This window comes from Prosopis cineraria, unplaced genomic scaffold (assembly GCF_029017545.1).
Source record: "Prosopis cineraria cultivar Desert tree isolate PC_DT_omini unplaced genomic scaffold, ASM2901754v1 PC4, whole genome shotgun sequence".
NCBI classification, from domain to species: Eukaryota; Viridiplantae; Streptophyta; class Magnoliopsida; order Fabales; family Fabaceae; genus Prosopis; species Prosopis cineraria.
In genome coordinates this window covers 41,084,304-41,154,326 of record NW_026555335.1, presented here as the reverse complement: position 1 = coordinate 41,154,326, position 70,023 = coordinate 41,084,304, and the positions used below count along the sequence as shown (strand labels likewise).

The 70,023-nt window shown below is 33.3% G+C and overlaps 8 protein-coding genes across 10 annotated transcripts; 3 read left to right on the top strand and 5 right to left on the bottom strand.

Annotated features, from left to right (window-relative positions):
• Positions 1–520: 520 nt before the first annotated feature.
• Positions 521–3,338, bottom strand: LOC129309550 (protein EDS1L-like). Its single transcript, XM_054951161.1, has 3 exons — positions 2,926–3,338; positions 1,995–2,783; positions 521–1,453 (listed from the first exon to the last, which is right to left on the bottom strand). The coding sequence occupies exons 1-3, from the start codon at positions 3,310–3,312 to the stop codon at positions 755–757; spliced, it is 1,875 nt and encodes a 624-aa protein (XP_054807136.1). The 5' UTR covers positions 3,313–3,338; the 3' UTR covers positions 521–754.
• Positions 3,339–8,025: 4,687 nt separating this feature from the next.
• LOC129308027 (protein EDS1L-like) lies at positions 8,026–11,138 on the bottom strand. Its single transcript, XM_054948988.1, has 3 exons — positions 10,749–11,138; positions 9,847–10,638; positions 8,026–8,894 (listed from the first exon to the last, which is right to left on the bottom strand). The coding sequence occupies exons 1-3, from the start codon at positions 11,121–11,123 to the stop codon at positions 8,196–8,198; spliced, it is 1,866 nt and encodes a 621-aa protein (XP_054804963.1). The 5' UTR covers positions 11,124–11,138; the 3' UTR covers positions 8,026–8,195.
• Positions 11,139–19,182: 8,044 nt separating this feature from the next.
• On the bottom strand, positions 19,183–21,233 carry LOC129309101 (two-component response regulator ARR6-like). Of its 2 annotated transcripts, none has more exons than XM_054950480.1 (5): positions 20,809–21,233; positions 20,638–20,714; positions 20,463–20,540; positions 20,269–20,339; positions 19,183–19,640 (listed from the first exon to the last, which is right to left on the bottom strand). In XM_054950480.1, exons 1-5 carry the CDS (start codon positions 20,960–20,962, stop codon positions 19,370–19,372), a joined length of 651 nt encoding a protein of 216 aa, XP_054806455.1. In that variant the 5' UTR covers positions 20,963–21,233; the 3' UTR covers positions 19,183–19,369. The 2 variants fall into 2 exon arrangements, with proteins under 2 accessions (XP_054806455.1, XP_054806454.1); XM_054950479.1 differs by having other exon boundaries at positions 20,269–20,342; positions 20,809–21,231.
• Positions 21,234–32,328: 11,095 nt separating this feature from the next.
• On the top strand, positions 32,329–33,928 carry LOC129309226 (uncharacterized). The gene is made up of 3 exons (XM_054950673.1): positions 32,329–32,467; positions 32,554–32,642; positions 33,587–33,928. Exons 1-3 carry the CDS (start codon positions 32,441–32,443, stop codon positions 33,738–33,740), a joined length of 270 nt encoding a protein of 89 aa, XP_054806648.1. The 5' UTR covers positions 32,329–32,440; the 3' UTR covers positions 33,741–33,928.
• Positions 33,929–34,029: 101 nt separating this feature from the next.
• Positions 34,030–34,892, top strand: LOC129309225 (uncharacterized). Its single transcript, XM_054950672.1, has 2 exons — positions 34,030–34,148; positions 34,390–34,892. Exons 1-2 carry the CDS (start codon positions 34,089–34,091, stop codon positions 34,825–34,827), a joined length of 498 nt encoding a protein of 165 aa, XP_054806647.1. The 5' UTR covers positions 34,030–34,088; the 3' UTR covers positions 34,828–34,892.
• Positions 34,893–42,729: 7,837 nt separating this feature from the next.
• Positions 42,730–46,138, top strand: LOC129309503 (E2F transcription factor-like E2FE). Its single transcript, XM_054951100.1, has 11 exons — positions 42,730–42,964; positions 43,056–43,123; positions 43,484–43,536; positions 43,631–43,708; positions 43,853–43,909; positions 44,032–44,137; positions 44,555–44,622; positions 44,723–44,795; positions 44,892–44,953; positions 45,107–45,515; positions 45,799–46,138. Exons 1-11 carry the CDS (start codon positions 42,879–42,881, stop codon positions 45,885–45,887), a joined length of 1,149 nt encoding a protein of 382 aa, XP_054807075.1. The 5' UTR covers positions 42,730–42,878; the 3' UTR covers positions 45,888–46,138.
• A 1,203-nt stretch (positions 46,139–47,341) lies between these two features.
• LOC129308278 (uncharacterized) lies at positions 47,342–52,876 on the bottom strand. 2 transcript variants are annotated; one of them, XM_054949350.1, is made up of 16 exons: positions 52,590–52,876; positions 52,360–52,459; positions 51,931–52,028; positions 51,744–51,844; positions 51,545–51,623; positions 51,405–51,465; positions 51,025–51,071; positions 50,858–50,950; positions 50,659–50,749; positions 50,354–50,402; positions 50,074–50,190; positions 49,847–49,994; positions 49,226–49,318; positions 49,080–49,148; positions 47,928–47,970; positions 47,342–47,774 (listed from the first exon to the last, which is right to left on the bottom strand). In XM_054949350.1, exons 2-16 carry the CDS (start codon positions 52,415–52,417, stop codon positions 47,674–47,676), a joined length of 1,248 nt encoding a protein of 415 aa, XP_054805325.1. In that variant the 5' UTR covers positions 52,418–52,459; positions 52,590–52,876; the 3' UTR covers positions 47,342–47,673. The 2 variants fall into 2 exon arrangements, with proteins under 2 accessions (XP_054805325.1, XP_054805324.1); XM_054949349.1 differs by having other exon boundaries at positions 52,360–52,488; positions 52,590–52,875.
• Positions 52,877–54,427: 1,551 nt separating this feature from the next.
• LOC129308277 (aminoaldehyde dehydrogenase 2, peroxisomal-like) lies at positions 54,428–59,649 on the bottom strand. The gene is made up of 15 exons (XM_054949348.1): positions 59,308–59,649; positions 58,841–58,983; positions 58,677–58,757; positions 58,453–58,601; positions 57,956–58,048; positions 57,759–57,882; positions 57,530–57,595; positions 57,305–57,371; positions 57,043–57,119; positions 56,692–56,805; positions 55,840–55,917; positions 55,593–55,744; positions 55,419–55,479; positions 55,186–55,292; positions 54,428–54,824 (listed from the first exon to the last, which is right to left on the bottom strand). Exons 1-15 carry the CDS (start codon positions 59,414–59,416, stop codon positions 54,734–54,736), a joined length of 1,512 nt encoding a protein of 503 aa, XP_054805323.1. The 5' UTR covers positions 59,417–59,649; the 3' UTR covers positions 54,428–54,733.
• Between the last annotated feature and the right edge of the window lie 10,374 nt (positions 59,650–70,023).

The window sequence follows — 70,023 nt, the reverse complement described above, 5'->3', positions numbered from 1 at the left end:
GTTCTGTAAGTTCTTGTTTAATCTAATCTTATTTCATTAATCAAAAAAGAAAGTAAATCCAAATTAAATTTACAGATCCAGATATCAGATTATTATTGGGCCGCAAAAATTAAATTAATCAAAATGTATAAACATGATTGAAAGATAGTTAATTAATTAATTAATATTCAAAATAACTTTTGAATTATAATTATAAATTACAAATATTAGTGGGTTACTTGACCTGAAAGGAACCCATGTTAATTAATATCAATATTAATATAAAATGAAAAATATACAAGAAGCATTTTGAATGAATTATCAATAAGGTAATTTATCTTCATATTCATGTAGTATATGAAATGGAAAACTAATTTTATAGAACAAGTAAGAGAACATGAAGAAAGGGATAAAAATACGGGAAGCTTTCTCTCAAATAAGTCCATGCAGACTCTTCTTCCTGTACTCTTCTCAAAGCCTGAGTACTCAGAAACTTTACTCACTCACCGGTGAAGCAAGTTGTTCTAAAAAGAAGCCTGTCTCCAGAAATCAATTTAAAGTTGTTATACGGTGTAGTAACACCAGAGATTCACTCAAGGGAATTGGGAAACAAGTTCGAGGAATTTAACCTCGGAATATATAATACATAACATATTACATGATACAATCGTGGAAAACGACAAAGCCGTGGTCATCCCAGCAACCACTACACAAGAAATACATGCTAAATTATTTTGACTGAAACTGAAATGAAACACGCGGATATTTGTGCAGCCTAGCACACAAATTTGCCTGACTTGTAATCCTGGGGCAGCTTGCCCTTCCACCACCTCATAAAAGTGGTCTCTTCCAACAACACATCCTTCAGAATCTCACCTCTCACACCCCACCTGTCGAGTTCAACTTCAAGCTTCTCAACCCTCTCCTTGAATTCTCTATCAAACGCTCCCTTGTTCGTCTTGCTCACCAGCTCCTCCGCCTCAGCCCAGAAGCACGACTCCGAGCAGGCCCCTGTCTCCATTCTCATGTCATGCTCAAGCCATCTCTGTGTGTATCTGTACCGTTTAGGCCTGGCCCTGTCCATGTACGGCCCCGTGTCTTCATTCTTCAAGTGTCTGTAGTAGTTTGCTATGTCCAGTGGTTCCACCAATCGCCGGAACTGAGTTCCCATCTCCACCCACTCTGCCTTGCCTTCGAACTCGTCTGGTAGTTCGTACCTCTTCAGCATTTCGATGATCTCGTCCCACACGCCTGCCAGCAATAGCCTCTTCACATTCGCTTTGAAGTCTTTCTCATCTTTTTGAAGCTTGAACGCATCGTAGTATCCCACTCCTTGGATTCTACTCACTTCTTTGTAATCTTCTAGCTCCCTCATTGTTGCCTGAGCTTTCTTTTTGTCTATCTTTGCCTCGTTTCTGTACTTTTGTTTTTCCAGCTCCCCCGCAGCTCTCAGACACAGTCTCGCTCTTGTTCCCTGAAATCCCACACAAGTCATGCGTTCTGTTAGATTTTCATGCAGAATCAAGAATATGAACCAGAAATATTCTCAGTTTCTGAAGCCATGGGGGGTTTCTATTTTTAGTATCAGTGCTTAATCGTTAGTTGCTATATCTAGTTTAGTAACTCTGAGAATACCATATAAGACTATGTATGCATAAAACTCATTCAATACAGTACATGGAATCAGAAATGATTGGAGATAACAATAAATAGCCATTCAACTATTTATCTTCATTAAAACTTTCCAAAAATACAGCAATGAATAAAGATTTTCTGCTGTCATTAATCATGTATTCCTAAAGACAGCACATATAAATATAGAATGAGACTGTACAAGACTCGCTTTTCTTTTTGTACTAACGAGCAACAAATTGTATTTTCCTTTTTCTATGTCAATCCCATTTAGATTTACATCCACTGGCACTTATTTAAAACTGGAAAGTGAATATATATCAGAGGAACCAACCAATAAAAAGGTATATAAAGAGAAATGGTAAGGTATTATGACTACTTACGAGTCCAAGATCATTGAGGGCACTGTCAACATTTGCAGCATCATTATCATTATTAGAACAATCACCTGCAGACAAAGGAACCTCCTCAAGCTTATCCAAATAAACCACATTCTGCATCTGGAAGCTCTCTTTAAGTTCCTCTTCATAATTCAAATGCTGCAATACCTTCTCCCTCGCCACTTGATCTCCTTGTCCGTCCTCACTCAACACAGCACTGTGAAACAACACCTGAAGCACGGCCTCTGAGTTCTTCACCACCATCAGTTTTCCATTTCCTGTGCACAACACAAACGTCCCAAATGGCTTGTACGGACTCAGAACCACAAAGTTCTTCACCGTTTCCAGCAGCAAGTTGGTGCTTCCCATGAGACTACAAGCTCGATGGCTCGTCACCATCGCCGCGTTCTTCAGCACGGAGTTGTAAAACTCCGAGTACCTGATCGGTTCCGGTGATGAGGATCTGTTCTTCTGGCTCAGGACCTGGAGAATTGGGTCCATGGTTCGCTCCACAGACGAGAACGGAGCGAGGGAGATTCGCGGCACGATGTCATATCTCAGGACAAAGTGGATGAAATGACGAGACCAGTTTTCTCGTTTGGTCGCGTGAGAAAATATGTGGTTCCCGACCAAAGGAGATCCGAAAGTCACACAGACAGGAGGGTTGGGTTTCGTATTCGTTAGTTTCCGGTCTTGCTCTAATTTCCATAGTGTCACCAGAATCGCAATCGCAGCGCCCGAGGAGTGGCCCGTGAACACTATTCTCTTCCCGTCTTTCGTGGCTTTGTCCACCTGCAGATTCAAGTTTCATATAACTCATGAACTTCTAGAAATAGAAGGCAACACATCAGTTAATTACCAGAAAACTAACAAACAAACAACGTTGATTTGGCAAGTTGAAGAAGGGGGTTGAGGCTGTTTGACTCAGAATTACCTCTGATTTGAAGGATTGACTGGTGGCTAAGGCTTCGAATCTGGTGAAGAAGGCTTTGTTGACCAGAGCAGTTTCGTCGTTACCGATGCTTCTGAGTGAGGGAAAGAAAGAGAGATCGATTTTGGTGTCGCCGAAAGTTTGATCAGCGTAGAAATCAGAGACGGACCAGGACGGAGCGAAGCTGAAGATGAGTTCAGAAGAAGTGCCGGAACGATGCTTTTCGGTGAGAAAAGTTTTGTCTTTGTGAGATTTGTAGGCGCGTTCACATGCCTTCTTGATTAGGTCTTCTCTAATACCAAGGGCGTCTCCGATTCTCTCGCTCGCCATATCTCTGCTCTGTGAAAGTGTTGTGAGTGCCTCATGGTGGAGCTCAGATTTAAAGAACATGGCGATGGATGCTGAGGATGTTGAGGTAATTTGAATAATGTTGACCAGATGACTTGAGGCTGGGTTGACTGCAAAAGGTGTGGCCGCGGGAGTGGGACCCTCAAAAATCATACGAAAATACTATTACGAGCTGTTCAGCCAACAGGACAAGATAAGCGCGTCGAACAATTCTACTGGCCGTAGATATATATTTAATTGGAAAGCAGAACAAGAATCTGTGCTAGGAGCAGAACAAGAATGCCTAACCTTCGCGGAAACTGGAGAGTAGAAACCTCGCCCATTCTAAAACGTGAGAGAACGACAAATAAAACCGAACAAACAATCCAGCCATACGGCAGAATCTGTACTCCACATTGTTCGGTTGGTTCCTCTCCCACAAAATTTAGTATTTATTGTGTCCGATCTTATTTACTCGTTTGATTAAAAAATATAAAATATTTTTAATTAAACCTCACTTTTAATAAAATAATTAATTATTTTAAAACTAACACTATTTTTATATATCTACTTTTATTTAATTGGTTAGTGTTTTACCTTAAATAAATATAAAGTTATAATAAATATTATGTTATAGATATTCATAACTTATGGTTTTAAGAATTTCTTTATTTTTAATGTTCTAATAAATAGTATGAAAGAAATTTTTTATTGTTAATTAGGGTTGAGCATTTTACCTATGTACCTGCCCGACCCATTGCCAAACAGGTCAACCCATACCTATAAAATGAAGTAAGGAAACAGGTATGGGCAGGTGCTTATAGGCCACCCTCGTATATACTCATTTTTTTGGCCATTTTTTCAATTAGAACCCCCAACCTAGTCACCACTCATTCACTCACTACTTTAAGTCTTGCCTTATGTCCCTGTAATTCAAGCCCTAACTTCACCAATTCATCATATTCGATTTCATCCTCCTTTGCCATTTGAGCTTCGAGCTAAGAGAATGAGAGAAACTTCATTATTTGCCTCACCTTTGGCCCATGCCTATTCGAGGTATGACCTTCAAAGTTCAACCTCGCCCTCACCTTCATTGACCACAGTCACATGATAGTGACGCACAATCACACTTCGCCCAGCCAGGCAAAATATAGTCTCACAACAATAATGCAGGATATAATGCACAAGGCTGTAAACTTAGCTCAAGATTGTAGTCACATACTCGCACTTTGGTAGAGTGTAATGTCATTAATGGAAGTTTAATAGCTCATTAATATTATTGAGAACTATAAATAATTAATAAACCCAATGAATAAGATCAAACTCATGTAAGTGGGCATTGGACAATTTAGAGGTGGAGAAATAAGAGTTGAAATGTGTGAGATTGGCAATATTAATAAAAATTAACTTGGTAAATTGTAAATTGAACTCTTGGATACCTATTTGGTTTGAAAATTCAAACTTGGAAGCTATAACATTGAGGGGTAAATCTTTGACTTATCAAATGTTTGAGGTAATAAGGGGAATCATGCTTTGGGTAGTTATTTGTTAATTAATTGTTTATTGTAGAGTTGTGAACACTACATGCATGAATTGATTTCCAATGTTTGAAAGTATGATTGTGCATAAATTCATATTTGACTTGAAATGTAAGATGTAAAATCAAGATGGTTTTTAAACTATGAATATATATATATATATATATATGTTTTGGGAATATGAATGTGATATTGTGTTGAGATAAATACGTATTAATGAAGAAATGAATTATTGTAAAAAGTGAGGATAATGTTGTGAAATTGTTAGTGGATACTCACTTGGGTAGTGCATGATTGTGAACGCAATGTGTGATTTTGATAAACAATAAATGAACATGTAAAGATGAGTGAGCATCGTATATGGCATGAATAGTAGGCGGGAGTTCGCCTAGGGATTGGGAGTAGAGAAAAATTTATATGATATTTAGGCTGCCCTCCAGTGCACGGGGCTAGAGCCTTGTCCTATAGTTTGTCAAGAAACTATCTTATATTTTGTCGAGGGACTAAAACCTAGCTTTCTTCACCAATTCAACAAGGAGAGTAGCCTAGGGAATGAGACACCTTAGAGATTCAAGAATGGGAGAAACTATAGTCTGAGAGTGAGTTATGTGATCTTTAGCTGGGTCATACCTCACAGTTGGTGAGCTTGGGTACTCTAGTCACATGGACGGAACCCTATTCAGTGTTATAGCTCATGGTTTTAATTTGAGGAAATAATAAGGATATAAGATTGGTTGATCATTGCTTATGTAAATATATGACATGTCACATGTGTTGAATTGTGACAGATAATGAGTCATAGTTACATGTCTAAATGTATTGTGACAATGCTCCTAATTTATGTGAAATAAGGATGATATAAAATAAATAATGATAAGTTATAGTGTGTGTGTGTGTGTAAGTATGCTTTTAAGTACTTGATTTCATATGCATGTGCTTGATCTATAATTGATATATAACTGCATAGGTAGGTTTTATCTTGGTTACTGAGTGGCTAGACTCACCCCTCTTCTTTAACACTCTTTTAGCTCTGGTGTAGAGAGGGAGAAGGCTCAAGAGACTAGGAATTAGCACATTTCTATTATATGCCTCTAGCTTAAATTTATTTTGTGTAATAGTATATAATTGTCAATTCTAGGTTGCATACCATCACACTTCTACTACTTTGTCATTGCAAATATCTGAGTTGTATTTTGAGCCTTGAGTATTTGTGTATGATGATATATATATGTTGATAAGGCCAAAATACTAGTGTAAGTGTAGAAATGATGTTTAAATATGTTTGATTTGGTTTGGATGTAATGAAATGGTAAATGCCTCTCCCTTCTGTTTTTGGTGAAATGGGGTTGAGGAGTAATGTTATACTATACCGGTGTTTAAGTGCGTGTTATGTGTTGTACTAATAATTTTAGATCCAATGGACATAGTCTAAGTGTTAGAAAAGGCTTTTGACACTTGTTGTGGGTTTTGGGCACATTTTTTGGTATGAAAGTGTGAAAAGTGGTCAAAATATATTTGGGTATCCAACTTCCTAATGTGACTTGTTTTGAAAGTGAAACCCGTGTCATTAGCAAGTTTATGTAAAGAGTTTTTATAAACACCTAGATCATGTCATTCGAACATCGGATGGAGAATCAAAATGCTTCAAAAGTTCTCTGATTTTGCTATAAAATAATAGCAGAATCTGCTGTCATTTTTACATGCAACGTGCCGTCACACATGGCGCTTGAGCCATGGTGTGTGGCACAAAAAGAGCAACACACCATGGCACAATGTGCATGAGTTGCGGTGCATTGTCCTATTTTACAGCACATGAGTCTTTCTACTGTTTTCGATTTCTTTAACTCCTCAGAGGTGTCTCATGCTCCTATAACTTGTCTTTACTCTAATATAAGAGATTTTGATTGTTTTAAACCTACTTTGATTATGAAAACTTAAAATTCTTTGATTTTGAATTAAAACTTGATAATTGCCAATATGAGTTAGTCTTTTGATTACCATAAGTCTTATTAGTTAATAATATTTAGTGGAGTAAGATATTGCAGAGGAAGTAGTTTTTTGGGGCAAACATGGCTGGAGCCGAAGGAGGAGGAGGAGGAGAAAACAAGGGTTTTATACTTTTGTTTGTTCTTGTTTAATCTAATCTTATTTCATTAACCAAAAAAGAAAAGAAAACAAAGTAAATTCAAATGAAATTTTTTATAGATGATCAAATTATTATTGGGTTGTAAAAATTAAATTAATCAAAATGTATAAACATGATTTATAATTAATTAATATGATTTAAAGATAGTTAGTTAATTAATTAAGGGGATAATAAAACTTTTAATTTCTCAAATTTAGCTCATTGATCAATTTGGTCTCCCAAATTTAATTTTTATCGATTAGATCCTGTATGTTTTCATAAATTATCATCTTATTGCTTTATGTTTTAAAAAAATTTACCCTCAAATTAATCTAATGTGTAAAGTATTTTGATAATATGACATGCATATTTAGGTAAATGAGAACAAATTAGCTCTCAAATAAGTTTAATTTTTTTAATATAATTCTTTACATTGCATTTTGTTCTTTTTTTTAAAAAAAATCTAATTATCTTTTGTCTCTATCCAAATAATTTCACTTCTTTCCATGAATATAAATGGTTGTTACCAATATTTCATTATCTAGGTCATTGAATTTTAATAGTGTTACTCATATTTGAACAATAGGGCTCAAATCAATAAGTAAGGAAACAACAAGAACTAAATTAATAAAAATTAAATTTGAGGGACGAAATTAATAATTGAGACAAACTTTAAAAATTAAAAGTTGTACTATTCCATTAATTAATATTCAAAATAACTTTTGAATTACAATTATAAATTACAAAGTGTTAGTGGGTTACTTGACCTGCAAGGAACCAATGTTAATGAATATCAATATCAATATGAAATGAACAATATATGAGAAGCATTTTGAATGAATTATCAATAATGAAACTTATCTTCACATAGTATATAAAAATATCAGTTTATTCGACAAAGACAAACTAATTTTATAGAAAAAGTACGTTAATATGAAGAAAGGGAGAAAAATACATGAAGTTTTCTTTTAAAGAAGCCTATACAGACGCTTTCTTCTTCGGTTCTTCCTCTTGCCTCACCTTGAAGCAAGTCGTTCTAATAAAAAGAAGCCTGTCTCCAGAAATTAATTTAAAGTTTTTATATGGCGTAGTGAGCTCAGAAATTCAATCAAGGGAAACAAGTTCGAGGAATTTAACCTCGGAATATATAATATATAACATATTGTATGACACAATCGTGGAAAACGACAAAGCCGTGGCCATCCCAGCAATCACTACGCAAGAGATGCATGCTAAATTATTTTGACTGAAACTGAAATGAAATTCGCAGATATTTGTGCAGCCTAGCACATAAATTTGCCTGACTTGCAATCCTGAGGCAGCTTGCCCTTCCACCACCTCATAAAAGTGGTCTCTTCCAACAACACATCCTTCAGAATCCCGTCGCTCGCACCCCACCTGTCGAGTTCATCTTCAAGCTTCTCAACCCCCTCCTTGAATTCTCTATCAAACGCTCCCTTGTTTGTCTTGCTCACCAGCTCCTCCGCCTCAGCCCAGAAGCACGACTCCGAGCAGGCCCCTGTCTCCATTCTCATGGCATGCTCAAGCCATCTCTGTGTGTATCTGTATCGTTTAGGCCTGGCCCTGTCCATGTACGGTCCCGTGTCTTCATTCTTCAAGTGTCTGTAGTAGTTTGCTATGTCCAGTGGCTCCACCAATCGCCGGAACTGAGTTCCCATCTCCACCCACTCTGCCTTGCCTTCGAACTCGTCTGGTAGTTCGTACCTCTTCAGCATTTCGATGATCTCGTCCCACACGCCTGCCAGCACTAGCCTCTTCACATTCGCTTTGAAGTCTTTCTCATCTTTTTGAAGCTTGAACGCGTCGTAGTATCCCACTCCTTGGATTCTACTCACTTCTTTGTAATCTTCAAGCTCCCTCATTGTTGCCTGAGCTTTCACTTTGTCTATCTTTGCCTCGTTTCTGTACTTTTGTTTCTCCAGCTCCCCCGCAGCTCTCAGGCACAGTCTCGCTCTCGTTCCCTGAAATCCCACACGTCATGCGTTCTGTTAGATTCATGCAGAATCAAGACTATGGACCACAAATCTGACAGTATTCTCAGTTTCTGAATTCACGGGGGGTTTGTATTTTTAGTATCAGTGCTTAACCGGTAATTGCCTTACCTAGTTTAGTAACTGAGAATACTATATAAGACTATGCATGTGTAAAACTCGTTCAATGCAGTACATAATAACAATAAATGGCCATTCAACTATTTGTCTTCATTAAAACTCTCAAAAAATAGAGCAGTGCCCAGTGAATTAAGATTTTCTGCGGTCATTAATCATGTATTCTTGAAGAGAGCAACATATAAATATAGAATGAGATCGTACAAGACTCGCTTTTTCTTTTTATACTAACAAATTGTATTTTCCTTTTTCTTTGTCAGTCCCATTTACATTTTGGAGAATAACAACTAAGTCTCAAGCACTGCAAAATGCCAATTAAATGATGTATTTATAATTCCATGGATTTGCAAGTGTACTTTCCCTTTTTGCAACTTAGAAATGATGTATTTATAACTCCTTTTTCACATTTAAAAGGAAACACAAATGTTAATATTTAGAATTAAAAAGTAACAAAGTAGTTATTTTAATAGTTTTATAAGAATTTATATATTTGGCTTTCAATTTTATAATTTTAAACTGATGAATTTTCAATTTATTTTTTAAATTTTAATGATATATTTAACTTAATTAAGTCAATTCATTTACAATCAGATTTGTCAAAAAAAAAAAATGTATGGGACTTTATTGATATTTTAAAATTGATTGGCACTTAAGTTGGATTAATTACTTCCTTTGAATTTAGTTGTCACAGCCCCATTTCGATTTACATCCACCGACACTTATTTAAAACTGGAAAGTGAATATATATCAGACGAACCAACCAATAAAATGATATTAAGAGAAAAGGGAGGGTTTTGTGACTTACGAGTCCAAGATCATTGAGGGCACTGTCAACATTTGCAGCATCATTATCATTATTAGAACAATCACCTGCAGACAAAGGAACCTCCTCAAGCTTATCCAAATAAACCACATTCTGCATCTGGAAGCTCTCTTTAAGTTCCTCTTCATAATTCAAATGCTGCAATACCTTCTCCCTCGCCACTTGATCTCCTTGTCCGTCCTCACTCAACACAGCACTGTGAAACAATACCTGAAGCACGGCCTCTGAGTTCTTCACCACCATCAGTTTTCCATTTCCTGTGCACAACACAAACGTCCCAAATGGCTTGTACGGACTCAGAACCACAAAGTTCTTCACCGTTTCCAGCAGCAAGTTGGTGCTTCCCATGAGACTACAAGCTCGATGGCTCGTCACCATCGCCGCGTTCTTCAGCACGGAGTTGTAAAACTCCGAGTACCTGATCGGTTCCGGTGATGAGGATCTGTTCTTCTGGCTCAGGACCTGGAGAATTGGGTCCATGGTTCGCTCCACAGACAAGAACGGAGCGAGGGAGATTCGCGGCACGATGTCATATCTCAGGACAAAGTGGATGAAATGACGAGACCAGTTTTCTCGTTTGGTCGCGTGAGAAAATATATGGTTCCCGACCAAAGGAGATCCGAAAGTCACACAGACAGGAGGAAGGTTGGGTTTCGTATTCGTTAGTTTCCGGTCTTCCTCTAATTTCCTCAATGTCGCCAGAATCGCAATCGCAGCGCCCGAGGAGTGGCCCGTGAACACTATTCTCTTCTCTTCTTTCGTAGCTTTGTCCAGCTGCATATTCAAGTCACAACTCATCAGTTAATTACCAGAAAACTAACAAACAAACAACGTTGATTTGGCAAGCTGAAGTAGCTGGTTGACTTTGTTTGACTTGGAAGTACCTCTGATTTGAAGGATTGATTGTTGTATATGGCTTCGAATCTGGTGAAGAAGGCTTTGTTGACCTGAGCAGGCTCGTCGTTACCAATGCTTCTGAGTGAGGGAAAGACGGAGAGATCGATTTTGGTGTTGCCGAAAGTTTGATCAGCGTAGAAATCAGAGACGGACCAGTTCGGAGCGAAGCTGATGAAGATGAGTTCAGAAAAAGTGCCGGAACGGTGCTTTTCGGTGAGAAAAGGCTTGCCTTTGTGAGGTTTGAAGGCGCGTTCGCATGCCTTCATGATTGGGTCTTCTCCGATCTCAAGGGCGTCTCCAATTCTCTCGCTTGCCATTTCTCTGCTCTCTGAATGTCTTGTGTTGTGTTGTGAGCGCTTCATGGTGGAGCTCGATGGGATTTAAATAACATAGCGATGGATGCTGAGCATGGCATTGAATTAAGTTGACCAAAAGACTTGGGGCTGAGTTGATTCCAAAAAAACACACGAAATTACGAATACGAATTGTTTAGTCAACAAGACAAGATAAGCGTGTCGAATAATTCTACTAGCCGTAGAAATATAATTAAATAAATAAAATCGCTAACCTTCGCGGAAACTGGAAGGTACAAACCTCGCCCATTCTAAAACGTCAAGAAGTAAAATATAATGACTATTATTGTTATTAATTAATTATCATCAACAGAATCTACCTAAACTAAAAACATTGTTTGGTTACTTCCCCTACGACAGAATTTAGCATTTACTGCTATTATTTGGGCTCCTTGATTTTAATTCAAAAAATTTGTGGTTCTCTTCTCTAAGGAGCTTGGAGAAATGTTTCTGTGAGATAAACCATAGAGAAGAAACCTGTGTGAAGCAGGAAATTAAAGACGTAAAAGAAAAGTCTATGGCAAAATGATGCAGGATGGGGGAGGAAAAAGAGAGAAAATACGAGAAAGAGAATAGGAAAGAGGAAGGAAGAGAGTAGAAACATTAAAAAAAAAAACGCAAATCAATATCAATTGTATAAAATAAATATTTTAAAATAAATTAAGATGTCATTTATAAGACTTAACCTAACCAAAGTATTAAAAGTATAATTATTTTATAAATCTTAATAATTAATATAAATATATTTAAAATAATATAATAATCTAATAAATTACACTTATTTCAATTAAATTTAAAAATCATTTTAATAAAATAAAACATTTTAAATCAAATTAATTCTGTATCCCATCACAGAAAAAGTGTCTTGGTCATTAATTCATTATCTAGGGCCACGAAAGTCCGACTGCAACTTTCCTGGCAATTTCCTGGAAATGTCACGGTGTCAGTAACTACTAGAGTTGCAAAAGAAAAGAATGTGCAATTCATTAACAAAAAGATATATAGCTTGTTTCCTTTTTATTATTGTTTTTCCTCGAAGCCTTGCACTAGGACTTTCATTACTGCCAGAGGGTCCACCTCCAATTTTCTTGGATCTCTCCGGGAAAATGCTACGATTATTTCTGTCCAACTCAAATGCAAAAGGATAATAAACAATAGGTACATATGCATTTGTTTCATTGTATTTTCGTTGAAGGGAATGCAATTCTTAGGCTTCATTTTTTCCATTCATCTCTTGAGAAATTTTATAGAAAAACAATTGGGAGATATTCACACACGCATGTATTCATATCTAGTAAGGCATAAAAAATTCTTCAAAACCTTGCCCCGTGACCCAAGAAGAAAGGGGACAAAGGGAAGGGGAAAAAAGGTGGTTTCGCAGAACCCCCAAAATCATGAGGACAAAAATAATAGTTGACCAACGTCTTCTTAGCATATTTGGTAAACTAGCCACAATCATGTAGATTGCGTGGGTTTGTCAATTCAAAAGACACAAATTTAAATAATAATAGCATATTTCATATAACTATTACCATAATATGCACGGAAATAATCGATTGCTCAACAAAATTTATAGTACCTGGCAAAAAACGTTTATTAGGGATGTTATTCTTCACTACATGGGCAGTTCAAAAACAAAGTTCACAAAAAAGATCATACATTTATAGCTTGAAGGTTTTAGAAGATCTCTAAAAAGACTATAGGTAATGGTTGTTTTAGGTTATTTGTTAGTGTCATGAATCAATATTCTCAACCCATCCATGTTTCTAACTCTAGAAATTGTAACATACAGTTAGCCATGTGTGAAAACTAATCTTAATAGATAAAGACCAACATTGTATAGTAATTGGCTTTCACTTTTATTTATTGTCATTGTAAAAAGAAAAAAAGAAAAAAAATTGATTGAGAATTGTTTTCTTTTTATAGAAAAAGGATTATACTTTTTGAAGGATTCATATTCATTTCGTATATAAGAACTTTTTGATTTCGAAAAGAACCATTTAGTGTTACTGCTTCAATTACACATTTGCTAAGTTGCATGATTTGTAATCTTACACCATTACGTAATCATGAAGCTTGGTCAATGTTCCTAAGAAGCATTACAGATGCACTAATCTTTAGTGTATGTTTATGCAGAGATAAATCAGAACTATTAATCATTGAGAAATTTAGTTTTATAAAGACCCTTAAATGAGTCACTGCTCTATGATGATATGCAAGCAGAGTTGCAACTTAAATATTGATAAATCATAATTCAATTGACTATACTTGTTTTTGGAATATTAATAAATCATAATTTGAATTTTCACAAGTTATAAGCTGAATTACTACTTGCAAACGCCAAAACTCCGGTGACGGACATGGTGGGTGGCAGTAAGGGAAGGATATTTTGGTGATTGGTGAAGAAAATTTAATTGCAATTTCACATTATATTGGTCCTTTTCTGATTACAACTTTTTTTTGCAAGTCCTTGAATAATATTCTCTCCCAAAAAAAGGGAGCTAAGGCCGGAATGTTTACAAAAATAAAATGGAGATGAAAATAATCAGTATGTTTTTTATGGACGAGATTAGAGTTGTTAATTAGGACTAGTTCAGGATTTAAACGGGCTAATTTTATGAAGTCTAATTGTACCTTGGGACTTCATTTTGGCCATCTCGACCTTAGCCCTCAAAGCCTTGACCCTATTTTTTAATTTAAAATATTTATTTGAAATTACAAAAAGTTATCACATATAACATTAAGTATAAAATAAACAAATTTAAGACAATTCACATAATAATAAATTTAAGTCTAACAAAAAATAACAATATCATAAAATCAGCATTGATAATAATTAAACTTTGCTAACATTATTGTCATGAATATTAATATAATTTGATTCTTCCTTTTGAGTTGAAGTCTAAAGGATCAATTGAAGAGAGAAGGAATGAGAACCCACTTGAGAGTCAAATGAAATGAAATTAGGTTTTAAACCTTTAATGATATTTAATTTTTTTTATCATGTTAAAACTAATATATATATATATATATATATAAGGGCTTAAATGGGTTGGCCTTGACTTTAATGGGCCGACCCTTTTATTTTAAGAAGCCTAATTTATCATTTTATAGATTAAAGGAGCAGCTCAACCCTAAATTTTGTCAAGCCTAAAGGGTTGGCCTAACGGATTCAGCCTTAATCAACAGCTCTAAATAGGATCTCTTTTTTATCTTTTTTAAATTTCTTGCTATTTTTGAGTAGAGAACAATATAACATCCATATAAAATCCACTTAGATGGTACATATTATTAGAGGCAATCATGTTTAAGACACGATTGAACATTAAATGCCGGCACCTCTTATAATATCTCAAAATTTAACCCAAAATTAATTAAGCTAATTAAAGGTAAATTAGTACTTTTAAAAAAATATTTAGAGAAAAATAATTTTTGGTTAGGGGATTATTATTTGGATCTAATCTAGATAAAATTTTAAATTATGATTTTTTTAGAAAGTAGAGATAGTAATAATATTATTATTAAAAAAGAAAAAAGAAAGAAGAAGGAAAAGGAATATTGAATTAAAAAAAATTAAGAGAGGGGGGACGGAAATTCCGTGTGTGTGTTTAGTGTATAAATAATAATAATAATAATAATAATAATAATGAGAATTCTGCTGTGGGACTCACACTTCAAAAAAAAAAAAAAAAACACGCCTCTTTTCTCTTCATTTTCCTTCTTTCTTCATTTGGCCATAGGGAGCTGAATTAAAAAATGAAGCTCCATAATAAAATATTTTAAATAAAATTTTAAGTATTTTAAAATGATATAAGTATTCTAAATATTTTTTAATCATATTTTTTCTTTATTTTTATATTTTCAGATTATGCAAAATCTAGGTTTGAAATAGTGATAAATTTTTTATGAATAAATATAGTTATTGAGGTTGTTGATAGTATAATAAATATTCTATAGCATTATTTTATTGATAAAATTAAAATTTGAGGCTTTTGAGTTAATCCATAAACTCTTATGGTTAGAGTTTTGGTAAATTTAAAATTATAAGTTGATTTATTAACTACTAGAGGATTATTTGGGAGTATAAATATATTATCAAGGTTATAAAATGATGATTCTAGGCTTGAAACTAAGTTTATAATTTTTAGTTATTTTTAGGTTGGAATTTTTGAAAATAAAAAGAGAAATTTTGATATTAGAAAATTGTTTGAAAGATGACTTTAGTCAAACTTTAATGAAACTATTGCGAAGGAAGCTATTAAACCAAGTTGATAGGTTCAAGTATATGAAATTAAATTTTAAAATTTAAGAGGCTAAGACTAAGGTTTGGAAAAAAAATACTTTAGTGTTGGAATTTGAGTGAAAATTGCATTAATAATATTATTGACATGTTGTGATATAATTATCTATAGATTAATTGTTATTTGGCACCAATCAAGCTTTGAAAAGTTTGAAAGTTGTTGTAATTTAAAGGGTAACCTTTGACCTTTTAAAGATTGATGTAATTGAAGAAAATCTATTTTATGCATTTGTGTGTTAATTAATTATTTATGTTTGTGAAACAAATGAATATGTATATATATATATATATATATTTAAATTTTGAAATTTTTATTTGTAATGCTTATGTGGCCTTATTGAGATCCAATAATTTGTGACTAAGTTAATTGTGATACATGTAAAGAATTTGAGTATGATAGCCGTATGTGGAAAAAAAAATGGATATGAAAACTTTCTTGTAATGTGAATTGTTAATATTAATTTATGCTCTCGTGAGATAATGTGATATGATTTGAGTAATGAAATTGAGGATTGATGATGATGTGCATACTCCTAATTATAAATTATGGATTATACATGATTATAAATTGTGTATGAGCATGTTAAGGTTTTATATGATGTTAATATGATTTATATCGTAATATGAAAATCAATACATGAGGCATGATTGAAATATGATGATTCTTGATACTTGTTGAATAAGAGTATTGATAGATATGTGGGATAGTTATGAATTATATATATGAGAGGTATTGAAACACGTCTTTTCATGAGCATGATTATATCATGGGAATTCGCCTTAGTGAAGGAGCTAGTAATTGTGCAAGATGCATATGACACTTAGCTATTAATTGATAATTCTAAGCGTTATGGCTAATACTTACCTTTTAAAGTATTATGGCCTTGTTTTTATTAAGGGACTTAACCCTACTGACCTACCTAGAGTTTTGAATATGACACTCCATAATGTGTGATTTGAGGAAAACCGTGTTCATAAGTGAGTAAGGTAATCGTAGCCTAATAGCCCCTCACGATATGATTAAGATCCTAAGTAGTCTCACCACATGGACGATCCCTTTCAATTATTAGCCCATGGATTTCATGTCAGAGAAAATAAGAGGGAATGTAAGGAAGAAATTGATAATGCATTTTATTATTATTATGCCATTTGAGTGATTGATGGCTATGTTTGAGATTATGATTGTAATTATGAAAATAAAAACATATATGTGAACAATGTATATATGGCCACTTGTGCCAATTTTGTCGGAACATTCAGTACTTGCGGGCAATTGTACCAATTTTTGTACTTGACTTTATTCTTGAGATTATTCACATGAGTTAGATGTTAATCTAATTAGCATAAACTTGATATGATTGTTTACATGGTTATCTTGATGAATTTATTGGCCACTTACATTCATGATTAATTATTATGTATTTGTATAACTTAGATGTACCTTGATTATTGAGTGGTTATATTCACCTCTCTGACCCTCTCTTTTAACATATTACAAGAGCTAACTCATTTGAAAATAACAAAGGAAAGGAGCATCAGGCTAAGTGATAATAATCACTTCTGTAGGCCCTCGCTTTTATTTTGATATGTCTATTCAATTTATGATATCGTCAAGTAGAATAATATATTCTTGATCCACTTGCATTATGAGTTTTGTGTTAGGTGAAAATGTATTTTGGGCCCTTAAAAATGTGGTTTGATGCTTATGTTTATATTATATGCTTGATTTGATAACTTGAATATTGTTATGGTCTCCCCTTATAATTTTTATGTCCAAAGGTAAGTAGTTGATATTATATGAATGAAAAGAAAAATTTATGCATTTGATGAGCCATTGATGAATAGGTAATATATAAAGTATGATGACTAGGTATTAATCATTATAATAAATGTGATTGAAACCTTGACTCTTCGCTACCAGTTAGGAGGGATTTAAATAGCCAAGTGTTATATTAGTGAATATATATATATATATATATATTATGTGGAGTAGGGCACGGAGATAAAATAAGAGGAAAAGTTTTTCTCCCATCTTAAATTCTTGAAATGTGTTTCTTAATGCTTAATCAATCTTAAGCTTTCGCACATTTTTAATTGAATGGTGTGAGCTCTTGAAATATTTTTAAAAACTTAGGATCCCTTAATTTTAAATAATTTGTGAAAATACATACTAAGGATTTATTTAGTTTAATTGCTATATGATAACCTTTTTTGATTAGTGCTTGATTAACTATGATTAGTGTGATAATTTAAGTTTTACTTTAAGACAGTCTTACACCTCTCACTGCAAAAATTAGAATATTAGTTCATCAAACTGTAAGTCTCGTTGGAGTCAATCTCATTAGTGTATTTCGCTTCTAAACTTGCCATGCAGATGTAAATGAGCAGATCACACAAAAGCTCGGTTCCTTCATTCTCTAACTTCATAAAATGCTTTGGAGGATTTTCTCTCTGAGTTCACACGCTTGGTTTTTCTTCACACCCCGGTGTTTCAAATCTTTATTTTTCTGCTTTTAGTTTTATTGTAGCTACAATGCTGCTTCATTATTTGAATTGAACTAGACTGATGAAGGTTTTAAAAATATCGTGTACATTACTCATAACTAAGATCTAAAACCAATTGACTTCACAAACAATTTGTCACTGACAAGGGCAATACAAACGAAGCAGCCCCCTCATCCAAACAACTAGCCAAACATGCTCTCAGATCCCCTGCTTCCACAATGAAGTGAAGCAAGCTATTCCCATGTGCTTGCTCCTATTACTGATTCCCTCTTTTCTTACTAGTTTTTCAGCTTTTTAACTGTCTTCAATGATGATTTCAAAGTGACTCAGATTTTATAATATCTTTTGAATTAGAAAATTACTTGGCGTAATAGGAAGGAAAAGAGATATTATAGATGGAGTGGGCTCCTCTCAAAGGAGAGAAGCCTCCTCTGCCTCTTTGAAACAGAAAAAAATCTAAATTATTTAAATTTAATAATTTTATTTTATTTTTTATTTATATTTTTAAATTAAAAAATATATAAAAATTTTAAAAAAATTAATAAATATACTAATCAATTTAAAAGTTTATATTTAATATAGATACTTTAAATTTAATATAAAAAATTTAAATTAACTTTTTAAATATATTCTGCACGGTGTAATTTGTTAAAATAATTTAAAATTAATTTTAAACTATTTGTATTAAATATGAACTTTTAAATTGATTAATATATTTATTAAAAAAATTTTAGAATTTTCATACACTTTTTAATTTAAAAATATAAATAAAATATAAAAATAAAATTATTAAATCTGAACCATCCAGATTAAATCTGGACGGTCCAAATTTTTCTCTGCCTGCTTCTCTCTGACTCCATTATAGATATAGTATACAGGCATTGGTCAAGTATCTAACAGAGACACAGTTAAACGATCGTCATTCACCGCGTTAACCTTAGCTGTGTCTGTCCAGTACAAAACGGTGATTTATCACGCTGTAGGACTGCAAGTGGGAAATTGGGTGCTGTTTGAGGATCCCTAAAAGGCAAAGCCTCGCTGTTTGTCCCATCAATCAAAATCAAGCCTTTCCCGCTTAACTCAGCAAACAATCCTGAAAAATTTGGGATGCTAGCTAGTTGGGATGACGGTGGTTGCACGCACAAGATTCCTTGGGCAACCTAAGCCCCCAGGTCTCAATGAGGGGCAGATCATAGATGATAACATGAAGTTGCAGGGAGCAACCACAAAATTTATAGACGGAAATGTTACCAGAAATTGAAGTATCACCGTGTAAAAAAATACTTTTATTAATTTTGTAACAAAACTCATCTTTACAGAGGCGACATCCGCTAGTGGGGGCAAAAATCGTGACTCTAGGACCATCAGTAAATCTTTTACGGCTAGTGTGTCTACACGAGAGGCTCCGGGACACGAATAACGTATAGGGCAAACGGAGACAAAGAATGCACTAATCAATATCTGCTTGTAATCTAGATCTCTTGGAGGGCATGGAAGACGGTGACAATGGTGACAATCGAGCTGATAATGAATCAGAGGGATTACACTTCGTTGATTGCAGCGTAGATGGAGATGAACTGTGATCATCGGATCGCCTTCTTTTTTGAGATCTTTTCTCCTTTCTCCTCATTTCACTTGTCATGATGAAATCAGTCAAGCGTTTCACATCTGATAGCTTCACTGGCTTCAATAGAAATTCCTCTGCTCCTTCCTCCAAACACCTGACAAACAAAAGCATAAAGAATTGTTAGATGGAAATTTTCAACAAACAAAATTATCTCAGCAGGATTGATTTTCTGTTGCATAGTCAAAATGTGGTTATATTGCCAGCCGTAACGTGTCATACCAAAGCGTTTGACAAAGAACATAATACAAGTGAAGTTCCTTGATTATTTGAAATTGGTTATAAGAAACATAACATATGAAAGAACTATAATAGCAACAGTTGCAGAGTGCTTGTACAATACAGTTCCTTAATTATTTAAAATTGGTTAAAAGAAACATACCATGTGAAAGAACTATAATAGCAACAGTTGCAGAGTGCTTGTACAATACAATTGTCTATCAGAGAAATAGAATCTGGATTTAATCATGCATCAATAATTGAAGCCAGGAATGCAAATCAAAAGAAACACGTTAGGTTACGCTCGGAGACATGCTTCTGACATCATCAAATCGTGTTAGTCAAACGTATATTTGATTTACCAAAGTCCCACTTACAATTCAAATTTTACCATTTTAGATGCTTAAGGCACATCATACAATGAAATCGAATATAATCAAATTAATTAAGAAGATCGGTTCACGCGACAAACTAGCAAGAAATTGTTCAATCATTCAGAAACATACCTATCAATTCGAGTCAAAATGTTCTCAGAAGACATGATCACCACCGGAATCTCTCTAAAAATAGATGACTCCTGCTGAAAACAACACACGATAAGAGCAAAAGGTTAGCTATGAATTACAGTTTGAATGGATTCTTCAGAACTTATAGCAGAAAAGAAGGGAAGTCTTGATAGAAAGTAAAAAGAACTACCAACCTTGATCTTCTTAAGAAGTTCAAATCCTGTCATCCCCGGCATGGAATAGTCCGTCATGATCAGATTAACCTTCGCACTCTGACCACCACAGCCATCAAGTAACAAGGTCAGCCTCAATTCCAAATATTAATAACGCCGTAAATGTAACTAGTCTTCCAAAATCACATATCCTTACATTAAAGCCAATGGAGTTCTCATCTCCATCCAATCCCAAGTATTGCAAAGCTCTGGTTCCACTCTCCACGACCGTCACTGCAGATTCCCAAACCAGGCAACTTCACAATCCGATCGAAACCCAAAGAAAGTAAAAAAACCCTCTGTGGAAGGAACAGGATCGATATCTTACCTTTGCAAGAAGAAATTTTGAGCAAGCGTTCGATGACCTTACGATCGACATGACTGTCATCGACGGCTAGAACATGGAGTTCCTGAGAACCTGAAGGCGATTCATCCAGGACCTGAGGCAAATTGACCCTGAAAAGGTCACCGGCGATGGTCATCTCCGATGTAGAGACGGATGCTTTGGACGAAACGAGAAATGAGAAGTAGAAAGTGGGAAGACGAAATGAAATGAGAAGGGAAAGGAAGGAGAAGTTTTTAAAAGAGGCAAGAGATGGTAGAGGTTTGATTGACAGGAAAGGGAAGAGATTCGGGTGATCCAAATCTGAGAGATCTTTGCAAATCTACGAGACAGGATTACGCCACCACCTCTTGTCTGTTCCTTCTCTCTCAATATCCCCCTTTTCATATCTTTTCTCGTTTTCTTTGTGCTCCTCACAGTCCCCACCGCACAATTACCCCTAACAAATCCTGAAAAATGACGCGCACCTTCACAGGATTTGATGTGGATGGATAAAACAAATTCTCTCATTTTTCGTCATTAATAATTACATTGAATTACATTTCACCTGATTATTCTTCAAAATAAGCATTACCCTTGTCCTGTCCTATTTGTTTGACAAAAAGTGACGTTGATTGCAAAATGTTAAAATAATAATAATAATAATTTTTCTATTTAATATATAAGAAATCATTTATATAGATAATTATGTGGCTCACCATCTTTCTTTTAATTAATAATAATACGATTAAGTTAAAACATTTAACAAATAAAGCAGCATAATAATTTTTTAAAAAATATGTACAACAAATATTTCTAACACTTTATAAACTGGATGGAATTAAGTAATACATAGTGCATAAATATTTCACTGAATTGTTATGAATTGTATATTGAATATATATCCCTTGCTTTAAAAATGGAAAACATTTTTAAGTTAATTTTATTTCCATTAAATTAGTTAATTGTTTGTAAATCAACACTATTTTTCTATATTTAAACTTATTTAATAAAGTATATTTACTCAAAAAACATTAAAAATGCCTTAACGGAGGGAATATAAATTAACATTAATGATTTTCGAAAAAATTCTAATGTTACATTTGTTAAAGATGGCAGGTGTAAACTTTTAATATTAGTATTGGCCAAAAAAAACTTTTAATATTAGTAAATCTTAAATTTGTCCATCACTACCACTTTAAATTGATTTTTTTTTTCTGACCTGCACTTTAGATTGAATATCTGACTTATTTCAATCTACTTAATTTAAATAAATCAACCTTTGACCGTGATTTATGGTGCTTATGAAGTTTTAAAATCTTTATATTTCAGGTTCAGTGTAGAACTTCCCTTGTCCTTTTTTTTTTGGTGCACTATTTATAGCCTGATTTATTGATATTATAAGAATATTTCTTACCAAATAATATAAAAATACTTCTGGAAATCATAATTATGGGGGAAAAAAACATTTAGCCATTATGTGTAAATTTCATTAGATTTGGGTCATTGTTGGTTATTTGAGAGGTTTGTTCCAGTCCTGTGGCTGCCGCGGGTATCAAGAAACCAGCAGTTGTTTTGACTTGAACTACTTTTTGCACAATTTATTTGTTTGTTTATTATAAAGCTTTGCGTTTTTTTTTCCCCCTCCGTATTGTATTGGATCCACTTTCTTTCTTCTCCCGCCTCGGTGTGTTCAGCCCATGATTGTGCGAAATTAATTTATCTTTGTTATGTCATAAATGAAGTTTTAAAATATTCGTGATTCCTAATAAAGGTTGACTTTTCTCTATGACCAGCATACATTTAAAATCGTATAGCATCATGTCTACCCTACTCCTACTTATAGTTATAACATGATACTATAGAAGTTCTGGTGCTGGAAAAAATAGACTGAACTGTAGTAATTGATCCGGAGTGACTTTCAATATTTTTGGAGAGAGATGTTTAAATTATTAATAGTATGAAAATGAAAATCAAAATAATCAGAAATCAGAAATAAAGCTAAAGAGAGGGAAAAGAAAGCGTGGGCATGACGGAAGCCGGAAGCCCACCGTACCCCCAGCGTATCCGAGGTGGATCCGCTGAAAAGCCCTCCCTTCCATGTTGTTTTATTGATGGGAAACGACAATAAAATCTTTCACATTATATAAATATTAATTTATTTTTTAAAATATTATAATTTTAATAAAATTTTAAAAAAAAATTATGTCAACGAATTTTAAAATAAAAAATTATATTATTTTTATTAAAAATAATAAGTTCTAATCACAAGAGTTGGATAATAAATTATAATTTATTAAATATAATTTTATTATTGAAAAATAAATTTCAATTACAATTTTTACTTAAAAAATAATAATTTTTGTTTTATAAATCAAAAAAATAAATAATAAATACTAATTTATTAAGTGTAATTTTTATTATTAAAAAATTCTCAAAATAACAAACCACATTCACAACTTTTGTTCAAAAAATGTAAGAATTGAATAAGAAATTATAAATTGTCAATAAGGATGAAATAATTTTTTCAATTTAAATTTTATTGACAAAGAGATCTTTAAAAACTTCATTAAAATTATGACATTTTGAGGGATCAAATTATCATTAATATAATTCAGGAGAATTTTATTATTATTTTTCCTTTATTTATTTAATTTTTTATAGAAATTAATTATTTAATTAGTATAATTTTGATTTAATTGTAATTCAATCCTTTAATTTTAACTTATTATAACTAAGTCTTTATAATTTTAACTCAGTTGTATTTTAATTTTTAAACTTTAACTTGATATAATTCAGTACTTATAATTTTAACAATTTAAAATATTGATCTTTATATTTTGAAAAATAAAATTATAAATATTATTTTTAAAATATACAAGGATTAATATTTTAAATCATTAGAAATTTTAATTTTAAAATAATTTTAATTTATAATTTTATTTTTTAAAATATAAAGATCATTTTTAAAATTATTAAAAGTATAGAAGTTGAGTTACATCCAGTTAAAGTTTAAAAATTAAGCTATAATCAAATCAAAACTATAAAAATTAATTTGCAATAGGTTAAAATTTGAAAATTAAATTACAAATGAATTAAATTTGTGGTATCTAGATGATTAATTTTTCCTCAATTTTTTTAGGGTGAGGAAAAAGAAGTAAGATAAAATGACAAATATATCTCTTAAAAATAGGTAGGTAATGAAATAAGGAAAAATATAATTTTAAATTCTTAAATTTTGCTCGAGTTTTATTACAAGTTCCTGCACTTTTTTTCGGTGGTTTATATTCTTACACTTTTATTTTTTAATATTCTAAGTCCGTATAACATTGCTCTTGGAGAGGATTTATAAAGTCAAAAAATAAAATTATAAAGACTTAAAATATCAAAAAAATACATGAATTTATGACAAAACTCGAGTAAAATGCAGGTACTTAAGATTATATTTTTCATAAAAAAATAATCTTTAAAGACTTATTTATCATAATTTTTCTTGCAAAATTATTTTCTGACCTTCTATGAAACAATAGAAAGTATAGTTTATTAAAATTTAAATTAAAATTATTAATAAAAAATGTAAAGTTATTAATATAAGAAATGTGGTTGTTATTGTTCGTCGAAGTTATACTCAATTATGCTGTTAAATTATAATTGCTGTCTAAGCTGAGTTGTTAATATATATATATATATATATATAGGAAACTTGTTTGTTATTATATAACTAAACTAAGAACGATACTTTATATATTAATAATTTTAATTTAAACATTAACAATTATGCTTTTTATTACTTTGTATAGGGTTTATAAATGTGAGTTTTACAACAAAATCATGACACACAAGCCTGTAAGATCTAAAAGTAATTATCAATAGGTTGATCAATAAACATTGAAACAATATCTCGACTAGTTTAACAGAATATTTTGTTAATAGCCAATATAACCATGATTATGGCTATTAATTATTAATCTAGCATCTTAATTGATTCAACGACGGATTCAAATTTAAATACAATGTAGAAGATGAATTAGATGGGGCCTCTTCAAAGATCTTGCCTTGTGTTGAGTCAGACTGTTGGCATAAAATATAATTTTAATTTTAATTTATGTTATTAAAAAAATTTAATTTATAAAAAATAATTTGCATTGGATGGCATTGTAGAAGTACAGTGCCGATCCAATGCAAATTACAAGGGAAAGAGAACACTCATTGATTCTTTATATTACTTGTGAGGATAATTTGCAAAATTATTTGTTTCTGAAATTTGTTGTTGGGTTATACTGTATGTTTTCATTCTTATTTTTAAAAATACATGATGGTTTTTTTTTGGGCCAAACATGGTGTTTAATTTTTCTGGCAATTGTATTTTGCTTTTGCTTCCTTCAACTAATTTTGAGTTTGGTTGTTAGGTTTCTTTTAATCTTCTCTAACTTCATTCATTACTATTTTTTATATTTTATTAGTTTTCCCTTTTTTATTGAGTTAAATTTTATTAATTTTATTTATGGAATTTTCGTTTGGGGCTTTGAAGTCCTTGGGTTCTGGTTTTTCTGTTTGTTTTAAATGGTAGATATTGTTCCCAAATTCTGACCCAGTTTACAGTACAAGAAGGCAATATTAAGAGTAAAGAAGAAAAATTGTTGTTCATTCAATTGTTGATCTACAGTGATATGATAGATTTTATAATGTTGACAGATTTTTACGTACATCTCTCTCAATATATATTTCTTTTATTAAAAAATATATTAATTAAATCTCACCACTAATAAAATAATTATTTATTTTTAAATTCATCATGTAATATTATATTTATTTTTATTTATAATAAAGTGATTCACCTTAAAAAAATATAAAATAATCTATTTAATAAGAATACTTTTAAAAAAAATAATAATTATATCTTAAAATATTTAAAATATTTTACATTTTTAAATATTTAAATTTTAAAAAATATTTTTAAATTTTTAATGGAAGTAGTATTGGCTTTCATTTATTTATTTATAAAAGAGAATAACATTATAAAACACGACGCAATCCGGTGCGGGACGATCCCTCTGAGGTCTGGGTCATGTTTTGTTGCGTGGGTCGTTCGATTTTCTACGTCCTCGCAATCCTGGGTCCTTTCTCTAACGTCAGTCTTTCTGTCAAACCTGACTCCAAAATATATGCCGATCCACTCAGATCGAACTCATGATTCCTTAATCGCTTTTATTCATTGATTATTTCTATGCATAAAATCACTTGCACCCTTCATAAACAAATCCTACGAATATATATATATATATTGATTCCCCGTTGTATTCACACTTTATATCCATTTTGATTTGATGGGCATCTTTTCTTCTTCGTCGCCGTGATCTGCCAAAGACCCCATGTCATAACAAACAAATATGCTTTGCTTTCAATTTTATTAGCCTCATCGCAAATCTCCGCGTGTCCCTGGCGCCATTTCCAACTTATTCTACACCTCACAAATTGGAAGCTACGCCTTTGTTTTGCTGCTGTTCTGACTGTTCCGTTTCTTTCTCTTGGTTTTTTTTTTTTTTTGGTTCTGCTTTCAGGTTTGGCGTGTTAGTACATTTGTATAGGCTTTGAGCCCCCCCCTGGCTTTTACTATTAGTGTGTGTATTTTTTTTTTATGATTAATAAAATTGACTTGTATGTTGGCAAAACAAAACAAAACAAAAGTATGTAAATATGAATTACTCCCCTAATCTTTATATATAAAATATTTGTAACTAAATTATGTAAAATAATAAAAATTTATTATCTAATTAAAAATATAATAACATTTCAATTTTGCTCCTAATTATTATAAATAAAAAATAATTTTTTATTTTTTAAAATAAATTAATGAGAGTACTCATCTTTTTTTCTTTTCATTTTAATAAGGGCATAATGATTTATTTATTAAAACATATGTTAACAATTTCTTATATTTAGAGACAAAAAATATTTTAAAATATATCTTATATATAAGGATAAATAGAGTAATTCATTAACAATTGAATGCAAAATTTAATGGGGAAAACTTCTGCTCTTAAACGATAAAAAATGTCTTTTCTATACGACTATTTGACTAGGTCAAATTAGGGATGATTATTTCAAAAATATTTTTTTCATTCACATGAACTTAAACTTGAAATTTTGTATTGAAGTAGTTGTGGACTTGTGGTGTTCTCTATGATAACACTTATTGTCATAAAAAAACAAATTATGTGCTTCTAAAGGGCACGTTGCAAGAAGCTAGAGAGAGGGGAGAGAGGCATTTGGGGCAATCCATATGATCTTCCAAGCATCTTACTATCTTATTTGGTTGCCCTCTTATCTTACAAATATTAATTGTAACATTAAGTCAAATTTCTTGTTTCTCGTTGATACAACCTTGAAGGTCTCCCAAGTCCCATTGCTCGTTTATACTATACTTGACTCACAAGGAAAACTTAAAAGAAGAAAAAAATAGAGAGAAGTAAATTTCTCCCATTATGTTTGGCTAAGAGAGAAAAAACAAGGAGAGAAGAAAAGTTATTAATTTTATATAATCAATAATAACTTTATTATTTGTAAAAATCACTCAAGTAATGACGTTTGGGAGGAAGATCTGAACCAAAAGATTCATCTGAATACTATTATGCTTTTAGAATGCCCACATCCTTATGATGACTCTATACATGAGAATGCTCAAGAAGACCCCTTTGAAGATCATAGCTAAGCACACACCTCAAAGACTTTCACTACTATTCAGAGAAATAGGAAAAATATAAAAGTAGAGGTGGACGGTGATTTGCAAATCCCTTCAAAGATTGGCAATCTTAGAGTTGGGCCAGTCTCCTCAACTAATTCTAAACTTAGAGCCATGTTTGAGGATAGCTCAGAAGAAGCAAACTCTCATCAACATGGAAATAATGAGCTTATATTGGTAGCAATAAAGATTACTAAAGATGACATTAAGATATTAAATGATGATGAGGAGCAGCAGTCTGCCAAGAAATCTCCTCCTTCTCCTCCTTATTTATTTAGCATCAACTACACAACAGCATTCAAGGATTTGATAAGGTGGAATCCTAACCTTGTACTTTCTCCTACCTCTTTACTAAAATTTTAGAATTTAGGGATATCTTTAAGCCTCCCAAGAAGTTCAATCCTAGGCTAGTTTGGGATGACAATGGTACCAGCTCAACTTATACTCCATCACCCAATTTGTTTGTACCTATAATCTTGTCTACACCCCTTGTTGATGACGAAAAGGGGGAGGAGAGTAAAGATGCAAAGGTTTAATTTGGGAAGTGCCAAGGTATAGAGAAAAGGGTACAAGTTAGCAAGCCTTAGAGGAAGTGATTTGGGATTCAGGAAGTGAGTAGCATAAGGGTGAGCCTGTGTAAGGAGGAAGAGAAGTGCTCCTTCTAGACCTAGAAAGTTTAGACCAAAAGTTATAAAGGATACCTTTGAGCCTAACATTACTAAGCCCAAACCATCGTCCAAGCCATCTCAGACCAAGCCTCAATCATCTCAGCCTCCTTCATACGAATGACTTCCTCGACCTTTATCTCCTACTACCAAGAAATTTCATAAGTTAATAGATTTCTTTAAAACCATCTTCAAGGATTGAACAGTGTGCTTATGTGATTGCACCTTTGTTATTAACATGTTGCCTTTGTATTGTGTAATTATCCCTTCATTTTGTATATATTTTTAAGAGCATTTCTTCAATAAATCTATGTTATTTATTCTTGTTTAATTATCTAATTTAGGAAGAGACTAAAGTCTTTCTAGGACTAATGAAGTGCCTCTTAGTTTTGTGATTATCAACAAATGGGAGAACTGTTAAATCTTGATTTTAATGATTACAAGATAAAGAGAAAACCATGTTTCATAGGTTATTTAATCATAACAATCTAAGAGTAAGGTAATTGATTAAATAATGGAATCTAAACTGACCTAAGAAGTAGCTTATAGTATCCTAAATCTAAATTTTTTCAAGATTAGAGCTCCCTCTCTTGCTTTTGAGATTAAAGAGTTGAGCAGTAAAAATATGTTTCGTGAGCATTATTAGTGATGTGGTATATTGTATAGGTCTATTTTAGTTTATTGAGTATGGTCTAGGTGGTCTTTGCAACTTTTAGCTTGTGGTTAGAGTTTTTGGACACTCCAGTCATGTGTAATTGTGAAAAAAAAGTGAATTTTAAAATGAGTGTCCAACTTTTGAGTGAGAAATAATTTGAGTGTAAAAATAAAATCATTAGCTAGAGCCATGAGAAAGCTTTATGTAGACACATAGATCGTCTTAATTAGACATCAAATGGAGAAATGAGGTGTGTCAAAAATTTTCCCAGTTGCTATCAAATGACAGTAAAACCTACTTCTAAAATCGTGCAATGCGCCATGGCACATAGTGTCTGAGTTGTGGCTCTTGACACAGAGGCTTATAAGCTGCAACGCATGTGTGACAAACCATGGTGAATGCCTCTTTTTTCTACACTAATTCACTATTTTTCGATTTTACACAAATGCGTTGATTCTTTTAAGATCCAATGCTTTCGTATATTGATTTAACTCTTATTTTTGAATGTAAAGATCTTTTGAGATATTTTAAATATTGAAAACCTAGGATCTCATTTGTGAAATTTAACAAATTTGATAATTACCTTGATGTTTAGAATTTAAGGAGGATTGGTAAGGGTAATCTTACTTGTTTAACTTGAAGATTTTACAACTGCAGTAGAATGAAATGTCAAGGTAGACTTGTTGTAAACAAATAAAAAACAAAGTAAACATTAGCGATGAAAATAAATAACGGCCATTGAAATATAATTTTCATACATCATTTGCACAATAGTTTCATGAGTGATACTAAAATTAACCAAAGCCAAAAGCATAGAATGAAATTGTAGCCAAGCATGTTTACTTATAATTGGAACTAAATATATGTAGGAGGATAATTTGAATTCAAATTACCAATATGATCTAATCGCTTTGAAATTTAAACTAATATAACTTAAAAGTTGGAATTTAAATTAATCCTTTTTGTTTAATTTGACTTTTGAAATTTAAATTAATTCTTTTTATTTAAGCAAATTGAAATCATCTAATTTGAAATTTAAAACTTATGAGAATAGATCTAAATACTCATACAAATTCATTTTTCCAAATATTAAAACAGATAGATATTAGTCCGAGTTTAAATTCCAATGTACATGTATATATACATATACTCGATCATATAAGCATAGATTTTTAGCATATATTTAAGGTGGATGAAAATTTTAAATAAATAGATATTAATTTGCATTTAAATATGATCATATTTAAATTTCAAATAGGTAAAAATTAATTTTTATATAAATAATATATTTTATATACATAAAAAAACAATAAAACATTCTAAATCTAATTCCAAACCTGACTCCAGAACACAAAGTATAAAAAAAAAACTATCTCAAAGTATAGAATTATAGCAAACGTAAAAATAAACACGTGACATTTTTCTATAACCTTTAACCTTATTATATATATATATATATATAATGATTGAATATTTTGTAATTTATGAATTTATTTTTGCTTTTCATAATTGAATATTTTTAATTTTATTATTTAATTATACTTTTTGTAAAATTAAGATTTTTGACTTATCAATGTATTTTATATTTTTAATGTACTTTTTTAAAAATTATAATTTTAAATTTAATATATTTTCTAAAAATTTTAAATTAGTTACAAAAATATATATCATAACAATTTGTATCATTATACATCTCAATTAATTTTTAAATTAAATTATAAAAAAAATAGTTTGTCAACTTGACTTAAAAAAATTATTCAAATAAAAATCACATTATAAATAGACTTTTCTCTTAACCTTAGTTAATTCTTAACCTCAATTATATATTTTTTAATTCAAATATACACTTATAATAAGAACTGGTGGAAGTATTTTATAGTGCGATGCATTATGAATAAAATAATTTATTTTAAAATCTCATAGACTTGTACCATGCAAAAAAAATTACATTTTTTGACACAAAAAAATACTTTATCAATTTTTTTTATAAATTACTTCTAACAAACTTATCCAAATTAAGATGAGTCAGTAAAAATAATAAAATTATCTTAAAATAAATCACTTTCCCATTTTGTTCCTATATTTAAAAAAGAGTGATTTGATGTGTGAGATTTTTTTTTTAAATTAAAATATTATATTTTTTTTAGAATTTTTTGAAGAATATTTTTAGAATTGTACATAAAAATTTACAAAAATTAAGAAAGAATGACTTAAATGATTAAAAAAATCTTTTAAAATGTGATTTAAAAATTATTTGGAGGGAGTATTACAGAACATTAAAAAATGTGTTTTATTTGGGAGGGGGGGAGGAGGAAGCGGCCCAGTTCTACTGTTGCTATTTAGGCAATTAAAGGGTATACTTCTACTAAGGCCACGGTTTGTGTGGTGGAGTAGTGCAGGATAGCAACAATTCCTAGATTTAGGATTTTAATAAAAACTTAGAACATGTTCCTTTGTCATTGTTGAATTGTTTGGTATGTTTAAGGATCTTGAGTCATGTTGGCAAAAATGGTAGAAGATTGTGAATGTTTTTTGTGTTTATGCATGGGTTATCTCAACCAAAAAAAAAAAAAAAACAACCATGGGCATTACTTTTTTTAGAGTATCATTGATTTTATGTATATATTGGACAATAAATTTTAACTTTTTATAAAAAAATGATAATAGAATGGTTGATTTTTTTTCTAAGTTAGCCTACGTATCGTCCAATGACTTTATTATTTTTGATACCCCATCCATTATATAATTAGGGTTGGCTGTTCTGTTTGGTTTCATGTAATATTTTCTCGTTTCCCCGAAAGAGCATAACGTGTTCATATTCTTTTTAAAAAGGGCAAACAATCAAGGGGCGGGAAGAAAATCTAAAATATAGAACCCTGGGCTCTTGGCTACGTGGCACTCCCTCATTGGCCATTTAGGTTACACATCCAGTAGAGTGCAAGGTGCCTTGCAAGTTGCAACTACCCACTAAGTAATTATCTCAAATCAATTTTAATATTTTAAAGTTATCTAATTCTAGATTATGCATCTATATATCCGATATTCACCAATAATTTATCCCAACAACCCAACTTCCTCCGTCAAAACTTCTCGTGAACACGCTGTTTCCCTCAATGGATAAAACGATAATAACGTTAGAAAAGCATAATTTTAAGATCCTAGTTTTATTTTGTGTCTTTATATAATTTTTTAATATTTTAAATCTTTATATTTTTATTTTTTTAATATTTTAAATTTAAATCCTATAACACTGCTTATAAAAATATTTAAAATATAAAAAAAATAAAAAAAATAAACATTTAAAATATTAAAAAAAAGGTGATAACTTACAATAAAACTCGATCAAAACACAAAAACTCAAAATTACGGTTGCTGTGTCCATCAAATTTAACGCAGCGGTAAAATATTTCCCATTTCTATCCAAAAAATGAAATTTTCATATTTTAAATAATAATTTGACGTCATTTCAGGATATTGCAAATCCCTGCTCTGTTCATTGTCTCAACCTCTTCTTTTGCCCATTTCATTGGAAGCGAGCTTTGCTTGACCCTTGATCTTCCTTCAGCGCTGGCATAGATGGCGAATCGCTGGCTCAGGCCCGAGGTGCCTCTGCCTTTACTTTCTTTCTTCTCGATTTACGTATTTCTGAAGTTTTTATTGCGTGGATCACTCAATATTTGGGCATTTAGGTTTACCCCCTGTTCGCGGCTGTTGGAGTTGCTGTAGGGATTTGTGGGTTTCAATTGGTTCGCAATATCTGCATCAATCCTGAAGTCAGGTGTATCTCTCTCTCTCTCTCTACCTGATGTTTTAGGATTCAACCAGTGCAGTGGTACTTTCCATGTTGGAATTCGACCATGTTAGTTTCTTGTGTTTTTTGTTTTGTTTGTTTGTGTGGAATACTCGTCTTTGATGCCAAACCTTTCATATTACTTCAGTTGATTTTCGTGGACGCTGTTCGGTTTTCTTGTTGCATCCCTTGTTTGGAATTGGATTGACTCGTTCAATCAGCAGATGCTTGGGGTTCAAAACATTTATGCTTCAGCTGAATTTCTTGCCTATGAATTTGACTCTCGTAACTTTTCCAAGAGATTGTCGTAATTGGTGAAGAGAGAGGGACTGGCTCATTTGATCTGTTAGCCGTTATGTTGAGTGAAAATATCTTTAAACAGCTAGGTGCTAGAGTCGTTCAATTCTGCTGATAGCTGATACTGTCGAAGGGTTAAAATAGAGAGGCTAAATCCTAGTTATCAGCAACTACAAAGCGTGGATGCCAGTAAGGACAGGAAACACGGTGTCATGATAAAATCTGAAGTGTTCATTTGTAATTTGGGCTGTTATCTGGTATGAATGTCTTACATGTGTCAAACACAAACATGTAAGCGACGAGAACTGCATTTGAACAACCTTTAAAGAAGATTTTTAGGTGGACTAATTTAAGCCAATCTTAAAAATGTTTTGCGGTTGGTATTACTTAGTAATGATTTGGAATACTTGTAGTTGGTTGTCTTTTAAACATTGATGCAACCTACTTCGTTTTTGTAAAACAGGCATAACCAACAAAATTGAATCATCAATCAGAAAATTACTTTGAATTTTTCCCCAGCATCATGCCATCATCACAAGTGTTGATCTTGTCCTTGTCTGGTTAATATGTGGATGAGAGAGTAATGAATGATGGTCTCTTTTTCTGTCTGTGCAATAACATTTTCCCAAAAATAGGGTAAGCAAGGAGGGGAGGGCTGCAGGAGTGCTGGAGAACTTTGCTGAGGGAGAAAAGTATGCAGAGCATTTCTTGAGGAAGTATGTGCGCAACAGAGCCCCAGAGATTATGCCCTCCATCAACAGCTACTTTGCTGACTCAAATCGCAACTAAATCTATTTGAAACATAACTATTAAGTATGATTTAAGTGCAAACCCTGTTATGTGTAATATAAGGTTTTTAGATGCATTGATGAAATGGGTGTGATCTTAGGCTGACTCGTATGATGTCAGCTGAGGAAGATACACTAAGAATTATTATGTGTGGGTGCTTCAATGATAAGACTTGGAGGATTTATCTACTTGTTCATCTCTGTTATCGTCATAATATCACCTGTCTTTGCTCAAGATTAATTTACCAGCTGACAGACATCTGCATCAGTTAATTGACAGCCTTTTCGGTTCTAGCATTCATTTTAATCCCATTGTATTGAGGTAGTGATAATCTCCATATGACGGTATATGCTTGCTAGGAAATATCATGAACAAGACTGGCACCTGGATAGCTGCCTGCATGATCTGGTACGTTCTGAATAATTACGGAGCTTTGGTATTGTTACAAATATTCCTTTTTTACGTTAATCAGGGCGACAGAAAAATTCATGACTATTGGTTTTTCACCTTTTGATCCTTTCCTTTCACAAGATATAGATGATGCATTTATAAAATGGCACAATAGAATGTGGATGTATATAGGATTCGCATCTTATAATTAAATATAACGCTCGCTCTCCACTTTTTATCACATGTCATTTATGTTTAGGGGAAAAGATACAAGGTCAATGAAGGCCTTAATTTATGCGGAACAGCTATTATGAAAATGCTTGATACTGCGATTATTTCGATGTCTTGTAATATAGACGCTGCAATATTTACAACCCAGAGGCTCTTTCCAGGGAGGGTACTGAATTCTGATCGCAAGCATCTTGGGATCTTTTCGCAATTTGCCAAAACTAAAACTTCAACACCAAGAGAGACCGGCAAACTTGCTCAAGTGTATCGAGGGAAACCTTCAACAAGCCTGTCCCATGTGTTCCCGCTTGCCACTAATAAGGGCCTTAGGATTAAGGAGAAAAAGAAAAGGAGGCCCCTCCCCCCCCTCCCTTCGGAATCCTCGGGTGTTAGCATGAGGATTGGGGGGTACCGTAGCTCTCGATTTAATGAGTTTAAGTTCATTTATTTAATGACTTTCTTGGGTTAACCTTGATTAGCTAATCCAAATAAAGCTGAAAAAAATTTAGAGCTGAGCTTAAAAAATATGTAGAGTTTTTGTTGTTGGGCCTATTGAGGTTTGGACTTGATCTAAATACTTGAATAAAAATTTTCTTAAAAAAATCTATAAAATATTAATTAATTTTTTAAGTTATAAGTTATTTTATGCTAAGATATTATATATTTGACTATATTATTATAGATATTTTTTTAAATAAAAAAATTTATATTGTCATTTTTTATTATTTTTAATCTATAAAATATTTCAAAATAATATTAATAATGTATTTTAATATTGATTTTAAATTTTAAAACTGACATATATTTTTTTAAAAAAAGTTTGAATGTTCTATGTTATTCCAAAAAATATATTATATTTTTTTATAAAATAGAAAATTTAATTTTAAGTAAAAAGTTAAATTAAAATTAATTTTACAATGAAAAAAAATGATAATCCATGAATTTGTGCTGGCCCCAAGGTCTAAAGAGGTTTGAATTGGGCTTGATTATTTGGGTTTTTCTTCAGTTCATGTTTATTTTGGCCCAACCAAATTTAACCTGACCCTATCATAGCCGGCCCATTCAAATTATCAGCTCTACCCCATGACAAGATACCAACTATTTAATTTAATTGAATGATTATAAAAGGATTGTTTGAAATTTTTGGTAAAAAAATATTTTAATAATTTTCAAATATTAATAAAATTTAATGATTATAATTAAGATTCATCAAGCGAGCAGTTTGAAGTCACCAAATTCAAATCTAATTAATGCAGGCTTGTCATATTTTCAATAAATCGTTAGAAGCATTGGCACGGTATTTCTTACCGCGTGCAAGCAGTTGGCCAAGTGATAAGCATGTTTAACAGAAAATAAACCATTCCTCACATGAGCGCAGCAAGGAATTATTTTTATTTTTATATGATTCGTATGATTTTCTAACCAAAACTATATTTTTCACGGAATTATAAAAATTTATATATTTATAAAATTTTGATCAAAACATTTGAAAACAAATGTATGGATTTGAATTTTTGTAAGTTTTTAAATCCTCTAACTTAGTGAGTGTCTCATATAATTCTATAAAGATCATGGATTCAGTTGAATAGTTGCTGAAAATGTTAGCAGAAGATAAAAGCGATAACATTAAATCACAACTCTATCTTTTTGCTGTGTTTCATACCTTATTTCAACAATTATAAAATGGCCATTTGATTCATTATTCATTTATTTTAAGTCAAGCATGAATTTTTAAGTGTTGATAAAATTCTATAATTATGTCGTAGACACTTATTGCAAGGGAGTGACTTTTTTTAGGTAAAAAAAAAAAAATACTGTGAGTACAATATTGTGCAAGCTTACAAATAAATTGTGCAATTTTTTTTTTTAGTACAAGATCACATATAAATTATGCAAAGAGAATACAAATCATGTTATGTGAGAGTAGGGCTGCATAAAGGACTGACCTAATAGGATTTCAGCCTAACATGAACTTTGGTCATTTTTATGAAAAAGACTGAGTTAGGCAACTCTTAGTCTAGTTTGGTTTGATCCTGGTATCACCTAAAGCAGAACAAGACCGGATTGGTCTAGTAAAATTAGGAGATTGGTCCCAGTCTTGTTTAATATCTCACTTTATTTTTTTTATTTTTATTCTATGAGAGGCAACAATTTATTTCAATATAATAAACTCAATTAATATAATAAAATTACTTATACTATATAAAATTTATCAAACCAATACAATAATAAATCCACAATAATATCCAACAATAATAAAAAGTATTTCAATTACAATACAAATGATTCAAATTAAACAACCTTTAACATATCTAAAGTTCATTACACTAAATTAACAATAAATTTCAACAATAAAAGGAGAAGATTTAGGTTGGTCAATGTTGGAATTTTGTTTAATGTTAATGACTTCACAAGTATAAAACACAAAAAATGCTAATTATTATTATAAATTAACTTATTATAATAATAATAATTAATAAATTAATTATAATTATATTAATAAATTTATAGGACCAGATCAAATTAAATGGTTCAGATTCTCGATCTGTTCTCTAGTCCAACTCGAAGAAAAAGTTTGGTCTTTTTAGTCCTAAAAGGTTAGTTTTTATCCAGATTAGATTGAATTGAGTTGTCTCAGGTTGGACAAGACTAAACCGAACTAAAAGACTTTTACACAGTCCTGTGTTAGATTACAAAATATTTATATACCCTAAGGATGGAATATGAAAAGTCTTAATAGCTAAAATATCATTAAAGGCTTGATGCGCTAACCAATCGTTGCATTTAACTGGTTCCTCTAGACACATTATCAAAAGTGATCGCCCAATCCCTCATAATGAATTTCCTTATTTTTTTGATAACCCTATCAAGAGGACACTTCTAATAGTGCAATTAACAATTCAAAATAAAGGGGAAGCTTGGGCTCGATTGAAAGGAGAGCAATATATCTCTTAAACCTTAGTGGCTATCACTTCTCACCACCGCCATCATCTCGATATCATCTTCTTTTTTTGTCTCTATCTGTGGTAACACCCTCACCAACATTCAATTAAGATTGCTCTGGGTAGTTTCTTAGAGAGCATTTGTCTCTCTCTTCTCTGATCCTAAATCTCTACCCTTAGTTATTATGTATGCTTTGTATTTCCAGTGTCATCAACATAGTGAACTGATCTTAGTCACCATTATTTCCATTAATTGTTAAGAATCAATAGGGCTTTGATTCCCTTTTTGCTCTAGGGAAATGAAAGCTTTAATTGGCGAGTTCTTAATACCTCTAGAGGAGTCTGATGTTTGGCTTTTCTCTATGCATCATGCCATAGATTTTATAACATCTTAAGTTTCTGAATTTGTAATTATTAATATTTTCAAGGATAATTTGGTCAATTTAGATAAATTACTGATTAATGAGGTTTATAAAAAACTAATATAGCTTTTGGATCATTGGACAGCCTTAAAAGAGAGTTAGGTCGATGTTTGAGTGGGCTATGGCACAGAAGGAAGTTTAAAATTTTGTGAGACTTTCTATGCTATGCACCATGCCGGGCGTGTCAATGCACCACGACGCACGTGTAAAATTAACACTTATCGGTTCATGAAAATAGACTGAAAATAGAAAAGAGAAAGAAGGAAAAATAAAAGAGCGATAGAGAGGAGCTCCTGGTCTATTAGGGCACGATCCCTAGGCTACTTTGAAAGCATTTGGAGTTTGAATCACTATTGGGTAACTTTTACATTCCCTTTTCTCCCTCATTATGTGAAAATCTAGACATTTAGAGTAATGAGGGCTTTGATTTTAGTTCTCTTAGGTTTAGACCGAACCTATTAGATTATTTAAGGTCTTGAGTAGTTAAATTAAGCTTTTAATCCTAAATTTATGAGTTTTAGGATGATTAAAAACTTTTATTAAGGGTTTAGACGAACCCTAAGCATAATTTAGAGGTTTTGAGATAATGTTGGGAATTGGTTAGTAATTTTGGTATGTCGGGATGTTTAATAATGGTTAGAGTATTTGAGAATGGTTGGTGATGTTAGAATTTGGGTGTAATAGACACTTAAAACCTAGTGAATTTGGGATTTATTCAGAATAATAATTGATGATTATCACTTGATTGTATAAATTAAGCATTGCTTAAGTTATATCGTGCATATAGAATGCGTGAAGCTAACGTTGAGCCACGGTAATCCTTTTGTGTGATAAAAAGTTAAGGTAACCATAAAATTTATTATGTTTATTAACTATTATAACTATGTAGAAGTAAATACAAATTGATGAACTTGTTGTTTAAGAATTTTGTGCATGATTTGATATTGAAAAATAATTTTTAACATGAATATTAGTTTGTGAAATGGATATGTGTGTGTGTGTGTATATATGATATGAAAGTAAATATGGTGGAAATTTGGATAAGTAGTGATAAGTGTGAAAATGCATGCTCATAGGAGGTAGGAGTTCACTTGAGATATGTGAGGATATGTGTATGTGGAGATATATGAGTGAAAAATCTATATGATCGAGCTGGTATCATGGGACATTCGGTGCAGCATTATATGGGACTGTTACCATGAGATATTTGAACAGTTTTGCAACTCCCTAGTACCTGTTAGGGTAAGATTAGGAGTCAACGATAACTTAACCACAAGTGTGTAAAGAGGAAAACATTATAATTCGTAGATGGGTTAGATTATCTTTGGTCGGGTGTTTCTACCACCGAAAGTGTGCTCAGGTCAACACGTGGTTGATCCAGGAGAGCCTATGTTTCATGTTGGAGAGCATTAGAGGTTCGGTGATTAGATGATCATGCTAGTGTGAAATTGTGTGGAATTATTGTGGAAATATGCACTTGTCTCATAAATCTGATATACTCAATAATTACCTTTGTTTTGATACTTTATTATGGTTATTTGTGGTAATAAGCATTTGATGAACTATATTAGTTACTGAGATGTTTATCTCACCCTGTGGTTATATTTTACAGGTGAGGGCTCTGGTAGGGGCAAAAAGAAGGAAGAGGCAATTGAAGAGTGAAGAGAGTTGTAGGTTTGTAATGAATATTGCCATTATATAATGTTAACTTAGGAACATGACATTATTTTAGGATATCACTTGTATGAATTTATGATAAGTGTGTGTATCTTGGTCCAAGAATAATGTTGCGGATTAAATGTGTGTGCTTAGCCAAGTTACAATTACAAACAAAGAATTTGGAGTGATTTGTGTGCCAAAATGACTAATTAACATGTGTGTTAAAATTTAATCCACCCATTGATATTATTGTCAAATGAGGGTTTGGTAGTCATTTTGAGTGTGATTATTTACTTATGTGATATGAATAAATTATCATATTGTGTGTGGTCCATTTGAGGTGGTCAAAGTGTCTCTAGGGCTAATGACATTTAGTAGTGTGAGTTGGACACTTTTGTGTATGTTTTGAGTTGAAAACGAACCCTTTTGGGTTCAGGTGTGCATCTTTAAAAATGAATGATTGTTTGAGTGTGTGACTGATGCCATTAGTTAGAGAGCTTGAAGAACTTCATGTGGATACTCGAACTACCCAAATCAAACGTCGGATGGCAAAATGGGGCGCTCTGAAAGTTTGAAGGGCTATCATGACAACAATCTGCTGTCATGACAGTAGGTGCGCATTGTGGTGCATGGTAGTTGTGCCACGATGCAAGTGCCTTTTGAGGAACTTGTCCCTTTTTGCCATCCACTACGGCAGGCACAGCGACAGACAAGCTAGATAATCGCAAAATGGCTTGTTTCAACTTGTTTTGAAGTGATTTGATTTTTATACTTTTGTATTTGTTTTTAATTGATTTTTAACTATGGTTAGAACTCAAATAATAATATTTAAAAAGAATTTTTTTAGGATCCTATTGTTTTAAACTAATTATCTTTTAAACCCTTGGGTTGTGGTAATTTCTAATTAGGATTTTGTCTAATCCTAGTTGTTACAATGATGTGTAGGAGTGTTGTTTTGATAATGTTTAAGTGGACATTATAGATTTCAGTTTGGTTTCTTTGGTCTTGGTTCTATTATGGATTTGATTTATCTTTCTTGACTATGCATCATCAGAGAAGAGCTTTTGTACTGGAGTTGTGGTTATTCAAATCTCATAAAAATTCTATTCATAATTCGTTTTGCCAAAATCATTATTGTTTTATAAAGGTAGTTGATTCCAGAAGGCTACATGCTTCAAAGTTCCAATTTTTACTTCAAAGTTCCAATTGTCGCTGGTCCAACAATTCCAACAATACTTTGTCTTATTTTTTCAGAAAGAGGAAGATTTGAGGTATGTTCTACTTAATGGTCCATGGTTACTTCAAGGTTCATCTTTTATCTATTTCCTTAGGAGCCTGATGTGTCTCTATTGAAGATTTTTGTCTTTAATCTTCTAATATGGATGCAAATTCATGGTATTCCTACAGAATATTACTGTTACAAGGCTGTTGTTTCATTAGGTAAAATTTAGGTTTCTTTTTACAATATGACCATAACAGTAGACATTTGGCTAGTGGTTTAAGATTGCGGGTTCTTTTCTCAAAATATTGTCCAGTGCTCTTTTCAAGTAGAATTAAATTGCCTAATAGTGAATATAGAGACATCAAGATTGTTTTGGAACGTATCGACCATATTTGTTATAGATGTCTTTGTATAGGACATGTTGCTCATGTTTACCAAGGTTTGCATTCTACAAAGCATTGTAAAGTTGGATCTTACCTTACCCCACAACCGCTCTCTCAAGGTTTTCATAGATCTGAATGTTCAGTGGGCATTCAATATAACTCTTTGTATGGTTACCATTGCTTATGAAAGAAGATATATGGGGTGTCTTTTGAATATAATTCTTGTCAATCTCATAAGTCGGACTATAATTTTCAATATAACATGCTTAAACAAGAGGTGGACATCTAATGTGATATTCAAGAAGTGAACAATGATGTCAAGAATCAAATTCCATCCACGAATCTTTCTTGTAAGAAGAGGAAGCGGCCACCCTCATGTAATGCTATTTTTAGAAGGATTAAGTGGACTAAGATATAGGTCTATGATTTTTCTATCAACACAGGAAGTAGTCAAAGTATGATGGAGGATGTTTGCAAGTCATCTAAATCTCTTAATCCTTAAAGGATCGTGGACTTGAAGTGCAATATTTTCACTCTAATCATTGTTAGAACTTAGTGCTTTTTGGAGGAGGCATTAGCGAATAATTTTTTAGTTTTGGGTTCTTGCAAAGCTTCAACCAAAAAGCTCCACCATCTTACATATTGCGCCTATAAGTTTTCTTACTTAAAGGTCCAAAAAGTAGAGCTGTATCTATGGGTTCTTGTGGCTAGAATAGACTTCAAGCATTTATGGAACTTTCTTTTCACATGCCTCTTACCTTGTTTATTATGGCTTTGGGTTTTATATTATGCTCATCAAACTACCATTCCATAGTTAAGGGAAGCATTGCTGTTTATTTGGTGGAAGATGTTGCTCTTCCAAGCAACGTTACAACCCTCTGAGGATACAGTTCAATGTTGCTCCCTTCTCAATACCTATGGAAGCATTAATGTCCTTGATGACACATCTTCTCGCTGCTTAAGGTTGTAGGTGACTGTAGAGAATCCTTATAAGGCAAGCTTATTCAGGTTTTATTGGCAACTTCTATGTGATGATATTGATTGTATCTTTAATGTTATGTCCTAATGTTTGTGTGTCTTGATTTGTCTATTGTATTTCCTTTATGGGAACTTCAGATATCCTAGGTTCTTATGTGTTAATCATTTTATTTTAATACAAGTTTGATTGTTCTTAAAAAAAAAAATTAAGAGAATGGTTCTCAAAAAACGTATGTTAAGTGAGTGTGAAAGCTTTTAAAGAGCCAAAATAAACATTAATTTTGGTGAATTTGTTATTCTAATAATTATTTAGACATTAAAAAACGCTTACAAACTCAATAATATATTAGGGTGATAGTCAATATATTTTGTAAATCGATTTATTTAATCAATATATTTTGTGAATCTTTTTATTTAAGTTTCTCTATCATCTCTAATGAGTGTATCATACACAACAATACCATTGTTGTCGTTGGCATTTATCAACCTTAGTGAGCGGATTTGAAACACTAGTAGAATTCAAAATTTCAAATCCTAAAAATATGAGTTAATGCCAATGATTGGGAATTTGGAAGCAAAGTCAGCTACCGGAATAACGAATGAAGGAGGGTGAAAAGCGTAATTAGAAAAAGGTGGGAGGCGCGTCAAGAATTCAAATTCCCGCTTATTCAAAAATTCTGGCATTAAAACAAACGAATGACGATGCCTCCCCACTACCAGACCCAAAGCCACGTATATATATCAGACCCAAGCCCTCGCTAATCGCAAATTTCAAAATTCCGACCCCGCCATTTTTCTCCCATAGACCCCAAACTTTTCCTCCCTATTTCATAACGGTCCTCTCTCTCCCCCCTTCCCCACCATCTCTCTTCCCTCCAATTCTAACTCACGGATCGCTCCATCAGATCTAATCCATGGCCTCTTCTTCCGCGCTTCGAGATCCTTCCAGACACTACACTTATAATCGCAAGCAAAAGTCTCTTGGCCTCTTGTGCACCAAGTACTTTCCCTTTCCTTCTGCTTTGATTTTGCATCGTCGACTATCTTCCCCCTCGGCATCGTTTATTTTAAATTTGGTGTACACCGTGCAGTTTCTTGAGCTTGTATAATCGAGATGGCGTTCACTTGATCGGCCTTGACGATGCGGCTGCGAGATTAGGTATTTATGCACCTGATTATGCTCCAGGAGCTTCGTAAACTGTCAATTTTGGTTTTGAACAACATGCCCTTTGATACTCTTCAAAACACACACACACACATGTATGTTTAAATTCAGTAGTTAAATTTATTTTTTTTTTCTAGAAATTTGCAAGTCCTTGCATATTGATCTTTTCTTTTAAACTTTGAGGAACCAACCAAAATGTGATGTTACGAATTTGAAGTACTATTTTATTTAAACGACTAAAAGTAAGAATTTGGGTAATGGTATTTTTTTAAAAGGAAAATAGTGTATTATCTTAAATTGCGTTGCCTTTGGGATAGATCTAATTGTTGCCTTTTAATTTTGGTGAAATTTCAGGGGTCGAGAGGCGGCGGATCTATGATATAGTTAATGTACTGGAGAGTGTCGGGGTGAGATGTCTGAATTCTTTTAAATGCCCCTTCCCTTTTTCTCTCAGTTTCTGCCTTCTCATTCATGTGTCCTGCACTGATTGTTGATTCATAGGTTCTTGCAAGAAAAGCTAAGAATCAATATACTTGGAAAGGATTTGGGGCAATTCCGGGGGCCTTACAGGAGCTCAAAGTAAGTTTGGTTTTAAACTTGCAACTTGCAATTCTGTTTAGGATTGGATTTTCCTAGAACTTGTCATGTGTTGAGGCCTTTGCATTGCATAAAATTGATGGTTCAAGGATTGGTAATGATTTTCAATTTCTAATTGTGACATAGGAAGAAGGTATGAGGGAGAATTGCGATGCTTTTGATGGCAGTCAAGATAATGCAAAAGTAAGTAGAGTTGGAATTTCGGAAATTGCTTCATTTATTTTTTCGCTCTGAAGGTAAGAATTTGGTTGGAAGGTTCACACTAGTCTGATATGAGTTGTTTGACTTCAATAAATCGTGATCAGGTATCTGATGATGAGGATGACGAAGAAACGTTGTCCAATCCCAGTACTGGAAGTCAGAATGACAAGCCTTGTCCCAATTCTACTCTCCTCAAATCTATGAAGAATGGTATTAATTCTTTTCCGCTGATTAAAATTCAGTTGAAATTGATTGGTTACAATTCAAATATGGTCAAGACTCAAGGTGTTACAGTGCATTTCTTTTGTGTAGAATAGTAATATAATACCATGAATTTGAGGCAGGAAGGTGGCTCTCTATCAATTTGTTCATATTTTGGCCGAATTGCCATTTATTACTCTGTAGGAACTAGGAAGCGGTGAGCTCTGCTGTTGCATTTGGGGGAAGTAATAGGTGCTCTTGCGTCTTGTCTACAAAACAGCTTTGATGAATATTTGTGTAGTTCTTTTTGGCCATCGTGTTTTGTAGCTTTGAAGCGTGAAACATTTGATTTTTTTTTTTTTTACATCTTGCAAATGGCACTGTACGATTTCTGAAGATTGACAATGCTTCAATTATGCTTTGCAGATAATCGAAGGGAAAAATCTCTTGCACTTCTCACTCAGAATTTTGTCAAGCTCTTTCTCTGCCACAATGTAAGGGTTGCCGTCAATTTCTTAAAAATTAAGTGGCCCACTATTTTTATTAGTTAATTAGATTATGTTGCGTTGAAATTTTCCAACAATCACTCTACAGATGGAGTTGATTTCCCTCGATGAAGCTGCCAGATTGTTGCTCGGGGATGCCCATAATACGTCAATAATGAGGAGTAATACTTCACTGCAGTTATTCGTAATCCATTGTAATAAAAAAAAAAAAAACGCTGAACATTTTCACTTATACCTTTGACCTTTTGACCTTTCAGCGAAAGTAAGACGTCTATATGATATTGCAAATGTGCTGTCCTCCATGAACCTTATTGAGAAGGTGATATTCCATTCTTTCTTTCTAATTTTGTTTTGTTATAGAACTAAATGGGCAGTGGCAAGGTATATGCTTTTTTGCGTTAACTGCTGCTGAAATTAAAGTTGTGCAATTATTTCTATTTGTAAGTTTTTGACGAATGTATAATGGTGGCAGACTCATACATCAGACACTAGAAAACCTGCTTTTAGATGGCTGGGCTTGGAGGGGAAAACAGAGAATGAGTCTATTCATAATTCAAATCCCGATGAATCCAGGAAAAGGATGTTTGGTAATGATATCACAAACATCAGTTTTAAGAGGAATAAAGTGGATTTATTCTCTAATGGGGACCTATGCCAGAATGCTAAGATATCAAATAAAATGGATGGTGATAACTGGCTCGGTCAGGCAGATAAAAGCCATCAAAATCAGGACTCAAAGCAGAGTTCAAGAAGCTATCAGTTTGGACCTTTCGCTCCTGTCTACGTCCCCAAAGTGAGCGCCTCTGATAATAATAATGCGAAGCGGGTCCATGATTGGGATAGTCTTGCAACTGCCTATCGTCCCCAGTATCAAAACCAAGGTATTATTTTATTTTTCTGTCGAATCTGAAATTTGGTGGGAAATTGCTTAGTCATCCATCTGTCCAATGGCTACGTGAGTTCTTGTTTCATTTGGAAAACTTGGGATAGTTTAAACATCACGTGGTTGCTTGGTGGTGGTTCTTATTCGATGGCCAGTTGACAACTCCTGGATAATGAAGCTTGATTTTTCAGTTGAGTGTTGTCATTTGACATCAAATGGACTTGATACTGACATATTTCTGAATATTCAACTGAATTGTGTCTGGTATCCTTATCGTGCAGCTTTGAGAGAACTCTTCAGCCATTACATGGAAGCGTGGAAATCATGGTACTCTGAAGTCGCTGGGAAGAGGCCAATCCACATTTTGTAATTTCTGTTCGGTGTAGTCAAATAATGCGGTACAGCTTTGTCAGGAGAATGATAATGTTGGAAATGCATGCTCTCCGTGCGCCAGCATAGAGTTGCCATCGACGAATTTTTAAACAAGATCTTTTTACGAAATTGAAGTTCGTTTAAGATCAGTAAAGCGCTAAAGCCAGTTCTTGTGAATTTTTTCTTTTTCTTTGGGTGATCTTATTCTATGTAGTGGCATGTTTTATGTTAATTGATTAGTGATTTAGGTAGTTTGAGCCAAAGCATTTTCCTCTAATTTGAATCGTTGAGAAGCAATTATGAACTAAACACTACCCGTACTACTGTCTAAATGGAGATGGATTTACGACCAAAGAACTTTTAGCAAATTTAAAGAACTAAAGTTTTTTCCCTTGGAATAAAAACAATGACAAATTGGAGAATTTTTGCAATGTTATTTCATCGATAAAATGTTGGACAAGTTAATTAAAGTTGGCATGAATGTGAATATTATATTATTTAAGCAAGTGGTTGATAGTTTGAATTTTAGTTCTTGTACATGTAACAATTTGGTTGGGAGATATTTATCTATTACTCTTTGTATCTTGAGAGAGAGATTATTTATTGTTAACAGATTTCTTCCTCATCCTTACCCCCGAAAATGTTGGCTGACAGCATGCAGATTATGTTTGGTAAAGAATTACACTGCATTGTAAGTTGGTTGGCCTTTCAAAACTAGAGATGATTGTGGCTTTAACCTTTCAATACAAATTTACAGACAGCAAATGCCATCTAAACACCTAATCAACATAACTTAAAAATATGTAGTTACTTATTTATCCGTAGCTAGAAATTAGAATGCATTACAATTTGAATGAGACGATAAAGTCACGCGTCATAATTTATTATCATGATAGTGTCCAGAAGTCACTAACGGGTAACCTTTTGCTCCTTTCACGGTGATGGAGATTAATTAGCTGAATACTTCTCTCTAGAGGAGGATCATTATTATTATTACCTTTTCTTGGTACATAGTAATAAGTTATTCTTTAAATGTAAGCTAGTTTTAACATGAATCTTTGACAATCTTAAGATTAGTTTGATATCAAGGGTAAGTTTCAAGAATATATTTAGCATTTAGTGCAAGACATGAATACAAATAAAAAAGGCTTAAAGGACTACAGTATTAATAAATGATTAATTTTCTTTGAAAAGACAATTCTCAAGAATATTTCGTTTTAAAATTTTAAACGGCAGAGATGCTACATTTTTTTAACAGTAGAACACTTGAAGTAGTGTCTATGTTCAATTGCTTATCAATCAATCATAAAATATTGAAAACTATATTGATTATTGATAGTAATTTAAGGATTAGTTGACCAACTCTGATTGAACCAAAATTAATACAGTCGTGATTAAAATAACATAATTTAATTAAAATATATAAAAATATTCATATAAACCCCAGAAAAATAATATTAAAATCAAAATACATTAATCCACAAGTTAATGGAACATTCATGTATAGACCACACATAATTCAACAAAAAGTTACCAAAGCACAAATTAGATAGACTGTTATTTTATTTTTTCAAAAAAAACTTAAAATGAGGTCATTTAAGGCTCAGCAAGGAAAGAAAGAAATATAAATTCAAACCTAATTGACCCATCCAAAACTCTTGACCAAACCAATAAGGGACTGGTTCACTGATCTAACCGGCCAACCTAGGTTGGATTCTAATATCACGGTCAATAGCTTGATCAATGGAGGTCAATTTACAAACGCAACACTCTTGTAGGAGGACCTATAAGAGTATCTCATCTTGAACCCCAACATTTAGCGTCTTGTGAGGAAGGACGATGCTATTAACAACCACAACCTCGTCTTCTACAGTAACAGATTCACCTGGATTCAGCATGCAAACAAGATTGCCACAAAGTAGAATAAATAAATGCTTTAGTTTTGGTCCAACGATCCCATTGGTCATCAAAAAATTGCTTTAATTTTGATCCTTTATATCCCAAAGAGAAAGAATACCCAAAGGCTCAAGAATGTTACCAAGTATTGTGACCCCAAGTTTTGCATTGTAATCTCCGCTAGCCTGAATTTTAGATGATTTAATTTGTCAAAAGAATTGCGAAGCGTTGAAAATAAAGTAACATACAGAAAAGAAAAGGAAAGGGGCAAAAGCCGAAACCGCAACAGTCCAAATTCTCATGCACTGCATTGGGGTAGGGAGAATGACGTGGGCAATGGTGTCAAATGGGACCCAACTGTGTCACTATTTTTCTCACATAAAAACCTTTTAAACATGAAAAGTGGACAACATTATGGTATATTGGCAATGCCTACGTGGAGAAATACACTGTAGGTGAAGATCCACAAGCATGTATATAAAGCTAAGACTGTCCACACAGGAGATGAAAACCAAATTCTTAATGCATGGCAATGAGTGTCAGTTAAATTTTGATTTGAAGAACAGCTTGGATTGATTAATTCATCTAATCTAAATAGAAAAGCTTGTTTCGCTGACAAGCCCCCCCCCCCTTTTTTTTGCCTTTTTGAAGTGCTGACAAGCCAAAACTGTTTTTAATAACGGTAGTGCTGAGGGCTCCAAGTTTTCTTTAAGAAATAAGATAAAATTTACCAAATATTATCTAGAAGTGATGTTGAATCATGTTTTTGTGTACTTGGAAGTCGGACTACACTTAACTGTATCTCATGATAATGAATGAACTATGTAATCCAAAAAGGTGTCTGTTTGACGAAAGCTTGTCATACAGATGAATTTCCATTTTCCAGAATGCATCACTCTAAGGCTTGGTTTGGATGGAGAGAAAAACAGGGAGGAGGAAAAACTAAAAGGGAAAACTTCCAAAAATGGTAAAAAAACCTTTATTATTTCTGGAAATTTTCTCTGCTAATTTTCCCCTCCTCCCAATTTTACTCACTTTTTCCTCCATCAAGGCCAAGCCTAACTGTGTCTATGCAACCTGCAGCCTTGAGAAGTATTGACGACGATGACAACAACAAAAAACTTTATCTAATTAGGTGGAGTCAACAATATAGATTGCATGACGCATTGTGCTCTATCAACAACCAAACCTTTTGGTACATTGTTAACAAAATATTAACAGCAACGGGGAGGAAAAAATGCAAGTCTTTGATTAACAGAGCATTTAACTTGATAGTTACAATTTTTGAACTTGCCTGGACACGAGCCCATTTTCCAATGGAGGATTTCCACCCAACAATTGCATGAATAACAACCGCATTTTCCTGTCAGAAAAAACATATAATCACAGGAATAGAAAGAATTATGTGTGCATTTCAAACCAATTAAGGTGTACACTTGCCTTAATTTCAACACCATCGAGGATAATACAACTAATAAGCCTTGCACCAGCTCCTATACGAGCATTTGCAGATATTGATACATTCGGGCCAATCTGTTCAAGTATAGTTACTTAGTCAGCTTGGAGATAAACAAGAGTTCATTTCTAGTTATCTGCAGCCACAAAAATGGTTGTCCATAACCATAAATAACCTTTTTCAAGCATAATGTGGGATACAAATACAAGTAAAGTCCTACAAGGAAGAGCTTTTGTGGGTACAGTTTGATTGGAAAAGAATTAACACTTAAATAGTAACTTTCGTCGTTATTCTATTTTTGAATGCCAGCAACAGCAAAAACCAATCTTTTTTTTTTTTTGGGGGGGGGGGTGGTAGTTGTTGGCGGCCAAAATGGTATCTGATTCAAACTAAAAAAGTTGCAAAATATGAATGATGTGCATCAACCAAAAGATTCCTTACCAATGGATGCTCATGCCACACATCAGGCAGCCATTGATATACACTTGTTAATAACACCATGAAAAATTTGGACAATCATGGCTAAAAGCATGGTGGAAATGACATGACCGTGAAAGTCAAATTCCTTCTAGTTAACAATCAGATAATGGGAGGCGAAAATTTACCTTTGCAGATGGATGTACTTTTGCAGAGGGGTGAATATAAACATCACCAATAATGCTGGCACTATTTATACCATCTCCGTTGGCCAATAGGTGGGGGGATGTGTGACGGAATTGGGCAAGATATAAGGAAGAACATTTTAAGGACATTCTGCAAGCATGGGATATAAGAATTCCTCGTGAAAAACAAAATATTAACTAGGCAACGCAACCTCTACTGGTAGGCTTACCCAGGAGTTTTAATTTGTTCCCAGAAGTCCTTGGTTTCATACACATACAACTGTTTCTTCCCTGCAAGTGGTGAGAGGATGTCTTGATCCAATCTTACGAAATCTGATGGAAGATTCCTGGAAAAACGCTTTTGTGAATCAGATACAAGATGAATTATAGAATTATAGTACTATTAATGAGATGCTGTACTGAAAATGAGTTTTTGGAGCCTCAAAATCTTCTTACCAACTCAAAAGAAGGATGATTTTTTTTTTTTTAACACACAGTGTAAGTACTTACCTTGTGTCTGGCTGCAAAGCTTCAAAGCTGGAGACACGTCTCAGATTAGCTGCAAATAAAGTGGCGGATAAACAGAGTTAAAAAAAAAAAAAAACACTAGGACCTCTTCCAGTAATTATCAATAGACTAAGTCGTGAATCAAAGAAGTTAAAAAAAAAAAAAAGACTTTGTCATTACTTCACCAAGTCAAGTCCCAAATATTTTCAACATCATAAATTCTAGTATCAAATCCTCCTGAAATTCAAATCTAAGAACAACGACTAAAAAAGAACGTGGCAAATCGTCCCCTAGGTTATCCCCCTTACCTCTGTCTTTCCGCTGAGTAGAAATACCCTGGATAGCAGTAAAGACATCTGGTGTGAATATATACACACCACAATTTATTCGGTCACTAACCTACATTCAGGTAAGCTATAAGAGTAAGCTAGGGCACAACAGCATGGGAAGGAAAGATTCAAACACCAAGTCAGCAGTTAAAGGATCTGTAAGCATAAATGAACTTACAAATGTTTCAGGTTTCTCTGTATAATGCAAAAGCTCATTGGTGATCGGATCAGCTACCAATTCTCCAAACTCATTGGCAGTCTCAGCTGAAACCTTGAGGGGGATCATACAATGGTTACTAAATATGCTCAGAAAATATAAATCTGTTTGTGCAATTATTGACCAACCTTCACAACTAGGATTGTTCCCATCCCACCATATCTTTTATGAGCATCTGTGAACAAGATAAAACGAGGCCAAAGTTAATTTTTCTGCAATACATTCAAGCATGTCACTTTTAAAGAGAACAACAGAGAATATATATGGTCTATGACCTAAGGAGCATGACTCTGAAATGTCCAAGGAACCAATAATGCTGACATTGATGTAGGACGTGACAGTGAAACGGATGCAGTAACAGAACGTTTTGAAGCGTCCACATTATGTCATATCTAATATGAGTGTATGGAATGTGTTGGACGTGGACTATTTTTCTGTTTTCAAAGTGTTTTTTTTGCCACCTATATTTAAAGTGTCTATGCTTTAGTCTCTAAAGAAAAGGAATTACCTAGCATTTCTGGCAACGGAAAACTGGAACAAACATCACAGTTCAGCAAGAAAATGTGTGACTGCGGAACAAAATGCGAGCAGCACCATCAATATAGTATCTAACCATGAACACATAAAACATCAGGTACAGATAATAACCGGGCTGTCCTCCATAATCAAATCTCTGAAATTATAAAGACCGCCAGCTGAACCATGAGGTTTGTCTTCCTTCAAGTATCTATTATCCAAGTCAATGGTATAAGTTGTTAGTGCGATCTCAATCAAAATACAGCCAAACTAAAGTAAAAAAAGGTTCTGAAAAATTAGAAAAATAACAGTTGATGACTGATGAGATTACCTAACAGGGACTTTAAGCTCGCTTGATATGGAAGATGTGTATAACGCAAAGTCACGTTCCTCATAGAAACCAATAAGGTAAACTTGAGCCAAATTTGGAATCTGTGACAACAATAACAGCAAACCATTTGACAGACTGCACATAGATTATTACAAATGAGGATTCCCTTCTGTTCTCAGCAACATACCCTTTTACAAGCAGAAATTGGATGATGAACCATGGGTTGTCCTGCTAAAGGAAAAAGTGGCTTGGGTATGTTCAATGACAATGGCCGGAATCTGGTGCCTGTATATCCAATTACCCCCACCAAAAACCAGGGATGTCAAGCCACTAACCAAATTTCACATGAGGAAACCATGTATCTAATCTCAAGAAACTAACAAACAATATAACAATACAAAGTTAGGCAACGTAAAGTTTCGATCCAGCTACCGCATTTCCCATTAACAGCAAGTGGTAAAGAGAAATTCAAAGTACCCAGAAAGACATGGGATTTTTTGCCAGGGAGAGGAAAAGAAAGGGAGGGAGAAGAGGCATTCATTGATTCAAGATTCATAACCCGAAAACAATAAACTATGAACTGCTTACTGCTCTACAATCTCAAATAAATTCACACCTTTAGTGGGTCCTCCAACCATGATCACAGCAACGACCCTCTCCTCTGTAATTCCCATCTTCTCTGGCGAAAGCCCAGATCTCCCAAAGCCCCAAACTTTCTGCTACAATGCGAGAGAAGGCTCAGCTTCTTGTAAAGGAGAAAAAGCTCATTATATTTTGGCACTTTCTTCGTTTATCGTCGCGGAACACTAATAATTAGTTAATTACAGCAATTCCTTTCATTGTTACCTGTCGTATATGTCAAAGAGAAAAAAATATCTGCAAGGACAATGTTGTTGCTAATGCTAAGTAAGACCCACAAGAAGAAGCTGGAAATGGATATGCAATCTGGGATAGAATTTACGCGGACCCACTTTTATTGCGATCCTATTGGGAGGGTCAATCGAGAGTGGGAAGGAAAACAAATTAGACAACGACACTTCACAGTTTGGCGGGTTGTGTACGGTAATTGCTAGAGAGTTAAAAATGGAATGGTTTTCTCATGGATCCTGAAATGTGAAGCTTCCATCTACCTTTCCTCTGCGATGCTATTCGGATTCTTCATTTTACTACCTAATTTGTCACATGGTCCCTGACTCCCTGTGGAACATGTTCTTTGAGAACTCGTTCATTTGTGTTGGTCTGATTTTCTTCTCTTTCATCTTATATGAATGAAGTTCATTTCCTATCTTTGGTTTGCTTTTGGCTTCCAATAATTTCCAGTAGAGCAGTCCAAAAAAGAGTTCATGCGATTTCTTGTAAACAAAGAGCTTAAAGTGCAACTGGTATGATTAAATCTTGGTATGATAATTTAAAAGTTGAGTTTAAGAATGCGCTAACATTTCTTCTATCCCCTTCTCTCACAAAAGCTTTTCTCAAAAGGATGCCTTTCCCCGTTGTTTTTTTATTTTTTTTTTTTCTTCTTTAAAGGTAAGCTTCTGGGAAGCACCTTACTTTGGCATTTGCGCATATAATTCTAACAAGTAACAAGACTTTGCACCTAATCACATGATAAAACGACAGACTAATCATGTGTTTGCTCGATGAGCACAGTTACAGCTATTTGCCTTTCTCTACGCTGCAATTATAACAATTATTAAAATCAATTAATGCTATTTTCTTATCCAATTATTCATTATTCATGGATCGAATTGAGTAGGACTGTATTGGTGGCAAAGTGAACTCAAAACTACAGATTAAGCTAATACACTCTTAATTAGTTGAGCTACATGTTTATTGATAATTACCGCCATTTTATAATTTCTATAGTTTACGATAACTAAGGTAGGTCTCGTACATTTATATGGAGCCCGAAAGAAAAGAGCACTGATGCAACTTATTATACCTTTCATAACTTTTATTTTATATTGAATTTTGATTATTACTGGTCATACATTATGAATTGTTATAGAGATTGGTTATTTTTAAAATATTTTTCTCATACAATGGAACTATTAGCAAATCAATCCCACTCATTAAACAAGCCATATAACAAGATTTACTTTACTCAATTGTGTATGAGAATTCGCTATAAAGAAATAGTATATAAAAATTTATTGGCCAACAAAAATAATATATAAGAATTTCTTATCTCATAAATAACTGACATTTATTTGAGAAAAAAGTTTGAATGCAGGCTAAATTAGAAGGAGTAACATAAATAACAACAGTCGCACATTTTTTTTGGCCAACCAGTTGCAAGTTATTTTTGACTCTCAATAATGTATTGCCAATTGTAATAATTTTTAATCTTTTTTTTTTAAATCATAAAACGTTTGACTTGAGTAGCCAAAACCAAAAAGAGAGATAATGGGAATGACATGCTTTTAGGCTACGATTTGGTAGAACTTTTGATAGAGAGGAAATGGAGTCATATCGGATAGAAAGTAGAAATTTTTTATATAATGATAATGATAGTAACTACTAACTAACAATATTTATTTCATTTTATTCATTATTATTTTGACTTCTTGCTCACTATTCACATTTCATATCATTCAAGCTGACAAGCTGTGACTCACCAACTACAAAGTACCTTTTTGCAAGAGAGGGGAAAGAAAAAAAGAGCAATTTGGCATACGAAGCACTAGAGAGAATATGCCTGACCTATAAATTGATAGATACCGTGTAAGTTTATTGCCGTTTGTCTCAAATGAGTGACACTAATGTCCTGAAACTCATCTCTGCTCTGATGCAACCACACAAGGATGAACAGATAATATAAGATGCCATGACCAACTTAAACAACACAACAAAGCAACAACTTGACAACAAACCAGTTCTCCTTACTCATAGTATACTTTCCCAACTTATATTTGAAGGCTCGGATTCGTCCTCACCAAGTTCTGCGTCGGTTTTAAATACAAAAAACCATGACTGTCAGGCGTCAGCTATCACAGCTTTGAAGGAAACTGGTACCACCCCCAAGGTTCATCTGATATGTATTGAGTCACTTGCTTTACACTCAAGTAGTTTTCAAGCCCCCTGAAAATTCCCCAAAAAAAAAAAAATCAACAGTCGTAAGAAAGGGATATTGTTTTTCCTCAGATTTGACAAAATACGTGTATTTGTTTTCTCTTTGCATCCAAGTATGTATCACGGTTTTTTGTCTTGTCAGTTTCTCGGTATGCCTGTTATTTTCATATGACGGAACTCCTGTTACCAACTGAAGATTGTTAAAGCTTTTAGGCATCACAAAACATGTATTGTTGCAATCACTTGTAGAAGATTGTTAATTAGAATTTTCTCCATCATAACAAGATAGTGTTGTTGCAATCACTTGTAGTAATTATAAAAAGCATTCATAGTGACTCTTGCATTTATTATTTAGGAAATAAGGACATACCATTCTCCTAATTCACGACCAAAACCACTACGTTTAATGCCTCCCCATGGGGCTTGAGTAAAGCACGGTTGGGAGCAATTGATCCATACAATTCCCACCTGAAAAGCCTACAGAGAACCAAAATAATAGACTATTTTAGTCCAAAAGCAACCTATTCCAAAATAATAATAATAATAATCCAAAAGCAACCGAATTACTTTGTTGTTTTCATGACAATCTCAGATCAGTCTCACCTTAGTTAAGCGTTCACATCTTTCTAGATCATTTGATATCACAGCAGCAGCTAAGCCATATCTATAAAAGATCAAAATATATATCAACTTTGATGTCGATTTGCAAATAAAGTAAGAGAAAAACCAAGCGTAATGGTAAAAGTAATTTCAGTTGCCAGACTCAGATAAACTCACTGGGTATCATTTGCTAGTTTAATAGCTTCTTCCTCAGTATTAAATGTTTTTACACAGAGAACAGGTCCAAAAACTTCTTCTCTCCAAATTTGCATAGAGGTAGTTACATCAGTAACAACAGTTGGTTCAATAAAAAAACCCTTGTTTAAATGCTGTCAATAATTTGAAAAGCCATTAATCCTATAAACAATAACAGAAAATCAGCAATACAAAATTGGGCAAAAATATACCAGAGGAAATAATATACCCTAGGGCGAGATCCACCAGTCAAAATTGTTGCCCCCTCGCTCTTGGCAGTTGAGATGAACTTCAATATTTTTTCATACTGAACCATATAATTCAAATATTAGATATTGCAAAATCTCAGTTCAGCAAAATAATTTCATAAATAAACGAAAACTTGAGCTATAAGGTCAGGAGGAAAATGAGTAAAATTATTATCATTATATTTTCCTTGATTTATATCTTTTACTTCCTTTTATTTCTTTCCTCATTTGCTTCATGGGATTCCACTGGAAACTATGATCATCCCTATAAATCTGCGTCCCTGCCATTCGAATAAAATTGAAGAATTTGGATTGTTTCTCTTCTAAATTTTCTTAAAAACACTTGGCAGATGGCTTTCTGGGTCTCCAATTTACAAGTTTAAAGTTGGGCCCAAGATAAAAAACTAAAAGATTGAAAGATGTCCGTCAAGTGACTAAATGTAATCGTGCCATTTGCAGTAAGATTTTAGGAAAGAGGACAAGGACAGTGTTATTCGCCCAATTTGAAGATGAGCAGCTAAGCTGGCATTCGCCTACATATGCACATACATATTAAGTTGACCTGCATTTAACTTTTTGGCATCAATTATTAAAGTGGTTGAGCAAAACGTCTATCCAATTTTGTAGGCAAATATATATAAGTTGCAGTCAACAAATCTTGAGATATGAATATCATTAAACATCATATGTTTTCACTCCTTAGTTATGAATCCTTCTGTTACATCAGATGCAATCATTTTAAAAATGAATGCGGAAGGCATATTTTTTTCACATTAAACTTTGTTTATAATACAATAATGCAATGATCTTAGCCAGCGGAAATGAGAAGATACCTGCCCTTTACTAACAACTGGACCTAGCCTGCAACCTTCTTCCAAGGGATCTGATATCTTGATGTTTTTAATCCATTTCACAAGCCTATTCAAAAATTGTTCAGCTATGCTTTCCTGAAACAAGAGACATCACCTCATCAATTTTCAGAAATGAAGCCAAATGGAAAGCCTCCAAAGTTGTTAGAACAAAATTTTTGACGATCTAAATTAATATGATCTTCTCATTATGCAACAAAGCCAAAGGGGAAAAATGTCAGATAAGGAGGCAACAAATACTTGACCTTGACTTTGAAATTGCACATGAATGGTTAGGGAATGGAGCATTGCAAACTTAGTCTCTATTAAACTCACATGTATAATAAGACGGGTAGTGGCAGCGCAAATCTGACCATTTGTCCAGAAACAGCCAAACATGGTCCATTCAACAGCTGCTTAAGACATGGACAACAGATCAACCAATGCTGAATTGTGCATGGGTATCTTTTTAAATCAAGAAATCTACTTTAGATATAAAAAATTTACACATCTACAGGCTTAAGAGGAAATGTGGCTAAAAATGCAAGGAGACATAGGCAGTGCATAAATAATTAGGTACGATTGAGAAGGTGCAGACCTTTATCAAGGTCAACATCCTCAAAAACAGCAATTGGGCTTTTCCCACCAAGCTCTAGTGAAACAGGCTGCCAAGAAACAAATGTGAGATATTTCAATAAAACAGAATATGTAAGCAAAAAACGAAGCCTGTTTGGGTTCTGTTTTGTCCTTTAGCTATCAAAGAAGATAAACAGTGTGATTTGTGAACCTTACATAGTTTGCTGACTATACTGCTTTAAAGTACCTTGATCAGTTGAGCTGCAGCTGTCATAATCTTGCTCCCAGTCATGGAGCTTCCAGTAAAGGCAATCTGTTGAAAATTTAAAATTCAGCAACGATGACATAGTAGCTTTGCAAATTTGGGAAACATAATGGTGAAAAAACGTGAAAGACAGAAACATATATATATATATATATATATATTATATCCCAATAGTAGTTTCAATTCTCCTAAAATCTGAAGATCATAAAACCTTGTCTACATGAGGATGTGATGCCAAAGGGGCACCAGCTTCGGGGCCTAATCCAGTTAGAATATTTAAGACGCCTGGAGGAAGGCCAACATCTCTACATATTTGACCCAGCTCCAAACAGGTCCTGAAATGGCCAACAATTATCGTGGGAGCTAACATAGAAAACGAAAAGTTCGCGTGAGTTAATGAGGACATACAAAGATGCCAATTCAGATGGCTTCAATATTGCAGTACAACCAGCAGCCAAAGCAGGAGCAACTTTCCACACAGCCATCAATAGAGGATAGTTCCTAAAACATAATAGCCTCCAATTAAAAAGCCGTTGCCAACACTTCATCGTCCCTTGATAGTGCAAGAAATCATATTTAACATGTGATTCTTCCCAGGCTTTAATTCAGTATTTGTCTTCTTGTGTTTACTGCTCAATGGGCTCGCAGACATCTAATGCGTAGAATTTTCATAAGAATCACATGGGTTTTTTTTTTTTTGTGGTTAATAGGCTGAGCCGCAGAGCAAAAAAGTTATTTACTCAGTTGTGAGAAAAAAGAAAATGGCACCAGTTTCAGTTTCACTGCAAAGTGATGAAACAAACTTTTGCATCATAAAGGATGCACAACTCCAACCAATCACTAGGGCTGCAAACTGTAATTAAAAAGGAGTTCATGTGAATCTAAAACAAATAAGAAACAGATACCACGGTGTAATCAATGCAACAACTCCAATGGGCTCCCTAAGAACATGACTTTTGAAGGTTTGCATGGGAAGAGATATGGGAGCCTTTTGCTTTGCATCCAATCCTTCAGCAAGGTCAGCATAGTACTCAAAGCAACCAGCAACATCGTCCTAAGTAAAATCAAATGTATACACAAGTAAATTTACATGGCAAAGAATTACTGATTTACCAGCATCAAAAGTTACCATGTCCCACAATGCTTCGTCCAGTGGTTTTCCGCAATCAATTGCTTCAAGTTTTGCCAGTTCAGACTTCCTTTCTATTATCTGCGAGCCAAAGTACAGGATGGGCTCTAAGGCATCTACAATTATGTGAATAAAAATATTAAAAGAAAACAAATATCCCCAACCTTAGCAGCGATAGCTCGCAAATACCGAGCACGAACAGACCCAGGAGCTGTTGCCCAATTTTTACCCTTGTTCCAGACAAGTGCTCTCCGAGCAGCAGCCACTGCAAGCTCCACATCCTCCGCAGTAGCAGCTGGAATATCTCCTGAAGTGCAGTTGAATAATTAAAACTAAGAACTCCTTTGAAATAGAACTCAAAGCTGCGACAGCGATGTGGAAGTAAAAGGTTGGGTAACGTGATTTAGTAAGTCAGAAAACACTAGTGATATTTCCACTCCAGTAATAATCCGGAAAAACAGAGTATATAATAGCCCCCAGTAAATTATTCTTCCAAAATCTGAATATTATCCGCTCGAACAAACAATTAACATAACACCGATAGTCACATCAACATCCGTAAAAATAGCGGTCCAGTCCAATAAAACAGAAAAGCATATATCGTCGAATGAGATAAAGAAAGGGAAAGAACCAATTTTGAGTTCAGTCGAGGGATTGATGATAGGAATTCGTTTCCTGAGGATCGGGTCTTTCCACTCGCCATTTATGAACAGCTGCCGACTGGGAACAGTGATCGTCATCTTTGCTTCGCTCTCTATGTAATGCAAACTCGACTGAGTTCAGTAGCAATGATTGCAAGATCTTCTGGGGGTGATTTGCCTGATTGATTATAAGAAAATGATATGGCAGATGCAAGTTTAGAGAGAAGCGTCCAATGATTTGCCTTGAAGTTAAAAAAATGGATCATGCTCATGGCGCTAACGTTGGCCAGCTTTGTTTCCTTTTGTGCTCAACTTTTTGTTGGACGGTGTGAAGGTAGTTGGTCGAATGAGTGTCCCACAAGGGGCGTAGATAACTCATAATGAAGGAGAGTATTCTTTATTTTTTATTTTTTGTTTTGAAAGCGGGATAGCAAACTCATAGCTTCTACAGGAAGAATACGCACTAGATGTGAAAGGTTGACTTCGTCAAAAGTTCCCAAGATAGCATCGATGTCGGATCTGACTACACATCTCGTCTCTCTGAGATATATCGAGTATTCTGCTTTGTTACTTACCGCAGTTATGTTTCGGCTACCGCAGGTTCCATTTCTTTTGACCACTTTTATTCAGAGAAAGGCAGATCTGATGCATTTTATAGCAAATGTTGGCATACATGTGAGTTTCTTTTTTTCCATTCAAGATTTATTATGTATTTACCTTGAATAAGTTTCAAGGATTTTAATCTGATTAAATGAAGAAGAGTATTCAAAACAAATGAATGAAATAATTTCATTGTGGTTGACATGTTTTCCTTCCTCAGATTTTTTCAACTATTTGAAGCTTTTATTTTGCGGGATGATCTTCTCTTTTCTACTTTTAGCTACTTTCCCTGGTTTGGAAACAATACTCTTGTATTTTAATCATTTTAAAATTTTTTCTGTTATATATATGATCATGATTTTTTTCAAAAGATAAGAGATGATGAAGTAATTTGGAAAATAACAATTAGAAACTCATAAGAATATTTATAATAATTACATATTCTAAATTATTATTAAAATTTTAATAACAAATCATGATCTTTTCTTATAATATATTATTTTTTATTGATTAGTTTGAAATTTACAAACTTCAATAAATTTTTAATTAATACTACTAAGAATTTCAATTATTCATTATTGATTTCCCAAGCATTATTAAAAAAATAATAAGTGATTGGTTTATAATTTAAAATTAATTTTTATAAATTTTTAACAGATATTACAAATGATTTTAAATATATTTAATAAATTTTTCAAAGTATCCATTTATATATGACAACAAACAAACCACAAGTAATTGATTTACGATTTACAATTGACTAGTAAATTTTTAACTAATGTTATAAATAACTTTAAATCTATTTACTTGTTTTTTTAAGTAGTTTATCGATATATTAATAATAAAAAATTAAAATTTATAATTGATTCTCATAAATTTTAAAATAATGTCACAAATAAGCTTAAATGTATTTAGCATATTTTTAAGTGACTATTTGCACTTTTTTAATTGCAAATAAGATTATAGTCTGTTATTAAGATTTAAATAATTTAAAGATTATAATTGTCATTAATATTTTTATAGAGGCCTTAATTATTATTTTCCTTTTTATCTATCATACTTCATTCTAGAATGACCTTAAAAATCTTTACTTTTTCCCCCCTCTGAAAATTCACGGTTGTTAATATGACGTTATTTCTCACTAGCTGAATAATCCTGTTCTGTACTTGTCCTTCAGTGTCATCACCATAACCATGAAAACACAATTTATTTGAAACTTAATCGTTGACATTAATCAATCACGAAACAGTGTAGAAGTCCATTAAAGAAAGAAAATAAGTTTTCATTCTCACTTTTTATGGCATTTCCTTTCCCATTCCAGCAGCAGCAGTGCTCTAGTTTGACTTTGAGAGAATTCAAATTATAAGTTGGGTTCTGGCATTTTGCTATCCTTGATTGCTTTAACTCCAGAATGACCTTGAAAAGGTTAAGTTTTCTCTCAAGAGATTTTCAACCACAAATGTTTAAACATGGAAGAAATTGTCAACATATTGTACTTTTGCTCACTTACTACTACCAAAGCTGTGAACAAGTTATGTGTTTGTCTTTCAATGTCATTACAACTTGAAAAGTAGGGCTGGACAAGAATGCCAAATTATAAAATCCCAGAGCATATGCTAAAGAAGAACACACACTCAGAAACTTGAAAACTCTGTTTTGCCGTACACCAGAACACATACTACTGAATTTAGGGCATGAATCAGAATTTCACTGAGGGATTGTAATGCACACCCAATCATTTACATCATGGATACCAGTTCCCCCAAATGATCAATCAATTTAGAACACTCATCATCCAGCCCCTTCCCGTGGTCAACCAAATTTTTATGGCATGCTTGAATTCTTGTGACAAAATCCATGACTCGATCTAAACGTTGTACCATGTGTGCCACTCAGAAGAATGAGAACATCTCTTCAAACAGTTGACAAAATCCATGACTCGATCTAAATGTTTCTGCATTGACGCGAATTTGGCGGTACGAAGCACCCATATGTACCAGTGATTGCATGACGCTACACAGGACCTCCATCTTTGTCATCGGATCCGTCATTTTTTCAAAATGACGAAGAAAAAGCCTTGTAGGCATTTGAACCAGAAGGGAAAAATCAACACATCAATTGACATATTCATATCATCAAGAGACAGAAGATAATTGCATGTGGAGAACACGATGCTGAATGAGACAATCCCAAAGTTCATTCACTAGCCTGAATGAAACCAGGGAAAAAATTATTATTTTCTGTAATTGAGAAAGAGTCGATAAACATTAATTTTCATTGAGGAATAAATTTGCATGAGGCACAAAGTTCAAATTATCCCCAGATGACTGTACGGACCCCTAATATGAGATGATGAAATTCTCTGCAGCTAAGAGGGCAAAGAAGAAAAGGTCGTGATAAAGAATATGGATTTCTGGGTGAAATATAAGCAATACTACCAATAGAGTATCTAGATCAGAGGTTGACGTGTATCTAGGCCATCTAGGTAACAAAACATGAAAGAGAAACAAGTGCGCGATGGTTATTACCGAGCTTTAATTGCCACAAGAACCAAAGAAAATAGCCAAGAAAGAAACCTGGAGCGTCCATCTTCTTGTGCTAGTGACACTATAATCTTCTTCTCACACCTCAAAATAATGTGTAACCAGCAAGGGATAAGCTTATACTTAGGCCTACTCTGCTTCTCTGTTGATTGAAAGGTAAATTTAGGCCATCTAAATTTAATTTTTTTATTTTTTATTTTTATTTACATTTTTAAAATAAAAATATAAAAAAATTTAATAAATATACTTATCTATGTAACAGTCTAAATTTAATATGAATTATTTAAATTTAATATTAAATTTTTTTAATAAATTTACTGCTCTGTTTATAATATATTATCCCAAATATATTTAAAAAGTTAATTTAAATTTTTAATATTAAATTTAAGTCATTTATATTAAATTTGAACTGTTAAATTGATAAGTATATTTATTACAAATTTTATAACTTTTATATATTTTTTTTTAAAAATATAAATTAAAATTTAAAATTTAAAATATGAAATTTAGACTGCTCAAATTAAAATTAAACGACCTAAATTTGCCTCTCCTTTCGAGGGAAGCCACTTCTAAAACTTATATCCCTTAAGTTTTATTTCTCAAAAACTTTAAATTTGACATCATGAATAGATTAATCATAGAAATAAGATTTTTCTAAAAAAATAATTTTTATGTAAACAAAAGTTGTAACTTTCAATAAAATTTCAATAGAATCTTTTCTGAATATAAGGCCTCCTGAAATTTCGTGATAACAAAGGACAGCAACAATCCAACAAAAACAAATAGGGTTAAAGGGCAACAACATTCACCAGATTTTTCGTGATGAACACCTAGTATTTTTAAGTAAATAAGGCTGCAAAAATACCTGTCAACTTGGGTTAATAAATGCAATTTTACCCCAACTATTGAAAATGATAAACGGTCGTTAGTGTTGTAATGTAGGTCCCAAGGCCATGGCACGTGTCAAGCTTAGACAATTTTTCTCTCCTCTACTTTTCTATTCTTTTTCTCGGTACAATCTCTCTCCCTACAGTTACCCAATCTGACTATTTCTTCTTTTCTTCTTCTTCTCTCCCACATAACCCCTTCATCGTCTTCTTCTTCAGTCTTCATCACTACTGTACATGTAACGCTGTTGAGCATTTTGGCCATCCCCAACTAGCCACCACCAGAGAACAGCTCTGCTTACTCTGATATAGGAGGTTCCACCACTACCGACGACAAACCCGGTTCAAATAATTATGGCATCCCCCTTCATTAGCAGCACCCGTCATCAACAACACATTCTGTTCTTCACCAATCCTTGCGACCCGTTACCCTCAAAGTATGTATCTTCAAGCCTTGCTCGCATCTCCTCCTTCTTCCCCGAGCTCATGTGGTCCGAAGGTGAGATAAGGTAGTGGCGTTAGTCCCAACCATCACAGGTGTACAGAGGTGGCGAGAAAGGGAGAGGGATGGGTATGGCTTCTTCTGCTTAAGTCAGTGGTGGCGTTCTTCTCTCATGCCCAGGGATAGTATTGGCTGGCCCATCTTCGATGTCGACGACGTGGTTGATCAGAATTAGCATTGACAATGTCGGCGGCGGTGGTAGCAAGAGTCATCATCTGGATGAGTCCGTGCACGGGAATCGAAGAGATCTTACAGGGAGTGGGTGGCGGTGGATCGTCGGAGCTGGTGAGGTCATTGAGCGGCATTCTAATCCAGATGGTTCGGAGACGGATATATCATGAGAATGAAAAGAAAATAAAAGCAATGGAGGGGAGAGGGGGAGAAAAAGAAAAGGTGGGGAGGAGAAAGAAACCGTTAGAGATTGACACGTGGCATGATGTTGGGACGCACCTTACAAACCTATCAGACCACTTTTTCTATGGGTAAAACCGCACTCGTCAATACGAGTTGATGGGTATTTTACTATCCTTGTTTATTTAAAGAAATTAGGCGTTTCTTTTTTTTTTTTTTTGAGCAAGAAATTAGGTGTTTCTAAAGACAAAAATTAATATACCACATCATTAGTGAAGGCAAGGACCCTGCTTACAAAATATAACACATAATATAATACACAAATTTAGATTTTACAACAAATGAAGATTAATCAAAAAATGCTTCAACTTTAAATTGGCAATAAATCCATCAATGTTCAACTGGAGGTATAAATCCAAGCATATTATCTGAAAACAAAAATATTATTTTTTAATGAATAACATTTTAATAATAAAATTGTAAAGAAGAAAGATGAACATATTCAAATAATTACGTGCACAATAAAAGGAGAACAATTTAATCTATGATAGCCACTTTATCCTAAAATCAAAAGGATATTATACAGCATCCAAAGCCATGATCCATTAGATTAGTAAAACAAAAATGGCTTAGAAAATGTGACAACATTTACCAATAAGAATAAATGAAATATAAATAATAGTGAATAAAAAAATTTCTACTTTTAAGGACTTGATGAAAGAAATAATAAATATGAATACACAATTCATAAAAATAAATAATTAAACGCAGTTTGAGCCATGAAAATAAATGTGGACACGCAATTTTCAATAATAATACTCACCAAATGTGGCTTGAAATCACAAAAAAAAATAAGTATAAAACTCATAAATAATAAATGCAAATATGATGCTTATAAAAGTCAAATTAGCTATTTATAATCATGGGACACAAAGAGTAATAGAACTACTATTGGCAACCAATGCTTTGCATATGGTCCTTTCAAAAATTAAATATTCAAACATTTGAGAAAATAATCACTGTCAATAAATATTTTTCTATTTTCAATGCTAAACTTGTATAAACCATTTAAAATATTAATCTTTCTAAATATGAAAATTCACTAGTAATGTCTCAAACTTGCTCACTAAATTCCATGACTGCCTTTATAAGGTGGAAATTACTAAAACTTGTAAAAAAGAAACATTTTTGTCAATATGAAATGTGTATTTTGTAAGAAAATGTACATGCAAAAATTTATCTATCCTTCATCATACATAATATGACTTTATGAGCTCAGGTGATTTAGTAAACAAAATATTTAACAACAACAACAACAACAAGCCTTTATCCCACTAGGTGGGGTCGGCTACATGGATTACAAGACGTCATTGTGCTCTATCATTTATCAAGCTTTTTAGGAATATTATTAATTAAGAGATTGCGTTCAACAATTTCTAAGAGTGTTCTCTTAGGCCTTCCTCTACCTCTCTTAATCGGACTCAAAATTATATGTTCCACTCTTCTCACTGGTGCCTCCCTTGGTCTTCTTTGTATATGCCCAAACCATTTCAACCGATTTTCTATCATTTTTTCCTCAATAGGTGCCACCCTCACTTTTTCATGTACGTGCTCATTTCAAATTTTATCTTTACGTGTATGTCCGCACATCCATCGTAACATTCTCATCTCTACCACTCCAACTTTATGCTCTTACTGTCCCGTTAGAGCCCAGCATTCACTACTATATAACATGTCGATCTGATAGCAGTGCGATAAAACTTTCTTTTAAGTTTATTAGGTACTTTACGGTCGCAAATAACTCCTTTAGCTTTTCTCCAATTAAACCACCCAGCTTGAATTCTATGTGAAATATCTCCACTGATTTCGCCATCATTTTGAATAATGGCTCCTAAATATTTAAACTTTTCCACTTAAGGTATAATTTGATCTCCCAATTTCACTTCCAAATTATTGTCGAATAGTCCTTTACCAAATTTACAATATAAATATTCTGTCTTACTTCTACTCAGACGAAAACCTTTCGACTTTAATGTCCTCCTCCATAACTCAAGTTTGCAATTAACTTCTTCTCTTATCTCTGCTATAAGAACTATATCATCCGCGAAGAGCATACATTTTGAAATTTCCCCTTGAATATGTTCCGTCAAAACATTTAAGATCAAGTTGAACAAATAAGGACTCAGAGATGATCCCTGATGTAGTCCAATCTTTATAGGAAAATTTTTTGTTTGACCACTAGGCATTCTTATACTAGTTTTTACCCCCTCATACATATCTTGTATGGCTTTAATATAAGCAATCCGTACTCCCTTTTTTTCCAACGCTTTCCAAAGCACTTCTCTTGGTATACGGTCATAAGCTTTTTTTAAATCAATAAAAACCATGTGTAAATCTTTATCTTTACAACGATACTTTTCCATTAACCCCCTTAGTAGATAAATCGCCTCTGTAGTTGATCTACCTGGCATAAAACCAAATTGATTCTCAGAAATACTTGTCTCCAATCTCAACCTGTGCTCAATTACTTTTTCGCACAATTTCATTGTGTGGCTCATGAGCTTAATCCTTCTATAGTTAGTACAATTCTGAATATCTCCTTTATTTTTATAAATAGGAATTAATGTACTTCTCCTCCACTCATCAGGCATTTTCTTGGACCGTAAAATCACATTAAATAACTTAGTTAACCATCTCACCCCTTCTTCACCTAAACATTTTCACGCTTCGATAGATATACAATCAAGTCCGTTGGCTCTACCATTTGCCATTTTCTTAAGAGCTTCCTTTACTTCCTTATCATGTATTATTCGATAGAGTGACAAATTTTGTTCTCCTTCACCAGTTACTAAATCCTCCAAGTTACTAGATGAATCCTCTCCATCATTGAAAAGTTTAGAAAAGTAAGTCTCCCATCTATTTTTAATTTCATCATCTGTAACTAAAATTCTTCCCTCTTGATCCTTAATACACTTTACCTGTTCTAGATCACTTGATTTTCTTTCCCTACTCTTGGCAATCTTATAAATATTTCGCTCTCCTTCCTTCGTCTCAAGGCTCTTATAAAATTCTTCAAAAGCTTTAGAACGAGCTTCACCCACAGCTCTCTTAGTTTTCTTCTTAGCCATACGGTACCTCTCCCAATTTTCCTCAATGTTACACAAATGTATGGCTTTAAAACAGTTCTTCTTATACTTGATTTTGTCCTGTACACTATTATTCCACCACCAAGACTCCTTATCTCTCGGATCAGAACCTTTTGATTCTCCCAAAACTACTTTTGCAACCTCCCATATCTTTTTAGCCATATTCTCCCATATGATGTTAGCACTTCCCTGAGATTCCCAAATTCCTTTATCCAAAAGATTTCGCTTGAAAATATCTTGTTTCTCACCTTTTAATTGCCACCACCTAATCCTTGGTGCTATTACTTGTCGACGTTTTTGGATTTTACTCATAATAAACACATCAAGGACTAGGACCCTATGTTGTGTCGTTATAGCATCTCTGGGGATCACCTTGCAATTTTTACACAAAGTCTTCTATCTGTGTTCCTAACCAAAAGAAAATCAATCTGTGACCTTGAGGCTCCACTTTTGTAAGTGATGAGATGCTCATCTCTCTTCTTGAAACAAGTGTTGGCAATCTTAAAATCATACACCAATGAGAAATCAAGAAGAGTTTGTCCTTCATTGTTTAGCTCTCCAAAACTAAAACCACCGTGCACCCTCACATACTGACCAGCTTCCCTCCTGACATGCCTATTAAAGTCTCCTCCAATAAAAATCTTTTCACTCTGTGGTATATGTCGAATCAACCCCTCTAGATCCTCCCAAAATAATTCCTTAAGACTGGCTTCTGTCCCGACTTGCGGCGCATAAGCGCTAACAATATTAACAGTCTTGCGTCCAATTATCATTTTTAAGGAAATAATTCTGTCTCCAATTCTGCTAACTTCTACAACGTTCTTCTTTCACTCTTTATCTATAATGATGCCTACTCCATTGCGTGCACTTACTTTTCCTGTATACCAAAGTTTGAAACCTTGAATATCCTTAGTTTCTTCTCCACGCCATTTTGTTTCTTGCAGGCAAAGGATATTGATTTTCCTTTGAATCATAATCCCTACAACCTCTACAGATTTACAATTTAATGTCCCAACATTTCAAGTACTAAATCTAATTTTGCTTTCATGGACTAACTTCTTTAGCCGCGTGCGTCCAGAATGACACGGTAGCCCTTGCTCATTTAACACTACATCCGGGTGTCGATGCAGCGGCTCTAACTCACTTATCACTGTACTCGAGCCATTCAGCGCATTACTTACGGGCAACGACCTAGCATTAACATTATAACGTCTATTGTCCATGTTCATGATAGATTCAACAAAGTTTTACATTGACTGTTGATGGCCTAACACAACCCTCCTCCTTTATCCGAGCTTGGGACTGGCTATAAACATAGGCGGAGTTAGTAAACAAAATATTCAACACTTGAAATAATTCAAATGATCTATTTAAGAAAATTAATATTTCAGCAAAAAGAAATTTGTTGACAAGATAATTTGAAATGTTACCTTACTAATAACTTTCCAAATATATAATTTACTTTTAATTGTCACTTTTGCAATATGGCTAATCTTTAATCCACTAATGTCCAAAGTAACACTATTCCCCCCCCCCCTCCCCCGGAAACAAAAAAAACCTTTATAAACCTAAAAGTCTTCTTTCTAAGAAAACTTAAACGAATAGAAAAGATCACAACGTTAACCTTCCGCATATAAAAATGCCAAGGTAAATTTAATCCATAAATCTTCAAACTATATCTAAACAATATTCACAATTTCCAAGTCTAATAGTAGAAAATAAATAACTTCTTCTATGACTTATTTGGCGTTATGATCATTTTCATCCGATTTCATTAGCCTCTTTTTTATCAACCCAATTTCATTAACTTTATTTCTCAAACATTTCATCAATCATTTTGCATGTGTCCTAGAAGTTATCATAGAACATACAATCTTGATCCTTGAATTATTAACCAAATATATTTTTCAAAATTTTCTAATTTTATTTTCAATTTGCATTATAAAAATAATTGTCTCCTATAATAATTTAATCAATAATATATATATATATATATAACAAATAACCATCCATGAAGCATAAAAAAAAATCACATCATCCCTCCCTCAGGATTCACTAAGCTCCCTCCCCTACTTAGACAAAAAAAAAAAAAAAAGCAAAAACAAAAATTGACGCTGGTATAACAAGAATGTTAACCTTCCTCTTATGACTGTGGGGCAAATATCTTTAAAATAAACGTTTGACAGTAACAAGAACCATTCATTACATTTCACAGCTTCTAAAAACACAAAGCCAATCAATCAACATAGCCCTTGCAATAAACCATTGTCATCATGTAAAGCATGCACTGTATGAATAAAGTACAAAACATCTGTCTGATTAGCAAAATTGCAGAATTGGATTAATATACTCAGCCCCAATCACTTGAAACAATCTAAGCCCACCAGCACACGAGTAATTAATAATACTACCCCCTCATCATTGTTTTACCATTCACTGAGCTCTCTTGAGTACTTTGCTTTTCAAAAATTGCTTTTCTTCCTTCAAAGTTCAAAGAATAAATGCACTCTTTGATAAAATGAGTATCAGTTCACACTTCACAGTAAACTGCAACAACTGATTTCTATCTAAACAAAATCATTTATACAATGTGCTAGATTATTCAATTGTGAGTGCGCTTAAGCATATGTGAGAAATTTCATATTAAATAAAGTTGAGTTTAATAACTAATATAAAA

What these genes read in the sequence shown, in the direction of transcription:
- LOC129309503 (XM_054951100.1), top strand. Translation starts at nt 42,879, where the DNA reads ATGGCCTCTTCTTCCGCGCTTCGAGATCCTTCCAGACACTACACTTAT. An exon ending in GGGCCTTACAGGAGCTCAAA is followed by an intron (nt 43,709 to 43,852) that starts GTAAGTTTGGTT and finishes ATTGTGACATAG; the next exon opens with GAAGAAGGTATGAGGGAGAA. An exon ending in CCTCAAATCTATGAAGAATG is followed by an intron (nt 44,138 to 44,554) that starts GTATTAATTCTT and finishes TATGCTTTGCAG; the next exon opens with ATAATCGAAGGGAAAAATCT.
- LOC129309101 (XM_054950479.1), bottom strand. Translation starts at nt 20,962, where the DNA reads ATGACCATCGCCGGTGACCTTTTCAGGGTCAATTTGCCTCAGGTCCTG. An exon ending in AGAACTCCATTGGCTTTAAT is followed by an intron (nt 20,541 to 20,637) that starts GTAAGGATATGT and finishes TGTGGTGGTCAG; the next exon opens with AGTGCGAAGGTTAATCTGAT. An exon ending in AACTTCTTAAGAAGATCAAG is followed by an intron (nt 20,343 to 20,462) that starts GTTGGTAGTTCT and finishes TGTTGTTTTCAG; the next exon opens with CAGGAGTCATCTATTTTTAG.
- LOC129308278 (XM_054949350.1), bottom strand. Translation starts at nt 52,417, where the DNA reads ATGGGAATTACAGAGGAGAGGGTCGTTGCTGTGATCATGGTTGGAGGA. An exon ending in TACTCAGCGGAAAGACAGAG is followed by an intron (nt 50,403 to 50,658) that starts GTAAGGGGGATA and finishes CTTTATTTGCAG; the next exon opens with CTAATCTGAGACGTGTCTCC. An exon ending in AAGTACATCCATCTGCAAAG is followed by an intron (nt 49,319 to 49,846) that starts GTAAATTTTCGC and finishes ATACTTGAACAG; the next exon opens with ATTGGCCCGAATGTATCAAT.
- LOC129309225 (XM_054950672.1), top strand. Translation starts at nt 34,089, where the DNA reads ATGCTTGCTAGGAAATATCATGAACAAGACTGGCACCTGGATAGCTGC. An exon ending in ATAGCTGCCTGCATGATCTG is followed by an intron (nt 34,149 to 34,389) that starts GTACGTTCTGAA and finishes ATTTATGTTTAG; the next exon opens with GGGAAAAGATACAAGGTCAA.
- LOC129308027 (XM_054948988.1), bottom strand. Translation starts at nt 11,123, where the DNA reads ATGAAGCGCTCACAACACAACACAAGACATTCAGAGAGCAGAGAAATG. An exon ending in ATCAATCCTTCAAATCAGAG is followed by an intron (nt 10,639 to 10,748) that starts GTACTTCCAAGT and finishes TTGAATATGCAG; the next exon opens with CTGGACAAAGCTACGAAAGA. An exon ending in CCCTCAATGATCTTGGACTC is followed by an intron (nt 8,895 to 9,846) that starts GTAAGTCACAAA and finishes GTGGGATTTCAG; the next exon opens with GGAACGAGAGCGAGACTGTG.
- LOC129309550 (XM_054951161.1), bottom strand. Translation starts at nt 3,312, where the DNA reads ATGTTCTTTAAATCTGAGCTCCACCATGAGGCACTCACAACACTTTCA. An exon ending in GTCAATCCTTCAAATCAGAG is followed by an intron (nt 2,784 to 2,925) that starts GTAATTCTGAGT and finishes TTGAATCTGCAG; the next exon opens with GTGGACAAAGCCACGAAAGA. An exon ending in CCCTCAATGATCTTGGACTC is followed by an intron (nt 1,454 to 1,994) that starts GTAAGTAGTCAT and finishes GTGGGATTTCAG; the next exon opens with GGAACAAGAGCGAGACTGTG.
- LOC129308277 (XM_054949348.1), bottom strand. Translation starts at nt 59,416, where the DNA reads ATGACGATCACTGTTCCCAGTCGGCAGCTGTTCATAAATGGCGAGTGG. An exon ending in ACGAAGCATTGTGGGACATG is followed by an intron (nt 58,602 to 58,676) that starts GTAACTTTTGAT and finishes GATTTTACTTAG; the next exon opens with GACGATGTTGCTGGTTGCTT. An exon ending in GGTCGTGAATTAGGAGAATG is followed by an intron (nt 54,825 to 55,185) that starts GTATGTCCTTAT and finishes GGGAATTTTCAG; the next exon opens with GGGGCTTGAAAACTACTTGA.
- LOC129309226 (XM_054950673.1), top strand. Translation starts at nt 32,441, where the DNA reads ATGGCGAATCGCTGGCTCAGGCCCGAG. An exon ending in ATCGCTGGCTCAGGCCCGAG is followed by an intron (nt 32,468 to 32,553) that starts GTGCCTCTGCCT and finishes TTGGGCATTTAG; the next exon opens with GTTTACCCCCTGTTCGCGGC. An exon ending in TGCATCAATCCTGAAGTCAG is followed by an intron (nt 32,643 to 33,586) that starts GTGTATCTCTCT and finishes TCCCAAAAATAG; the next exon opens with GGTAAGCAAGGAGGGGAGGG.